The sequence below is a fragment of the Pongo abelii genome, chromosome 22 (assembly GCF_028885655.2).
Source record: "Pongo abelii isolate AG06213 chromosome 22, NHGRI_mPonAbe1-v2.0_pri, whole genome shotgun sequence".
In the NCBI taxonomy this organism is placed as follows: Eukaryota; Metazoa; Chordata; class Mammalia; order Primates; family Hominidae; genus Pongo; species Pongo abelii.
This window is the reverse complement of record NC_072007.2, coordinates 7,283,785-7,355,873: the sequence shown is the minus strand read 5'-3', so window position 1 is coordinate 7,355,873 and position 72,089 is coordinate 7,283,785.

The window sequence follows — 72,089 nt, the reverse complement described above, 5'->3', positions numbered from 1 at the left end:
TCACAATTGCTTCAAAGAGAATAAAATACCTAGAAATCCAACTTACAAGGGAAGTGAAGGACCTCTTCAAGGAGAACTACAAATCACTGCTCAAGGAAATAAAAGAAGATACAAACAAATGGAAGAACATTCCATGCTCATGGGTAGGGAGAATCAATATCATGAAAATGGCCATCCTTCTCAAGGTAATTTACAGATTCAATGCCATCCCCATCAAGTTACCAATGACTTTCTTCACAGAATTGGAAAAAACTACTTTAAAGTTCATATGGAACCAAATAAGAGCCCGCATCGCCAAGTCAATCCTAAGCCAAAAGAACAAAGCTGGAGGCATCACACTACCTGACTTCAAACTATACTACAAGGCTACAGTAACCAAAACAGCATGGTACTGGTACCAAAACAGAGATATAGATCAATGGAACAGAACAGAGCCCTCAGGAATAATGCCACATATCTACAACTATCTGATCTTTGACTAACCTGAGAAAAACAAGTAATGGGGAAAGGATTCCCTATTTAATAAATGGTGCTGGGAAAACTGGCTAGCCATATGTAGAAAGCTGAAACTGGATCCCTTCCTTACACCTTATACAAAAATCAATTCAAGATGGATTAAAGACTTAAATTTTAGACCTAATACCGTAAAAACCCTAGAAGAAAACCTACGCATTACCATTCAGGACATAGGCATGGGCAAGGACTTCATGTCTAAAACACCAAAAGCAATGGCAAGAAAAGCCAAAATTGACAAATGGGATCTAGTTAAACTAAAGAGCTTCTGCATAGCAAAGGAAACTACCATCAGAGTGAACAGGCAACCTACAAAATGGGAGAAAATTTTCGCAGCCTACTCATCTGACAAAGGGCTAATATCCAGAATCTACAATGAACTCCAACAAATTTACAAGAAAAAAACAAACAACCCCATCAAAAAGTGGGCGAAGGACATGAACAGACACTTCTCAAAAGAAGACATTTATGCAGCCAAAAAACACATGAAAAAATGCTCACCATCACTGGCCATCGGATAAATGCAAATCAAAACCACAATGAGATACCATCTCACACCAGTTAGAATGGCAATCATTCAAAAGTCAGGAAACAACAGGTGCTGGAGAGGATGTGGAGAAATAGGAACACATTTCCGCTGTTGGTGGGACTGTAAACTAGTTCAACCCTTGTGGAAGTCAGTGTGGCGATTCCTCAGGGATCTAGAACTAGAAATTCCATTTGACCCAGCCATCCCATTACTGGGTATATACCCAAAGGACTATAAATCATGCTGCTATAAAGACACATGCACACGTATGTTTATTGCAGCATTATTCACAATAGCAAAGACTTGGAACCAACCCAAATGTCCAACAATGATAGACTGGATTAAGAAAATGTGGCACATATACACCATGGAATTCTATGCAGCTATAAAAAATGATGAGTTCATGTCCTTTGTAGGGACATGGATGAAATTGGAAATCATCATTCTCAGTAAACTATCACAAGAACAAAAAACCAAACACCGCATATTCTCACTCATAGGTGGGAATTGAACAATGATAACACATGGACACAGGAAGGGGAACATCACACTTCAGGGACGGTTGTGGGGTGGGGGGATGGGGGGAGATAGCATTGGGAGATATACCTAATGCTAGATGACGAGTTGGTGGGTGCAGCGCACCAGCATGGCACATGTATACATATGTAACTTACCTGCACGTTGCGCAAATGTACCATAGAGCCTAAAGTATAATAATAATAATAAAGATAATAATAATAATAATAATAATAAACTAGACGGAAGCATTCTCAGATACTTCTCTGTGATGATTGCATTCAACTCACAGAGTTCAACATACCTTTTCATAGAACAGTTTTGAAGCACTCTCCTTGTAGAGTCTACAAGAGATTATTTGGAGTGCTTTGAGGTCTGTGCTGGAAAAGGAAATATCTTCCCATAAAAACTAAGCAGAACCATTATCAGAAACATTTTGTGATGACTGCATTCACCTCACGGACTTGAACCTTCCTTTTGAAGGAGCAGTTTTGAAACACTCTTTTTGTAGAATCTGCAAGTGGATATTTGGAGCACTTTGAGGCCTATGCTGGAAAAGGGAATATCTTCAGAAAAAAAGTGACAGAAGCATTCTCAGAAATTTCTTTGTGATGTGTGCTTTCAATTCAAAGAGTTGAACCTTCCTTTTGATAGAACAGTTTTGAAACACTCTTTTTGTAGTATCTGCAAGTGGATATTTGGAGCGATTTGAGGCCTATGCTGCAAAAAAGTGAAAATCTTCACATAAAAACTAGATAGAAGCATTCTCAGAAATGTCTTTGTGATGACTGCATTCAACCCACAGAGTTGAACTTTCATTTTGATAGAACAGTTAAAAACACTCTTTTTGTAGAATCTGCAAGTGGATATTTGGAGTGATTTGAGGCCTATGCTGCAAAAAAAGAATATCTTCACATAAAAACTAGACAGAAGCATTCTCAGAAACTTCCCTGTGCTTTATGCATTCAACTCACATACTTGGACCTTCCTTTTGATAGAGCAGTTTTGAAATACTCTTTTTGTAGTATCTGCAAGTGGATATTTGGAGCGATTTGAGGCCTATGATGAAAAAGGAAATATCTTCACCTAAAAACTAGACGGAAACATTTTCAAAAACTTCTTTGGGAAGTTTGCATTCAACTCACAGAGTTGAACCTTCCGTTTGATAGAACAGTTTTGAAACACTCTTTTTGTAGAACCTGCAAGGGGATATTTTAGTTCTTTGAGGTCTATGCTGGAAAAGGAAATATCTTCACATAAATACTAGACAGAAGAATTCTCAGAAACAACTTTGTGAGGAGTGCATTCAACTCACAGACTTGAACTTTGTTTCTGATAGAGCAGTTTTGAAACACTCTTTTTGTAGAATCTGCAAGTGAACATTTGGAGTGATTTGAGGCCTATGCTGGAAAAAGGAATATCTTCACATAAAAATTAGACAGAAGCATTCTGAGAAACTTGCCTGTGCATTATACATTCAACTCACAGACTTGAACCTTCCTTTTGAAAGAGCAGATTTGAAACACTCTTTTTGTAGAAACTGCAAAAGGATATTTGGAGGGCTTTGAGGCCAATGCTGGAAAAGGAAATATCCTCACATAAAAACTAGACAAAAGGATTCTCAGAAACTTCTTTGTGATGAGTGCATTCAACTCACAGAGTTGAACTTTCCCTTTGATAGAACAGTTTTGAAACACCCGTTTTTTAGAGTCTGCAAGTGGATATTTGAGCACTTTGAGGCCAATGCTGGAAAAGGAAATATCTTCACATAAAAACTAGTCCAAAACATTCTCAGACACTTCTCTGTGATGATTGCATTCAACTCACAGAGTTCAACATTCGTTTTGATAGATCAGTTTTGAAACACTCTCTTGGAAGAATCTGCAAGAGATTATTTGGAGCGCTTTGAGGCCTGTGCTGGATAAGGAAATATCTTCCCATAAAACATAAGCAGAAGCATTCTCAGAAACTTTTTTGTGATGAGTGCATTCAACTCACAGACTTGAACCTTCTATCTGATAGAGCAGTTTTGAAATGCTCTTTTGGTAGAATCTGAAAGTGGATATTCAGAGCGCTATGAGGCCTTTGTTGGAAAAGGAAATATCTTCACATAAAAACTGGACAGAGTCATTCTCAGAAACTTCTTTGTGATGTGTGCATTCAACTCACAGTGTTGAACCTTCCTTTTGAAACAGCAGTTTGAAACACACTTTTAGTAGAATCTGCAAGTGGATATTTGGAGCGCTTTGAGGCCTTTTATGGAAAAGGAAATATCTTCACATAAAAACTAAACAGATGCATTCTCAGGAACTTCTTTGTGATGTGTGCACTCAACGCACAGAATTGAACATGACTTTTGATAGAACAGTTTTGAACCAACCTTTTTGTAGAATCTGCAAGTGGATATTTTTAGCGCTTTGAGGCCTCTGCTGGAAAAGGAAATATCTTCACATTAAAACTAGAGAGAAGTATTCTGAGAAACTTCTTTGTGATGAGTACATTCAGCTAACACAGTTGAACCTTCCTTTTCATAGAACTGTTTTGAAACACTCTTTTTGTAGAATCTGCAATTGGATATTTGGAGAGCTTTGAGGCCTATGATGGAAAAGAAAATATCTTCACATAGAAACTAGACAGAACCATGCTCAGAAACTTCTCTGTGATGAATGCATTGAAGTCAAAGGGTTGAACCTTCCTTTTGATAGAGCAGTTTTGAGACACCCTTTTTGTAGAATCTTCAAGTGAATATTTGGAGCTCATTGAGGCCTATGCTGGAAAAGGAAATACCTTCACATAAAAACTAAACAAAAGCATTCTCAGAAAATTCTTTGTGATGTGTGCATTCAATTCACAGAGTTGAACAGTATTTTTGATGGAGCAGTTTTAAAACACCCTTTTTTCAGAATCTGCAAGTGGATATTTTGAGCGCTTTGAGGCCTATGCTGGAAAAGAAAAATATCTTCACATAAAAACTAGACTGAAGCATTCTCAGAAACTTCTTAGTGATGAGTGCATTCAACTCACGGATTTGAACCTTCGTTTTGATAAAGCAGTTTTGAAGCACACTTTTTGTAAAATCTGCAGGTGGATATTTGGAGTGCTTTGAGGCCTACACTGGAAAAAGGAATATCTTCACATAAGAACTTGACAGAAGCATTCTGAGAAACTTCCCAGTGCTTTATGCATTCAAATCAAAGAGTTAAACCTTCCCTTTGATAGCGCAGGTTTGAAACACTCTTTTTGTAGAATCTACAGATGGATATTTTGAGTGCTTTGAGGTCTATCCTGGAAAAGGAAACAACTTCACATAAAAACTAGATTGAAGCATTCTCAGAAACTTCTTTGTAATGTGAGCATTCATCTCACAGAATCGACCCTTCCTTTTGACAGAGCAGTTTTGAAACACCCTTTTTGTAGAAACTACAAGTGGATATTTGTAGGCCTTTGAGGCCTATGCTGCAAAAGGAAATATCTTCACATAAAAACCAGAGAGAAGCGTTCTCAGAAACTTCTTTGTGATGATTGCATTGAACTCACTGAGTTGAAACTTTCTTATGATAGGGCAGTTTTGAAACACTCTTTTTGTAGAATCTGCAAGTGGATTTTTGGAGCGCTTTGAGGCCTACCCTGGAAAAGGAAATATCTTCACATAAAAAGTAGACAGAAGAATTCTCAAAAACATCTTTGTGATGAGTGCATTCAACTCATGGAAGTGAACTTTCCTTTTGATAGAGCAGTTTGAAATACTCTTTCAGTGGAATCTGAAAGTGGATATTTGGAGTGCTATGAGGCATTTGCTGGAAAACGAAATATCTTCACATAAAAACTAGACAGAAGCGTTCTCAGAAACTTGTTAGTGATGGGCGCATTCAACTCACAGAGTTGAAACTTCCTTTTGAAACAGCAGTTTTGAAACACACTTTTAGTAGAATCTGCAAGTGGATATTTGGAATGCTTTGAGGCCTATGCTGGAAAAGGAAACGTCTTCACAGAAAAATTAACAGAAGCATTCTCAGAAACTTCTTTATCATGTGGGCATTAAACTCTCAGAGTTGGACCTTCCTATTGATAGAACAGTTTTGCATCACTGTTTTTACAGAATATGCAAGTGTATATTTGGAGCGCTTTGAGGCTTATGCGGTAAAAGGAAATAACTTCACATAAAAATGAAACAGAAGCATCCTCACAAACTTCTTTGTGATGTGTGCATTCAACTCACAGAGTTGAACCGTACTTTTGATAGAGCAGTTTTCAAACACCCTTTTTGTAGGCTCTGCAAGTGGATATTTGCACGGCTTTGAGGCCTATACTGGAAAAGTAAATATCTTCACATAAAAACTAGACGGAAGCATTCTCAGAAACTTCTTTTTGATGAGTGCGTTGAACTCACAGAGTTTAACTTTGCTTTTTAAGAGCAGTTTTGAAACACCCCTTTAATAAAATCTGCAAATTGATATTTGGAGTGCTTTGATGCCTATGATGGAAAAAGAAATATCTTCACATAAAAATTAGACAGAAGCATTCTGATAAACTTCTATGTGATGAGTGCATTCAAATCTCAGAGTTGAACCATCCTTTTGAAAGAACAGTTTTGAAACACTCTTTTTGTAGAATCTGCAGTTGGATATTTGGAGCGATTTGAGGCCTATCCTGGAAAGGGTTATATCTTTATATAAAAACTAGACAGTAGCATTCTCAGAAACTTCTTTGTGATGAGCACATTCATCTCACAGAGGTGAGACTGCCTTTAAATAGAGCAGTTGTGAAACACTCTTTTTGTAGAATCTACAAGTGTATATTTGGAGTGCTTTGAGGCCTATGCTGGAAAAGGAAACATGTTCACACAAAAATTAGACAGAAGCATTCTCAGAAACTTCTTTGTGATAAGCGCATTCATCTCACAGAGTTAAGCCTTCCTTTTGACAGAGAAGTTTTGAAATACTCTTTTTGTCGGATCTGCAAGTGGATATTTGGGGTGCTATGAGGCCTATGCTGGAAAAGGAAATATCTTCACATAAAAACAAGACAGAAGCATTCACGAAAATTTCTTTTTTATGAGTGCATTCAACTCACAGAGTTGAACCTTCCTTTTCATAGAACAGTTTTGAAACACTCTTTTTGTAGAATCTGCAAGTGGATATTAGGAGTGTTTTGAGGCCTATGATGGAAAAGGAAATATCTTCACATAAAAACTAGACAGAAGTATTCTCAGAAACTTCTCTGTGATGAGTGCACTGATCACCCTGAGATGAAACTTTCTTTTTATTGAACAGTTTTGAAACACTCTTTTTGTAGAATCTACAAGTGGATATTCAGAGCCCTTTGAAGCCTATGCTGCAAAAGGAAATATCTTCACATAAAAACTAGACAGAAGAATTTTCAGAAATATCTTTGTGTTGAGTGCATTCAACTCACAGACTTGAACTTTCCTTTTGATAGAGCAGTTTTGAAAAATTCTTTTGGTAGAATCTGAAAGTGGATATTTGGAGTGCTATGAGGCTTATGCTAGAAAATTGAATATCTTCACATAAAAACTAGACAGAAGCATTCTCAGAAACTTCTTTGGGATGTGCGCATTCAACTCACACAGTTGAACCTTCCTTTTGAAACAGCAGTTTTGAAACACACTTTTAGTAGGATCTGCAAGTGGATATTTGGAATGCTTTGAGACCTATGCTCAAAAAGTAAATATCTTCTCATAAAAAATAGACAGATGAATTCTCAGAAACTTCTCCATGATGAGTGCTTTCAACCCACAGAGTTGAGCCTTCCTTTTGAGAGAACAGTTTTCAAACACACTTTTTGTAGAATCTGCATGTGGATATTTGGAGCGGTTTGAGGCCTATGATGGAAAAGGAAATATTTTCTCATGAAAACCAAACAGAAGAATTTCAGAAACTTCTCTGTTATATGTGCATTCAACTCACAGAGGTGAACCATACTTTTGATAGAGCAGTTTTGAAACACCCTTTTTGTAGTATCAGCTAGTGGATATTCGGAGCGCTTGGAGGCCTATACTGGAAAATTAAATATCTTCAAATAAAAACTAGACAGAAGCATTATGAGTAACTTCTTTGTGATGAGTGCATTCAACTCACAGAGTTTAAAATTCTTTTTCATAGAGCAGTTTTGAAACACCCTTTCTGTAAAATCTGCAAGTGGATAGTTAGAGCTCTTTGAGGCCTGTGCTGGAAATGGAAACATCTTCACATAAAAACTGAACAGAAGGATTCTGAGAAACTTCAATGTGATGAGTCCATTCAACTCTCAGAGTTGAACCCACCTTTTGATAGGACAGTGTTGAAACACTCTGTTTCAATAATCTGCAAGTGGATATTTGGAGCACTTTGAGGCCTATGCTGGAAAAGGAAATATCTTCACATTAAAACTAGACAGTAGCATTCTCAGAAACTTCTTTGTGATGAGCGCATTCAACTCACCAATTTGAGCCTTCCTTTTGATAGAGCAGTTTTGAAACCCTCTTTTTGTGGAATCTGCAAGTGGATATTTGGAGCACTTTGAGGCCTATGCTGGAAACAGAAATATCTTCACATAAAAACTAGACAGAAGAATCCTCAGAAACTTCTTTGTGTTGAGCACATTCAATTCACAGAGGTGAGCATTCCTTTTGATAGAGCAGTTTTGAAACACTCTTTTTGTAGAATCTGCAAGTGGATATTTGGAGCGCTTTGAGGCCTATTCTGGAAAAGGAAATATCTTCACATAAAAACTAGACAGCAGTATTCTCAGAAACTTCTCTGTGTTGAGTGCATTGAACTTCCTGAGTTGAACCTTTCTTTTGATAGAACAGTTTTGAAACACTCTTTTTGTAGGATCTGCAAGTGGATATTTTGAGCGCTTTGAGACCTAAGCTGGAAAAGGAAATATGTTCACAAAAAACTAGATGTAAGAATTCACAGAAACATCTTTATGATGAATGCATTTAACTCACAGACTTGAACTTTCTTTTAATAGAGCAGTTTTGAAACACTCTTTTGGCAGAATCTGAAAGTGGATATTGTGAGTGCTATGAGGCCTATGCAAGAAAAGGAAATATCTTCACATAAAAAATAGACAGAAGCATTCTCAGAAACTTCTTTGTGATGTGCACATTCAACTCACAGAGTTGAAACTTCGTGTTGAAACAGCAGTTTTGAAACACACTTTTTGTAGAATCTGCAAGTGGATATTTGGAATGTTTTGAGGACTATGCTGGAAAAGGAAATATCTTCACATAAAAACTAAACAGAAGCATTCTAAGAAACTTCTTTGTGATGTGTGCATTCAACTCACAGAGTTGAACCTTACTTTTGATAGAGCAGATTCAAAGCACCCTTTTTCTAGTATCTGCAAGTGGATATTTGGAGTGGTTTGAGGCCTATGCTGGAAAAGGAAATATCATGACATAAAAACTAGACAGAAACATTCTCAGAAACTTCTATGTGATGAGTGCATTCAACAAACACAGTTGAACTTTCTATTTGATATAGGAGTTTTGAAACACCGTTTTGGTGGAATCTGCAAGTGGATATTTGGAGCGCTTTTTGGCCTATGCTGGAAAAGGAAATATCTTCACATAAAAACTAGAGAGAAGCATTCTCAGAAACTTCCCTCTGCTTTATGCATTCAACTCACAGACTTGAACTTTCCTTTTGATGCAGCAGTTTTAAAACACTCTGTTTGTAGAATCTACACGTGGATATTTGGAGCGCTTCGAGGCCTATGATAGAAAGGGAAATATCTTCACATAAAAACTCGATGGAAGCATTTTAAGGAACTTCTTTGTGATGACTGAATTCAATTGACAGTCTTGAACCATCCTTTTGATAGAGGAAATTTGAAACACTCTTTTTTTAGAATCTTCAAGTGGATACTTGGAGCACTTTGAGGCTTATGATTGAAAAGGAAATATCTTCACATAAAAACTAGACAGAAGCATTTTCAGAATCTTCTCTGTGATGAGTGCATTCACCTTACAGAGTTGTACTTTTCTTTTCATGCAAAAATTTTGAAACACTCTTTTTATAGAATATGCACCTGGATATTTGCAGCTTTTTGAGGCCTATGCTGAAAAAGGAAATATTTTCACATAAAGACTAGACAGAAGCATTCTGAGAAACTTCTTTGTGATGTGCACATTCATCTCACAGAGGTGAACCTTCCTTTTGGTAGAACACATTCTTTGAAACATTCTTTTTGTAGAATCTCCAAGTTATTATTTGGAGCGCTTTGAGGCCTTTGCTGGAAAAGGAAAAATCTTCACATAAAAACTAGATTGAAACATTCTCAGACACTTCTTTGAGATGTGTGCATTCAACTTACATGCTTGAACCTGCCTTTTGATCGAGCAGATTTGAAACACTCTTTTTGTAGAATCTGCAAGTCGATATTTGGAGCACTTTCAAGCCTATGCTGGAATAGGAAATATCTTCACATAAAAACAAGACAGAAGTTCTATCGGAAACTTCTTTTTGATGAGTGCATTCAACTCACAGAGTTGAACCTTCCTTTTGATAGAACGGTTTTGAACCACTCTTTTTGTAGAATCTGCAAGTGGATATTTGGAATGCTTTGAGGCCTAAAATGGAAAAGGAAATATCTTCACATAAAAACTAGACAGAAACTTTCTCAGAAACTTCTTTGTGATGTGTGCATTCAACTCACAGAGTAGAACATAAGTTTTCATAGGACAGTTTTGAAACACTCTTTCTGTAGAATCTGCAAGTGGATATTTGGACGGTTTGATTCATTCATTGGAAACGGGAATATTTTCCCATAAAAATTAGACAGCATTCCCAGAAACTTCTTTGTGATGTGTGCATTCAACTCACAGAATTGAACATAACTTTTCATAGAGCAGTTTTGAAACACTCTTTTTGTAGAATCTGCAAGTGGACAATTGGAGCACTTTTAGGAAATTGGTGGAATATGAAATAGCCAAATAAAAAGTAGACAGAAGCATTATCAAAAACTTCTTTGTGATGTGTGCATTTAACTCACAGAGTTCAACATAATTTTTAATAGAGCAGCTTTGAAACACTCTTTTTGTAGAATCTGCAAGTGGACATTTGGGGCACTTTGAGGCGTTCAGTGGAACAGGAAATATCTTCACATAAACACTAGACAGAAGCATTCTCAGAAACCCCTTTGTGATGTGTGCATTCAATTTACTGAGCTGAAACTTCCTTTTGATAGAGCAGGCTTGAAAATCTCTTTTTGTAGAATCTGCAAGTGGATATTTGGAGCACTTTGAATCCTTCCTTGGAAACGGGAATATCTTCAAATATAAACTAGACAGAAGCATTCTCAAAAACTGCATTGTGATGTGTGCATTCTTCTCCCAGAGTTAAACTTTCCTTTTGATAGAGCAGTTATGAAACACTCTTTTTGTATAAACTGCAGGATGATGTTTGCACCATTTTTAGGTCTTCATTTGAAACGCATATACATTCACATAAAAAGTAGACAGAAGCATTCTCAGAAACTTCTTTGTGATGTGTGCATTCAACTCACAGATTTTAACATTCTTTTTGATAGAGCAGTTTCAAAACACTTCGTTTGTAGAATCTGCAAGTGGACATTTGAAGCACTTTGAAGCCTTCTGTGGAAAAGGAAATATCTTCACATAAAAACTAGACAGAAGCATTCTCAGAAACTTATTTGTGATGTGTGCATTCTGCTCACAGAGTTGAACATATCTTTTCATAGAGCAGTTTTGAAACACTCTTTTTGTAGAGTCTGCAAGGGGATATGTGGACCGATTTGAGACCATTTTTGGTAACGAGAATTTCTTCACATAAAAAATTGAGGGAGGCATTCTCAGAAACTGCTTTGTGAAATGTGCATTCTACTCACAGAGTTTTACCTTCCTTTTGATAGAGCAGTTTTGAAACCAACTTTTGTAGAATCTGCAAGTGGATATTTTGAATGCTATGGTTCCTTCATTGGAATCCGGAATATCTTCAAATAAAAAATAGACGGAAGCATTCTCATAAACTACTTTGTGATGTGTGCATTCATCTCACAGAGTTGAACCTTTCTTTTGATAGAGCAGTTTTGAAAAACTCTTTTTACAGAATCTGCATGTGGACAATTGTAGCGCTTTGAGGGCTATGGTGGGATAGGAAATATCTTCAAATTAAAACTAGACAGAAATATTCTAAGAAACTACTTTGTGATTTTTGCATTGAACTCACAGAGTTGAACATTCCTCTTCATAGAGCAGTTGTGAAACACTATTTTTGGAGAACCTGCAACTGTATACTTGGACCAATTTGAGGCCCTCATTGGAAACGGGAATATCTTCACATAAAAACTAGACAGAAGCATTCTTAGAAATGTCTTTGTGATGTGTGCATTCAACTCACAGAGTTGAACCTGCCTTTTGATACAGCAGTTTTGAGACACTGTTTTTGTAGAATCTGCAAAGCGATATTTGGACCGATTGCGTTCCTTCATTGGAAAGGGGAATATCTTCACAAAAATCTAAGCAGAAACATTCTCACAAACTCCTTTGTGATGTATGCATTCAACTCACAGAGTTGAGAATACCTTTTCGTGGAGCAGTTGTGAAACACGCTTTTTGAAGAACCTGAAAGTGGATATTTGGGCCAATTTGAGGCCCTCATTGGAAACGGGAATGTCTTCACACAAATACTAGACAGAAGCATTCTCAGAAATGTCTTTGTGATGTGTGCATTCAACTCACAGAGTTGAAACTTCCTTTTGATAAAGCAGTTTTGAGACACTGTTTTTGTAGAATCTGCAAAGTGATATTTGGACCGATTGCATTCCTTCATTGGAAAGGGGAATATCTTCATAAAAATCTAAGCAGAAACATTCTCACAAACTCCTTTGTGATGTGTGCATTCAACTCACAGAATTGAGAATACCTTTTCGTAGAGCAGTTGTGAAACACGCTTTTTGAAGAACCTGCAAGTGGCTATTTGGGCCAATTTGAGGACTTCATTGGAAACGTGTATATCTTCACATAAAAACTGGACAGAAGCATTCTGAGAAACTTCTTTGCGATATGTGCATTCAACTCACAGAGTTGAAACTTCCGTTTGATAGAGCAGTTTTTAAACACTCTTTTTGTAGAATCTGCAAGGGGATATTTGAACCAATTTGAGCCCTTCGTTGAAAACGAGAATATCTGCACATAAAAATTGGACAGAAATATTCTCAGAAACTTCTTTCTGAGGACGTCATTCAACTCACAGATTTGAACCTTCCTTTTGATAGAGCAGTTTTGAAACATTTTTTGTAGAATCTGCCAGTGGACATTCAGAGTGCTTTGAGGACTTCAGTGGAAAAAGAAATATCTTCATATAAAAATTAGACAGAAGCATTCTTTGAAACTACCTTTTGATGTGTGCATTCAACTCACAGAGTTGAACATTCCTTTTGATACAACAGTTTTGAAACACTCTTTTTGTACTATCTGCAAGTGGACATTTGGAGCGGTTTGAAGCCTTCTTTGGTATCGTGAATATCTTCAAATAAAAACTAGACAGAAGCATTCTCAGAAAGCCCTTTGTGGTTTGTACATTCAACTTACAGAGTTGAGCTTTCCTTTTGATAGAGCGGTTTTGAAACAATGTTTTTGTAGAATCTACAAGTGGATATTTAGAGTGCTTTGAGGCCTATGTTAGTAAAGGAAATAACTTCACATAAAAACTAGACAGAAACATTCTCAGAAAATTCGTTGAGATGTGTGCATTCAACTCACAGGGTTGAATATAACTTTTCATAGAACATTTGTGAAACACTGTTTTTGAAGGACCTGCAAGTGGATATTTGGACCGATTTGAGGCTTTCATTGGAAATGGAAATATCTTCACTTAAAAATTCCCCAAAAGCATTCTCAGAAACTTCTTTATGATGTGTGCATTAAATTCACAGAGTTAAACATAGGTTTTCATAAAGCAGTTTTGAAACACTCTTTTTGTAGAATCTGCAAGTGGATATTTGCACTCCTTTGAGGCCTTCATTGGAGACAGGAATATCTGCACATAAAAACTAGAGAGACACATTCTCAGAAACTTCTTTGTGGTGTGTGCATTCAATTCACAGAGTTCAACCTTACTTTTGATAGAGCAGATTGAAACACTCTTTTTGTAGTATCTGCAAGGGGATATTAGGACCGTTTTGAGGACTTTGTTGGAAAGGGGAATATCTTCACATAAGAACTAGACAGAAGCATTCTCAGAAACCTCCTTGTGTTGTGCACATTCAACTCACAGAATTGAACCTTCCATTTTATAGAGCAGTTTTGAAACACTTTTTGTGTAGAATCTGCTAGTGAATGTTTGCTGCGCTTAGAGACATTCGGTGGAAAAGGAAATATCTCCACATAAAAACTAGACAATAGCATTCTTAGAAACTTCTTTGTGATGTGTGCATTGCACTCACAGAGTTGAATCTTCCTTTTGATAGAGCAGCTTTGAAACTTTCTTTTTGTGGAATCTGCAATTGGACATTTGCAGCACTTTGAAACCTTCATTGGAAACGGGAACATCTTCCACTAAAAACAAGACAGAACCATTCTCAAAAACTGCTTTTTGATGTGTTCATTCAACTTACATAGCTGAACGTTACCTTTCATAGATCAGTTTTGATACACTCTTGTTGTCAAATCTGCAAATGGATATTTGTAGCACTTCGTGGGCTATGGTGGAAAATGAAATATCTTCAAAGAAAATTAAACAGAAGTATTCTCAGAAACTGCTTTGTGATATGTGCATTCAGCTCACAGAGTTGAACATAACTTTTCATAGAGCAGCTTTGAAACCATTTTTTGAAGAATCTGCAAGTGTACCATTGATCACTTTGAGGCCTTCAGTGGAAAAGGAAATATCTTCACATAACAACTAGACTGAAGCAGTCACAGAAACTTCTTTGTGTTGTGGGCGTTCAACTGACAGAGTTGAACCTTCCTTTAGATAGAGCTGTTTTGAAACACTGTTATTGTAGAATCTGCAAGTGGATATTTGGAGGGCTTTGAGTCCTACGCTGGAAAAGGAAATATCCTCACATAAAAACTAGACAGAAGCATTCTCAGAAACTGGTTTGTGATGTGTGCATTCAACTCACAGAGTTGAACCTTCCTTTTGATAGAGCAGTTTCAAAACACTGTTTTTGTAGAATCTGCAAATGGATATTTGAAGAGCTATGTGGCCTATGCTAGAAAATAAATATCTTCACATAAAAACTAGACAGAAGTGTTCTCAGAAACTTATTTGTGATGTGTGCATTCAACTTACAGAGTTGAACTTTCCTTTAGATAGGGTAGTTTTGAAACACTGTTTTTGTAAAATCTGCAAGTGGATATTCAGCAGGCTTTGAGGCCTTTCCTGGGAAAAGAAATATCTTCACATAAAAACTGGACAGAAGGGTTCTCAGAAACTTCTTTGTGATGTGTGCATTCAACTCACAGAGTTGAATCTTACTTTTGATAGAGCAGTATCAAAACACACTTTCAGTAGAATCTGCAAGTGGATTCTTAGAGCACTTTGAGTCCTATGATAGAAAAGGAAATATCCTCACATAAAAACTAGACAGAAGCATTCTCAGAAACATCTTTGTGATGTGTGCATTAAACTCACTGAGTTGAACTTAACGTTTCATAGAGCAGTTTTGAATCACTCTTTTTGTAGAATCTTCAAGTGGACATTTTGAGTGCATTGACGCCTTAGGTGGAAAAGGAAATATCTTTACATAAAAACTACAGAGTAGCATTCTCAGAAATTTATTTATGATGCTTGCATTCACCTCATGGGGTTGAAAGTTCGCTTTCATTTAGCAGTTTTGAAACTCTCTTTTTGTAGAATTTGCAAGTGGATATTTGGAGTGCTTTGAGGCCTAAGGTAGAAACGGAAACATCTTCATATAAAAACTACCCAGAAGCTTTCTCAGAAACTTCTTTGTGATGTGTGCATTCAACTGACATGGTATAACCTTCCTTTTTATAGAGCAGTTTTGAAACACTCTTTTTGTAGAATCTGCAAGTGGTTATTTGGAGCGGTTTGAAGCCTTCGTTGGAAACGGTAATATCTTCAAATAAAAACTAGACAGAAGCATTCTCAGAAACTACCTTGTAATGTGTGCTTTCAACTCACCAAATTGAGCATTTCTTTTGATAGAGCAATTTTGAATCTCACTTTTTGTAGAATCTGCTAGTGGATATTTTGAGTGCTTTGAGGCCTACATTAGAAAAGGAAATATCTTCACATAAAATCTAGAGAGATGCATTCTCAGGAACTTCTTTGAGATGGGTGCATTCAACTCACAGGGTTGAACCTTCCTTTTTATAGAGCAGTTTTGAAACACACTTTTTGTAGAATCTGCAATTGGCTATTTGGAGAGATTTGAAGCCTTCATTGGAAACGGGAATTTCTTCAAATAAAGAAGAGACAGAAGCATTCCCAGAAACTGTTATGTGATGTGTACATTCAACTCACAGAGTTGAACCTTTCTTTTGACAGATCAGTTTTGAAACACTCTTTTTGCAGCATCTTCAAATGGTTGCTTGTAGTGCTTTGAGAGCTGTGGTGGAAAAGGAAATATCTTCAAATAAAAACTACACAGAAGTATTCTCAGAAACTTCTTTGTTATGTGCACATTCAACTCACAGAGTTGAACACACCTTTTCACAGAGCAGTTGTGAAACACTTTTTGAAGGACCTGCAAGTGGATATTAGGACCGATTTGAGGCCTTCATTGAATGGGAATGTCTTCACATAAAAACTAGACAGAACCATTCTCAGAAACTTCTTTGTGATGTGTGAATTCAATTCACATTTTTGTACAAAACTTTTCATACAACAGTTTTGATACACTCTTTTTGTAGAATCTGCAAGTGGATATTTAGATGACTTTGAGGCCTTCGTTGGAAAAGGGAATATCTGCAGATAAAAACTTGACAGAAGCATTCTCAGAAACTTCTTTGTGATGTGTGCATTCAACTCACAGAGTTGAAGCTTTCTTTTGATAGAGCAGTTTTGAAACACTCTTTTTGTCGAATCTGCAAGGGAATATTTTGACTGTTTTGAGGCTTTCAATTTAAACGGGAACACCTTCACATAAAAACTAGAGAGAAGCATTCTTAGAAACATCTTTGTGATGTGTGTATTCAACTCACAGAGTTGAACCTTTGTTTTGATAGAGCAATTTTGTAACACATTTTTGGTAGAATCTGCAAGAGGACATTTCGAGCCCTTTGAGACCTTTGGTACAAAAGGAAATATCTTCACATAAATACTATACAGAAGCATTGTCAGAAACTTTTTTGTGATGTGTGCATTCAAACTCACAGTGATGAGCCTTCCTTTTGATAGAGCAGCTTTGAAAGACTCTTATTGTAGAATCTCCAAGTGAAATTTGGAGCACTTTGAATCCTTCGTTGGAAACGGGAATATCTTCAAATAAAAACTAGACAGAAGCATTCTCCAAAACCACTTTGAGATGTACGCGTTCAATTCATGGAGTTGAGCCTTTCTTTTGATAGAGCAGTTTTGAAAACTCTTTTTGTAGAATCTGCAAATGGATATTTGGACTGCTTTGGGGCCTATGGTAGAAAAGGGAATACCTTAACATACAAACTAGACAGAAGCAGTCTCAGAAACATTTTTGTAATGTCTGCCTTCAACTTATAGAGTTGAACATTTCTTTTGATACAGCACGTTTGAAACAGTTTTATTGCAGAATCTGCAAGTGGACATTTGGAGTGCTTTGTGACCATTGGTGGAAAGGAAGCATCTTCACACAAAAAGTAGATAGAAGCATTCTCAGAAACTTCTTTGTGATGTGTGCATTCAACTCACAGAGTTGAACCTTCCTTTTGGTAGAGCAGTTTTGAAACACTCTTTTTGTACAATCTGCAAATGGATATTTTGAGTGCTTTGAAGCCTTCGTTGGAAACGGGAATTTCTTCAAATAAGAACTTGACAGAAGCATTCTCAGAAACTGTTTTGTGTTGTGTGCATTCAACTCACAGTGTTGAATGTTTCTTTTGACAGGGAAGTTTTGAAACACTCTTTTTGTAGAATCTGCATATAGACATTTGTAAAGCTTTGAGGGCTATGGTGGAAAAATAAATATCTTCAAATAAAAACTAGAGAGAAGCATTATCTGAAACTTCTTTGTGATGTGTGTATTCAACTCACAGAGTTTAAACTTTCTTTTGATGGAGCAGGTTTGAAACACTCCTTCTGTAGTATCTGCAAGTGTATATTTGGAGTGCTTTGAAGACTTCATTGGAAACGGGAATATCTTCAAATAAAAACTAGACAGAAGCATTCTGAGAAACAAGTTTGTGATGTGTGTATTCAACTCACAGAGTTGAACATAACTTTTTATAGAGGAGATTTGAAAAACTCTATTTGCAGTATCTGAAAGGGGATATTTGGACCGTATTGAGGCCCTCATTGGAAACAGGAATCTCTTCCCATAAAAACTAGACAGAAGCATTCTCAGAAACTACTTCATGATGTGTACATTCAACTCACACAGTTGAAGCTTCCTTTTGATAGAGCAGTTTTGAAACCGTCCTTTTGAAGAATCGGCAAGTGGATATTTGGAGCACTTTGAATCCTTCATTGGAAACGGTAATATCTTCAAATAAAAACTAGACAGAAGCATTCTCAGAAACTTCTTGTGATGGGTGCATTCAACTCACAGAATTGAACTTTCCTTTTGATAGAGCAGTTTAGAAACACTCTTTGTGTAGAATCCAAAGGTAGATATTTGAACCGATTTGAGGCCTTGTTTGGAAACGGGATTAAATTCACATAAAAACTAGACAGAAGCATTCTCAGAAACTTCTTTGTGATAAGTGGATTCAACTCACAGAGATGAAACTTCCTTTTGGTAGAGCAGTATTGAAACACTCCTTTTGTAGAATCTGCAAGTGGACATTTGGAGCTTTTTGAGGACTTCGGCAAAAAAGGAAATACCTTCACATAAAAACAAGATAGAAACATTCTCAGAAACTTCTTTGTGATGTGTGCATTCAACTCACAGAGTTAAACCTTCCTTTTGATAGAGCAGATTTGAAACGCTCTTTTTGTAGGATCTGCAAGTGGATAATTGGAGCGTTTTGAAGCCTTTGTTGGAAACGGGAATACCTTCAACTAAAAACTAGACAGTAGCATTCTCAGAATCTACTTTGTGATGTGTGCATCCAACTCATAGAGTTGAACATACCTTTTCATAGAGAAGTTGTGAATCATTCTATTTGAAGAACCTGCAAGTGGATATTTGGACTGCTTAGAGGCCTTCATTGGAAATGGGAATATCTTCACATAAAAACTAGACAGAAGCATTCTCAGAAACTTCTTTTTGATGTGTGCATTCAACTCACGGAGTTTAGCATAACTTTTGATTGAGCAGTTTTGAAACACTCTTTTTGTACAATCTGCAAGGGGCTACTTGGACCGTTTTGAGGCCTTCTTTGGAAACAGGAATATCTTCATATAAAAACTAAACAGAAGCATTGTCAGATACTTCTTTGTGATGTGTGCATTCAACTCACAGAGTTGAACCTTTTTTTTGATGTAACAGTTTTGAAACACATTTTTTGTAGAATCTGCAAGTGGACATTTAGAGTGCTTTGAATACTTCGTTGGAAGTGGGAATATCTTCAAATAAAAACTAGACAGAAGCATTCTTAGAAATTAGTTTGTGATATGTGCATTCAACACACAGAGTTAAACATTTTCTTTGATAGAGCAGTTTTGTAACACTACTTTTGTAGAATCTGCAAGTGGACATTTATAGCTTTTAGAGGACTGGCGTGGAAAAGGAATTATCTTCAAATAAAAACTAGACAGAAGCATTCTCAGAAATTTCTTTGTGATGTGTGCATTCAACTCACAGAGTTGAACTTTCCTTTTCATAGAGCAGTTGTCAAATACTCTTTTTGAAGAAACTGTAAGTGGATGTTTGTACCGATTTGAGGCATTCCTTGGAAACACGAATATCTTAACATAAAAACTAGACAGAAGCATTCTCAGAAATTTCTTCATGATGTGTACATTCAACTCAGGGTGCTGAACATAACTTTTCATAGAGCAGTTTTGAAGCACTCTTTTTGTAGAATCTGGAAGTGGATATTTGGAGCGCTTGAGCCTTCATTGGAAAAGGGAATATTTTGAAATAAAAAACAAACAGAAGCCTTCTCTAAAACAACTGTGTGATGTGTCCATCCAACTCAGAGAGTTGAACCTTTCCTTTGATAGAGCAGTTTTGAAATACTCTTTGTAGAATCTGAAAGAGGACATTTGAAGTGCTCTGAGGTCTATGGTGGAAAAGGAAATATCTTGAAATGAAAACTAGACAGAAGCTTTCTCAGAAACTTCTATGTGATGTTTGCATTCAACTCGCAGAGTTGAACATACGTTTTCCTAGTGTAGTTGTGAAACACTCCTTTTGAAGAACCTGCAAGTGGTTATTTAGACCGTTTTGAGGCCTTCATTGGAAACGGGAATATCTTCACATAAAAACTAGACAGAAGCATTTTCAGAAACATTTTGTGATGTGGGCATTCAACTCAGAGGGTTGAACATAACTTTTCACAGAGCAGTTTTAAAACACTCTTTTTGTAGAATCTGCAAGTGGATATTTGGAGTGCTTTAAGACTTTGTTGGAAACGGGAATATCTTCAAATGACCACCAGACAGAAGCATTCTCAGAAACTTCTTTGTGATGTGTGCATTCAAATCACAGAGTTGAACCTTTATTTTCAGAGAGCAGTTTTGAAACACACTTTTTGTAGAATCTGCAAGTGGATATTTGGCGTACTTTGAAGCCTTTTTGGAAATGGGAATACCTTCAAATAAAAACTAGAAACAAGCATTCTCAGAAAGTACTTTGTGATGCATGCATTCAAATCACAGAGTTAAAACTTCCTTTTCATGTAGCAGTTTTGAAACACTCTTTTTTAGGAATTTGCAATTAGATATTTGGAGATCTTTGAAGCCTTCATTGGGAACGAGAATATCATCAATTTAAAACTGGACAGAAGCATTCTCAAAAACTACTTTCTGATATGTGCATTCAAATCACAGAGTTCAACCTTTCTTTTGATAGAGCAGTTTTGAAATACTCTTTTTGTAGAATCTGCAGATGGTTATTTGGAGCACTTTGAGGCCTATGGTAGTAAAGGAAATATCTTCACAAGAAAACTAGACAGAAGCATTTTCAGAAACTTCTTTGTGATGTGTGCCTTGAACTCACAGAGTTCAACGTAACTTTTCATTGAGCAGTTTTGAAACAATCTTTTTGTAGAATCTGTAAGTGGATATTCCCGTTGGAAACGGGAATATGTTCACATAAAAACTACAAAGAAGCATTCTCAGAAACTTATTTGTGATGTGTGCATTCAACTCACAGAGTTGAACCTTCCTTTTGATAGACAAGTTTTGAAACACTTTTTTTGTAGAATACACAAGAAGACATTTGGAGTGCTTTGAGGCCTTCAGTGAAAAATGAATTATCTTCACAAAAAAACTAGACAGAAGCATTCTCAGAATTTCTTTGTGATGTGAGCATTCAACTCACAGAGTTAAACCTTCCTTTTGATAGAGCAGTTTTGAAACTCTCTTTTTGTACAATTTGAAAGGGGATATTTAGACCGTTTTGGTGTCTTCATTGGAAATGGGTATATCTTCAAATAGAAACTAAACAGAAGCATTCTCAGAAACTACTTTGTGATGTGTGCATTCAACTCACAGAGTTCAGCCTTCCTTTTGATAGAGCAGTGTTGAAACACTCTTTTTGTAGAGTCTGCAGGTGGATATTTGGAGCTCTTTGCGACCTATGGTAGAAAAGGAAATATCTTCACATAAAAATTACACAGAAGCATTCTCAAAAACTTCTTTGGGATGTGTCAATGCAAAAAACTACTTTGGGATGTGTGAAGAGTTGAACCTTTCTGTTGATAGAGCAGTTTTGGGATACTTTTTAATAGATTCTGCAAGTGGACATTTTGAGCGTTTTGAGGCCATTTTTAGAAAAGGAAATATCTTCACATAAAAACTAGACAGAAGCATTCTCAGAAATTTTTTGATGTGTGCATTCAACTCACAGAGATGAACATAAATTTTCATAGAGCAGTTTTGTAACACTCTATTTGTAGAATCTGCAACTGGATATTTGGACAGCTTTGACCCCTTCATTGGAAACAGGAATATCTTCACATAAAAACTAGACAGAAGCATTCTCAGAAACAACATTGTGATGTGTGCATTCAACTCACAGATGGGAACATAATTTTTCATGGAGCAGTTTTAAAATGCTCTTTTTGTAGAATCTGCAAGGGCATATTAAGACTTCTTTGGAAACTTAGGACTTCTTTGGAAACTTAGGGGCTTCTTTGGAAACTGGAATATCTAAACATAAAAACTAGACAGAAACATTGTCAGAAACTTCTTTGTGATGTGTGCAGTTAATGCACAGATTTGAACCTTCCTTTTGATAGAGCACTTTTGAAACACTCGTTTTGTAGACTCTGCAAGTGGATATTTGGAGCACTTTTAGGCCTATTGTAGAGATGGAAATATCTTTACATAAAAACTAAACAGAAGCATTCTCCGAAACTTCTCTGTGATATGTGCATTCACCTGACAGTATTGAACCTACATTTTGATAGAGCACTTTTGAAACACTCTTTTTGTAGAATCTGCAAATGAATATTTGGAGTGCTTTGAAGCCTTCGTTGGAAATAGGAATATCTTCAAATAAAAATTAGACAGAAGCATTCTCAGAAACAACGTTGTGATGCGTGCATTCAACTCACAGAGTTGAACTTGCCTTTTAATAAAGCAGCTTTGGAACACTCTTTTTGTAGAATTTGAATGAGGACATTTGTAGCACTTTTAGGGCTTTGGTGTAAAAGGAAATATATTCAAATTAAAACCAGAAAGAAGCATTTTCAGAAACTTCTTTGTGATGTTTGCATTCAACTCACCGAGTTGAACACACCGTTTCATAGAGCAGTTGGGAAATGCTGTTTTTGAAGAAACTGCAAGTGGATATTTGGACCGATTTGAGGTCTTCATTGTAAACGAGAATATCTACACATAAAAACTAGACAGGAGCATTCTCAGAAACTTCTTTGTGATGTGTGCATTCAACACACAGAGTTGAACCTTTCTATTCATAGAGCAGCTTTGAAAACTCTTTTTGTAGAATCTGCAAGTGGATATTTGGACCGCTTTGAGGCTTTCACTGGAAAGGGGTATAATTTCACATAAAAACTAGACAGAAGCATTCTCAGAAACTTCTTTGTGATGTGTGCATTCAACTCACAGATTTGAACCTTCCTTTTGATAGAGCAGTTTTCTAACACGCTTTTTGTAGAATCTATAAGTGGATATTTTCAGCACCATGAAGCCTATGGTAGACAAGAAAATATCTTCACATAAAAACTAGGCAGAAGCATTCCCAGAAACTTCTTTATGATGTGAGAATTCCACTCACAGAGTTGAACATCTCCTTTGAGAGAGCAGTTTTGAATCACTCTTTTTGTAGAATCTGCAAATGTACATTTCTAGCTCTTTGAGAGCTATTTTGTAAATGGAAATATCTTCAAACAAAAACTTGACAGAAGCATTCTCAGAAACTTACTTGGGATGTGTCCATTCAACTCACAGAGGTGAACATAACTTTTCATTAAGCAGTTTTGGAACACTCTTTTTGTAAAATCTCCAAGTGAATATTTGGACTGCTGGGAGGTCTTTGTTGGAAACTGGAATATCTTCACATAAAAACTAGACAGAAGCATTCTCAGAAACTACTTTGTGACGTTTGCATTCAACTCACAGAGTTGAACCTTCCTTTTGATGGAGCAGTTTTGAAACACTCTTTTTGTAGAATCTGCAAGTGGATATTTCGACTGCTTTGAGGCCTTCATTGGAAACGGGAGTATCTTCAAATAAAAACTAGACAGAAATATTCTCAGAAATTTCTTTGGATGTGTGCATTAAAACTAGAGTGTTGAATCTTCCCTTTGATAGAGCAGTTTTGAAGCACTATTTTTGTAAAATCTGCAAGTGCAGATTTTCAGCACATTGAAGGCTTCATTGGAATCAGGAATATCTTCAAATGAAAACTGCACAAAGCATTCTCAGATACTACTTTGTGATATGTGCATTCAACTAACAGAGTTGAGCATTACTTTTGATAGAGCAGTTTTCAAACACTCTTTTTGTACTATCTGCATATTGATATTTGGAGCGCTTTGAGGCCTTTGGTAGAAAAGGAAATATCTTCACAGAAAAACTAGACAGAAGCATTCTCAGAAAAGTCTTTGTGATGTGTGTATTAAACTCAGACTTTAACATAGCTTTTCATAGAGCAGTTTGGAAAGACTATTTTTGTAGGTTCTGCAAGTGGATATTTGGACTGCTTTGATGCCTTCATTGGAAAAGGGAACACCTTCACATAAAAATTAGACAGAAGTATTCTCAGAAACGTCTTTGTGATATGTGCATTCAACTCACAAAGTTGAACCTTTCTTTTGATAGAGCAGTTTTGAAACACCTTTTTTTTAGAATCTGCAAGTGGACATTTGGAGTGCTTTGAAGCTTTCAGTGGAAACGGAAATATCTTAACATAAAACTAGACATAAGCATTCTCAGAAACGTCTTTGTGATGTGTGGATTCAACTCATAGAGTTGAACCTTCCTTTTGATAGAGCAGTTTTGAAACACTCTTTTGCAGAATCTGCAAGTGGATATTTGGAGCGATTTGAAGCCTTCCTTGGAAACGAGAATATCTTCATATAAAAACTGGGTAGAAGTATTCTCAGAAACTACTACGTGATGTGTGCACTCAACTCACAGAGTTGAAACTTTCCTTTAATGGAGCAGTTTTGAAACACTGTTTTTGTAGAATCTGCAAGCGCACAATTGATACGCTTTGAGGGTTATGATGGAAAAGGAAATATCTTCAAATAAAAACTAGACAGAAGCAATCTCAGAAACATCTTTGTCTTGTGTGCAGTGAACTCACAGAGTTGAACTTAACTTTTCATAGAGTAGTTTTGAAACAGTCTTTTTGTGGTATGTGCAAGGGGATATTTTGACCGTTTTGTGGCCTTCACTGGAAATGGAAATATCTTCACATAAAAACAAGGTTGGAGCATTCACAGAAACTTCTTTGTGATGTGTGAATTCAACTCAGATAATTGAACCTTACTTTTGATACAGCAGTTTTGAATAATTTTTTTGTATAATCTGCAATTGGACGTTTGGAGCACTATGAGGCCTTCCGTGGAAAAGGAAATATCTTCAAAGAAAAACTAGAAAGAAGCATTCTCAGAAACATCTTTGTTATGTGTGCATTCAACTCACAGAGTTAACTTTACTTTTGATAGAGCTGTTTTGAAACCCTTATTTGTAGAATCTGCAAGTTGACATTTTGAGTGCTTTGGGGCCTTCGGTGGGAAAGAAATATCTTCACATAAAATCCAGACAGAAGAATTCTCCAAAACTTCTTTGTTATGTGCGCATTCATCTCACAGAGTTGAATCTTCATTTTGATAGAGCAGTTTTGGAACACTCTTTTGGTGGAATTTGCAAGTGGATATTTGGAGCGCTTAGAAGCCTTTGTTGGAAAAGTGAATACCTTCAAATTAAAACTAGACAGAAGCATTCTCAGAAACTACTTTGCAATGCGTGCATTGAACTTACAGAGCTGAACCTTTCTTTTGATAGAGCAGTTTTGAAACACTCCTTTTGTAGAATCTGCAAGTGGATATTTGTAGCTCATTGAAAGCTAAGTTGGAAAAGGAAATATCTTCAAATAAAAACTAGACAAAGTATTTTCAGAAACTTCTTTGTGATGTGTGCATTCAACTCACAGTGTTGAAACATCCTGTTGATAGAGCAGTTTTGAAAAACTCTTTTTGTAGAATCTGCAAGGGTATATTTGGACTGTTTTGAGGCTTTCATTGAAACCGGAATATCTGCACATAAAAACTAGACAGAAGCATTCTCAGAAACTTCTTTGTGATGTGTGCATTCAACTCACAGAATTGAACCTTTTATTTGATAGAGCAGTTTTGAAAACTCTTTTTGTAGAATCTGCAAGTGGATATTTGGACCGCTTTGAGGCTTTTGCTGGAAACGGGAATAATTTCACACAGAAACTAGACAGAAGCATTCTCAGAAACTGCTTTGTGATGTGTGCGTTCAACTCACAGATTTGACCCTTCCTTTTGATAGAGCAGTTTTCTAACACGCTTTTTGTAGAATCTGCAAGTGGATATTTGGAGTGCCATGAAGCCTACGGTAGAAAAGAAAATGTCTTCACATAAAAATTGGACAGCAACATTCTCAGAAACTTCCTTATGATGTGTGCATTCCACTAACAGAGTTGAACCTCTCCTTTGAGAGAGCACTTTTGAAACAGTCTATTTGTAGAATCTGCAAATGGACATTTCTAGCACTTTGAGAGCTATGTTGAAATTGGAAATATCTTCATATAAAAACTAGGCAGAAGCATTCTCAGAGACTTATTTGTGATGTGTGCATTCAACTCACAGAGGTGAATATAACTTTTCATAGAGCAGTTTCAGAGCACTCTTTTTGTAGAATCTCCAAGTGAATATTTGGACCGCTGGGAGGCCTTTGGTGGCAACTGGAATATCTTCACATGACAACTAGACAGAAGCATCCTCAGAAACTTCTTTGTGACGTGTGCACTCAACTCACAGAGTTGAACCTTCCTTTTGATGGAGCAGTTTTGAAATACTCTTTTTATAGAATCTGCAAGTGGATATTTGGAGCACTTTGAAGCCTTCGTTGGAAACGGAAATATCTTCAAATAAAAACTAGACAGAAGCACTCTCAGAAACCACTTTTTGATGAGTGCATTTATCTCACAGAGTTGAACCTTCTTTTAATAGAAAAGTTTTGAAACACTCGTTTTGTAGAATCTGCTAGTGGACATTTGTAGCGTTTTGAGGGCTATGTTGGAAAAGAAAATATCTTCAAATAAAAACTAGATAGAAGCATTCTCAAAAACTAATTTGTGATGATAGCATTTAACTCACAGAGTTGAAAATACCTTTTCATACAGCTGTTTTGAAACACTCTTTTTGAAGATCCTGCAAACAGATAATTTGAACGCTGTGAGTCCTTCATTGGAAACTGGAATACCTTCACATAAAAACTAGACAGAAGCATTTTCAGAAACTTCTTTGTGATGTGTGCATTCAACTCACAGAGATGAACATTCCTTTTTATAGAGCAGTTTTGAGACACTATTTTTGTAGAATCTGAAAGAGGACATTTCTTGGACTTTGAGGGTATGTTGGAAAAGTAAATACCTTCAAATAAAAACTAGAAAGAAGCATTCTCAGAATGTACTTTGTGATGCGTGCATTCAACTCACTGAGTTGAACATAACTTTTCATAGAGCAGTTTTGAAACCCTCTTTTTGTAGAATATGCAAGTGGATATTTAGACCACTTTGAGGTCTTCATTGGAAACAGGAATATCTTCACATAAAAACTAGACAGACACATTCTCAGAAACTTCTTTGTGATGTGTGCATTCAACTCAAAAGTTCAACATAACTTTTCGTAGAGCAGTTTTGAAATACTATTTTTGTAGAATCTGCAAGGGGATATTTGAACCGATTTGAGGCCTTCGTTGCAAACGGGATTATCTTCACATAAAAACCAGACAGAAGCATTCTCAGAAACTTCTTTGTGCTGTGTGCATTCAACTTACGAAGTTTAACCTTACTTTTGTTAGAGCAGTTTTGAAACCTTTTTTTTGTGGAATGTGCAAGTAAACAATTGGAGCGCCTTGAGGCTTTCGGTGGAAAAGGAAACGTCTTCACTTGAAAACTAGACAGAAACATTCTCCGAAACTTCTCTGTGATGTGCGCCTTCAACACACAGAGTTGAACCTTCCTTTTGATAGGGCAGTTTTGAAAAACTTTTTTTGTAGAATCTGCAAGTTTACATTTGGAGAGTTTTGAGGCCTTCAGTGGAAAAGGAAATATCTTCACATAAAAAGTAGACAGAAGCACTCTCAGAAACTTCTTTGTGATGTGTGCATTCAACTCACAGATTTGAACCTTCCTTTTAATAGAGCAGTTTTCTAACATGCTTTTTGTAGAATCTATAAGTGGATATTTTCAGCACCATGAAGCCTATGGTAGAAAAGGATATATCTTCACATAAAAACTAGACAAAACATTGTCAGAAACTTCTTTGTGATGTGTGCATTCACCTGACAGGGTTGAACCTTCCTTTTGATAGAGCAGTTTTGAAACACTCCGTTTGTAGAATCTGCAAGTGTATATTTGGAGTGCTTTGAAGCATTCGTTGGAAACCGGAATATTTTCAAATAAAATCTAGACAGAAGCATTCTTAGAAATAATTTTGTGATGTGTGCATTCAACTCACAGAGCTGAAATTTTTTGTTAATAGAGCAGCTTTGAAACACTCTTTTTGTAGAATCCCAAAGAGGACATTTGTAGCACTTTGAGGGCTATAGTGGAAAAAGGAATATATGAAAATTAAAACTAGACAGAAGCATTTTCAGAAACTTCTTTTTGATGTTTGCATTCAACTCACCGTGTTGAACACACCTTTTCATAGAGCAGTTGTGAAACACTGTTTTTGAAGAAACTGCAAGTGGCTATTTGGACCGATTTGAGGCCTTCATTGGAAACGGGAATATCTTCATATAAAAACTAGACAGAAGGATTCTCAGAAACTTCTTTCTGATGTGTGCATTCAACTCACATAGTTGAACATTCTTTTTGATACAGCAGTTTTGAAACACTCTTTTTGTAGGATCTGAATGGGGATATATGGACTGTTGTGAGGCCTTTATTGGAAACACGAATAACTTCACATAAAAGCTAGACAGAAGCTTTCTCAGAAACTTGTTTGTGACGTGTGCATTCAACTCACAAAGTTGAACCATACTATGATAGAGTAGTTTTGAAAACTCTTTTTGTAGAATCTGCAACTGGATATTTTGACCGCTTTGAGGCTTTTGTTGGAAACGGGAATATCTTCACAAAAATACTAGACAGAAGCATTCTTAGAAACTACTTTGTGATGTGTGCATTAAACTCACAGAGTTGAACCTTCCTTTCGATGGAGCAGTTTTCTAACACTGTTGTTGTACAATCTGCAAGTGGATATTTGAAGTGCTGTGAAGCCTATGATAGAAAAGAAAATAACTTCACACAAAAGCTAGACAGAAGTATTCTCAGAAACTTCTTTGTGAGGTGTGCATTCCACTCACAGAGTTGAACCTTTCCTTTGATAGAGCAGTTTTGAAATACTCTTTTTGTAGAATCTGCAAATGGACGTTTCTAGTGCTTTGAGTGCTATGTTCTAAATGGAAATATATTTTAAAAAAACTAGACAGAAGCATTCACAGAAACTTTTTTGTGATGTGGGCATTCAACTCACAGAGTTGAACGTACCTTTCCATACAGCAGTTATGAAACACTCTTTTCGAAGAACCTGCAGGTGGATATTTGGACCAATTTGAGTCCTTCATTGGAAGCGGGAATATCTTCACATGAAAACCAGACAGAAGCATTCTCAGAAACATCTTTGTGATGTGTGCATTCAACTCACAGTGTTGAACATAACGTTTCATAGAGAAGTTTTGAAACACTCTTTTTGTAGAATCTGTAAGTGGATATTCGGACCTCTTTGAGGCCTTTGTTGGAAACGGGAATATCTTCACATAAAAACTAGACAGAAGCATTCTCAGAAACTTCTTTGTGATGTGTACATTCGACTAACAGAGTTGAACATAACTTTTCATAGAGCAGTTTTGAGACGCTCTTTTTGTAGAATCTGTAAGTGGATATTGAGACCACTTAGAGGCCTGTTTTGGAAACGGGAATATCTTCACATAAAAATTAGACAGAAGCATTCTCAGAAACGTCTTTTTGATATGTGCATTCAACTCACAGGTTTGAACAAAACTTTTCATAGAGCAGTTTTGAATCAATATTTTTGTAGAATCTGCAAGGGGATATTTGTACCATTTTGAGAACTTTGTTGGAAACGGGAATATCTTCACATAAAAACTAGACAGAAGCATTCTGTCTTTGTGATGTGTGCATTCAACTCACAGAGTTGAACCTTCCTTTTGATAGAGCGGTTTTGAAACACACTTTTTGTAGAATCTGCAACTGGATATTTTGACTGCTTTAAGGCCTTTGATAGAATAGGATATATCTTCACATAAAAACCAGAGGCATTATCAGAAACTTCTTTGTGATGTGTGCATTCAAATCACAGATTTGAACCTTCTTTTGATAGAGCAGTTTTGAAACACTCTTTATGCAGAATCTGCAAGTGGACATTTGTAGTGATTTGAGGGCTGTGATGGAAAGGGAAATATCTACAAATATAAACTAGATAGAAACATTCTCAGAAACTTCTTTGTGATATTTGTGTTCAACTCACAGAGTTGAAGATACCTTTTCATAGAACAGTTGTGAAACACTCTTTTTGAAGAACCTGCAAGTGGATATTTGTACTCATTTGAGGTCTAGGTTGGAAACGAGAATATCTTCACATAAAAATAGACAGAAACATTCTCAGAAAATTCTTTGTGATGTGTGCATTCAACTCACAGAGTTGAACACAACTTTTCCTAGAGCAGTTTTGAAACACTCTTTTTGTAGGATCTGCAAGTGGATATTTGGATTGCTTTGAGGCCTTCGTTGGAAAAGGGAGTTTCTTCACATAAAAACTAGACAGATGCATTCTCAGAAACATCTTTGTGATGTGTGCATTCAACTGACAGTGTTGAACCTTCCTTTTGATACAGCAGTTTTGAAAACCCCATTTGTAGAATGTGCAAGTGAGTATTTAGAGTGCTTTGATGACTTCGTTGGAAACCAGAATGTCTTCAAATAAAAACTAGACATAAGCATTCTCAGAAACTACTTTGTGATGTGTGCATTCAACACACAGAGTTGAAACTTTCTTTTGATGGGGCAGTTTTGAAACATTATTTTGTTAATATCTGCAAGTGGATATTTGGAGTGCGTTAAAGCCTTCATTGGAAACGGGAATATCTCCAAATAAAACTAGTCAGAAGCATTCTCAGAATCTGCTTTGTGATGTATCCATTCAACTCACACAGTTGAACCTTTCTTTTGAGAGAGCAGTTTTGGAACACTCTTTTTGTAGAATCTGCAAGTGGACCTTTGTAGCGCTTTGAGGGTTATGGCGGAAATGTAAATATCTTCAAATAAAAACTAGACAGAAGAATTCTCAGAAACTACTTGGTGATGTTTGCATTCAACACACAGAGTTGAACATACCTTTTCTTAGAGCAGTTGTGAAACGGTCTTTTTGAAGAATCTGCAAGTGGATATTTGGACTGATTTGTGGCCTTCATTGGAAACAGGAATATCTTCACATGAAAACTAGAGAGAAGCATTCTCGGAAACTTCTTTGTGATGTGTGCATTCAACTCGCAGACTTGAACATTCCTTTTGATACAGCAGTTTTGAAACACTCTTTGTAGAACCTGCAGGTGGATATTTGCACCGTTTTGAGGCCTTAATTAGAAACGGGAAAATTTTCACTTAAAAATTAGACAGAATGATTCTGAGAAACTTCCTTGTTGTGTGTTCATTCTACTCACAGAGTTGAACTTTTCTTTTGATAGGGCAGTTTTGAAACCCTTTTTTTGTAGAATCTGCAAGTAGACATTTGGAGCGCTGTGAGGACTTCTGTGGAAAATAAAATATCTTCATATAAAAACTAGACAGAAGCATTCTCAGAAACTTCTTTGTGATGTGTGCATTCAAATCACAGAGATGAACCTTCATTTTGATAGAGCAGTTTTTAAACACTCTTTTTGTAGAATCTCAAAGTGGATATTTGTAGCACTTTGAAGACTTCATTGAAAACGAGAATATCTTCAAGTAAAAACTAGAGAGAAGCATTCTCAGAAACTACTTTGTGATGTGGACATTCAACCCACAGAGTTGAACCTTTCTTTTGATAGAGCAGTTTTGAAACACTTTTTTTTCTGTATCTGCAAGTGGACATTTATAGCATTTTAAGGGCTATGGTGGGAAAGGAAATATCATCAAATAAAAACTAGATAGCAGCATTCTCAGAAACTTCTTTGTAATGTGTGCATTAAACTGACAGAGTTGAACATTCCTTTTCATAGAGCATTTGTGAAACACTCTTCTTGAAGGAACTGCAAGGGTATATTTGTACGGATTTGAGGCCCTCGTTGGAAACGGGAATATCTTCACATAAAATCTAAACAGAAACATTCTCAGAAACTCCTTTGTCATTTGTGAATTCAACTCACAGAGTTGAACATACGTTTTCATAGAGCAGTTGTGAAATACGCTTTTTGAAGAACCTGCAAGTGGATATTTGGACCGGATTTGTGGTCTTCATTGGAAACGGGAATATCTTCATCTAAAAACTAGACAGAAGCATTCTCAGAAACTTCTTTGGGATGTGTGCATTCAACTCACAAAGTTGAACCTTCCTTTTGATAGAGCAGTTTTGAAGCACTCGTTTGTAGATTCCGCAAGTGGACATTTGTAGCCCTTTGAGGGCTTTGGTGCATAAGGAAATATCTTGAAATAAAAACTAGGCAGAAGCATTCTCAGAAACTTCATTTTGATGTTTGCATACAACTCACAGCGTTGAACATACCTCTTCATAGAGCAGGCGTGAAACACCCTTTTAGAAGAAACTGCAAGTGGATATTTGGACCCTTTTGAGGCCTTCGTTGGAAATGGGAATATCTTCGCATAAAAACTAGACAGAAGCATTCTCAGAAACTTCTTTGTGATGTGTGCATTCAACTGACAGAGTTGAACTTTCCTTTTGATAAAGCATTTTGAAACACTCTTTTTAGAACCTGCAAGTGGATATTTGGACCACTTTGAGACCCTTCGTGGTAAATGGGAATATCTTCAAATAAAAACTAGACAGAAGCATTTTCAGAAACTTCTTTGTGATGTGTTCATTCAACTTACAGAGTTGAACCTTCCATTTGATAGAGCCTTTTGAAAAACTCTTTTTGTAAAATCTGCAAGTGGATATTTGGACTGCTTTGAAGCCATCATTGGGAATATCCTCACATAAAAACTAGACAGAATCATTCTCAGAAACTTCTTTGTGATGTGTAAATTCAACTAACGGAGTTCAACTTTCCTTTTGATAGAGCAGTTTTGAAACACTCTTTTTGTAGGATGTGCAAGTGGATATTTGCACCGTTTTGAGGCCTTCATTGGAAAGGGGAATATCTTCATGTAAAAACTACACAGAAGCATTCTCTGAAATTTTTTTGTGATATGCACATTCAACTCGCAGAGTTGAACCTTCCCTTTGATAGAGCAGTTTTGAAACCCTCTTTTTGTAGAATCTGCAAGTGGACATTTGTAGCTCTTTGAGGCCTTCCATGGAAAAGGATATATCTTCATATAAAAACTATACAGAAAAATTCTCAGAAACTACTTTGTGATGTTTGCATTCAACTCACAGAGTTGAACATATATATTCATAGAGCAGTTTTGATACACTCTTTTTGTAGTATCTGCAAGTGGATATTTTGACCACTTTGAGGACTTCGTTGGAAACGGGAATATCTTCAAATAAAAACTAGACAGTAGCATTCTCAGAAACTTCTCTGTGATGTGTGTTTTGAACTCACAGTGTTGAACCTTGCTTTTGATAGAGGAGTTTTGAAACACTCTTTTTGTAGTATCTGCAAGTGGATATTTGGACCATTTTGAGGTATTCATTGGAAACTGTATTATCTCCAAATAAAAACTAGACAGAAGCTTTCTCAGAAACTTCTTTGTGATATATGCATTGAACTCAGAGTGTTGAACCTTCCTTTAGATAGAGCAGTTTTGAAACACTCTTCTTTTAGAATTTGCACGTGGATATCTGGACCTTTTTCATACCTTCATTGGAAATGGGGAGAACTTCACATAAAAAAGCAGGCAGAAGCATTCTCAGAAACTTCTATGTGAGGTGTCCATTCAACTCAAAGAGTTGAAACCTCCTTTTGATAGTGCAGTTTTGACACAGAATTTTTGTAGTATTTGCAATTGGATATTAGGAGTGCTTTGAAGCCTTCATTGGAAACGGGAATATCTTCACATAAAAAGTAGACAGAAGCATTCTCAGAAACTTCTTTATGATATGCACATACAACTCACAGAATTGAACATTCCCTTACATAGAGCTGTTTTGAAACAGTTGTTTGTAGAATCTGCAAGTGGATATTTGGAATGCTTGGTGGCCTTCGTTGGAATCGGGAATATCTTCACATAAAAACTAGACAGAAGCATTCTCAGAAACTTCTTTGTGATTTGTGCATGCAACTCACAGAGTTGAACCTTCCTCTTCATAGAGCAGTTTTGAAACATTCTTTTTGTAGTATCTGCAATTGAATATTTTGAGCGCTTTGAAGCCTCTTTTGGAAACGGGAATATCTTCAAATAAAAACTAGACAGAAGCATTCTCACAAACTTCTTTGGGATGTGCGCATTCAGCTCACAGAATTGAAAATTCCCTTACATACAGCAGTTTTGATACAGTTTTTTGCAGAGTCTGCAAGTGGATATTTGGAGCGCTTTGAGGCCTATGGTGGAAAAGGAAGTATCTTCACATAAAATTTAGACAGAAGCATTATCAGAAACTTCCTTGTGATGGGTGCATTCAACTCATGGAATTGAACCCTCCTTTTAGTAGAGCAGTTTTGAGACTCTCTTTTTGTAGAATCTTCAAGTAGACATTTGGAACGCTTTGAGGCCTTCAGTGGAAAAGGGAATATCTTCACATTAAAACTAGAAAGAAGCATTCTCAGAAACTTCTTTGTAATGTGTGCATTCAACTCACATAGTTGAACCTTCCTTTTGATAGAGCAGTTTTGAAACACTCTTTTTGTAAAATCTGCAATTGGTTACATGGGTTGCTTTGAAGCCTTTGTTGGAAATGGGAATATCTTCACATATAAACTAGACAGAAGCATTCTCAGAAACTTCTTTGTTTTGATTGCAGTAAACTCACAGAGTTGAACCTTTCTTTTGATAGAGCAGTTTTGAAATAAACTTTTTGTAGAATCTCCAAGTTGACATTTAGAGCACTTTCAGGCCTTCGGTTGAAAAGGAAATATCTTCACATAAAAACTAGACAGAAGCATTCTCAGAAACTTATTTCTGTTGTTTGTGTTCAACTCACAGAGTTGAACATAACTTTTCATAGAGTAGTTTTGAAATTCTGTTTTTGTAGAATCTGCAAGTGGAAATTTGAAGTCCTTTGAAGCCCTCATTGGAAACGGAAATATTTTGGAATAAAAACTAGACAGAAGCATTGTTAGAAACTACTTTGTGATGTGTGCATTCAACTCAGAGAGTTGAACATTTCTTTTGATAGAGCACTTTTAAACACTCTTTTTGTAGAATCTGCACATGTACATTTGTAGTGCTTTGAGGGCTGTGGTGGAAAAGGTAATATCTTCTTATAAAAACTAGACAGAAGCATTCTCAGAAACTTATTTGTTATGTTTGCATTCAACTCACAAAGTTGAACATACCTATTCATAGAGAAGTTGTGAAACACTCTTTTTGTAGGATCTGCAAATGGATATTTGGACCGCTTTGAGGCCTTCATTGGATATGAGATTATCTTCACATAAAACTAAACAGAAGCATTCTCAGAAAATTCTTTGTGATGTCTGCTTTCAACTCACAGAGTTGAACATAACTTTTCATTGAGCAGTTTTGAAACACTCCTTTTGTAGAATATGCAAGTGGACTTTTGAAGCACTTTGAGGCCTTCAGTGGAAAGGGAATTATCTTCACATAAAATCTGGTCAGAAGAATTCTCAGAAACTGCTTTGTGATGTGCACATTCAACTCACAGAGTTGTAACTTTCTTTTAATGGAGCAGTTTTGAAACACTCTTTTTGTAGAAACTGCAAGTGGATATTTGGTGCTCTTTGACCTCAATGATGGAAAAGGAAATATCTTCACATAAAAACAACACAGAAGTATTCTGAGAAACTTCTTTGGGATGTGTGCATTCAACTCAAATAATTCAGCCTATCTTTTTATTGAGCAGTTTTGAATCTCCCTTTTTGCAGAATCTGCAAGTGGGTGTTTGAGAGCTCTGAATCTTACTGTGGAAAAGGAAATATCTTCACATAAATACTACCCAGAAGCATTCTGTAAACTTCTTTGTGAGCTGTGCGTTCAACTCATAGAGTTGAACTTATCTTCTCATTGAGAAGTTTTGAATCTCTCATTTTGTAGAATCTGCAAGTGGATATTTGGAGCCCTTTGCATAATATGGTGGAAAAGGAAATATCTTCAAATAAAAACTACATAGAAACAATCAGAGAAACTACTTTGTGATGTGTGCATTCAGCTCACAGTGTTGAAGCTGTCTTTTGATTGAGTAGTTTTGAATATCTCTTTTTGCAGAATCTGCAGGTGGATATTTTGAGCCCTTTGAGGCTTATAGTGGAAAAGCAAATATCTTCACATAAAAACTACACAGAATGATTCTGAGAAATTTCTTTGTGATGCATGCATTCAACTCCCAGAGTTGAACCCATCTTTAGATGGAGCAGTTTTTAATCTGTCTCTTCCAGAATCTGCAAGTGGATATTTTTAGCCCTCTGTGGCCTATGGTGGAAGAGGAAATATCTTCAAATAAAAACTACACAGAAACTTTTGGAGAAACTTCATTGTGATATGTGCATTCATCTTACAGGGTTGAAGCTAACTTATGCTTGAGCAGTTTTGAAACAGTCTTTTTGTACAGTCTGCAAGTGGATATTTAGAGCGCTATGAGGCCCACCATGGAAAAACAAATATCTTCAGACAAAAACTACACAGAAGAATTCTGAGAAACTTCTTGGGATGCGTGCATTCATCTCACAGAGTTGAAACTTTCTTTGGATTGAGCAGTTTTGGAACACTCTTTTTGTAGAAGCTGCAAGTGAATATTTGCAGTCCTTTGTTGCCTATGGCGGAAAAGGGAATCTCTTCACATGAAAACTGCACAGAAGCATTCTGAGAAACTTGTTTGTGATGTGTTCATTCATCTCACAGAATTGAAACTTTCTTTTGATTGAGCGGTTTTGACACACTCTTTTCGTAGAATCTGCAAGTGGATAATTGAAGCCCTTTGAGGCCTGCTGTGGAATAGGAAATATCTTCACATAAAAACTACTCAGAAGCATTTTGAGAAACTTCTTTGTGATGTTTGCATTCAACTCACAGAGTTGAATCTATCTTTTGATGGAGCAGTTTAGAATCTCTCTTTTTGTAGAATCTGCAAGTGGATATTTGGAGCACTTTGTGCCCTGTGATGGAAAAGGAAATAACTTCAAATAAAAACTACACAGAAGCATTCTCAGAAACTTCTTTGAAATGTGTGCATTCAATTCACAGAGTTGCACTTATCTTCTCACTGAGCAGTTTTGAATCTCTCTTTTTGAAGGATCTACAAGTGGATATTTGGAGCCCTTTGCGACCTGTTGTGGAAAAGGAAATATCTTCAAATGAAAACTACTCAGAAGCATTCTAAGAAACTTTTCGTGATGTGTGCATTCAACTCAATGAGTTGTACCTACCTTTCTATTGAGCAGTTTGGATTTCTCTGTTCATAGAATCTGCAAGTGGATATTTGGAGCGCTGTGACTCCTACTGTGGAAAATAAAATACTTTCCAATAAAACCACACAGAAGCATTCTGAGAAACTTCTTTATGATGTGTGTATTCAACTCACAGAGTAGAACCAATCTTTTGATTGAGAAGTATTGAATCTCTCTTTTTGGAGAATCTGCAAGTGGATGTTTGGAGAGCTTTGAGGCTTTGTGGAAAAGGAAATATATTCACATAAAAACTACACAGAAACATTCTGAGAAACTTCTTTGCAAGGTGTACATTCAAATCACACAGTTGATCTTATCTTCCCATTGAGCAGTTTTGAATCTTTTTGGAGAATCTGCAAGTGGATATTTGGAGCCCTTTGTGCCGTATGGTGGAAAAGGAAATATCTTCAAATAAAAAGTACAGAAAATCATTCAGAGAAACTTCCTTGTGATGTATGCATTGAACTCTTAGAGCTGAACCTGTCTTTTGATTTAGCCATTTTGAATCACTCTTTTTGCAGAATCTGCAGGTGGATATTTGGAGACATTTGAGGCCTATTGTGGAAAAGCAAATATCTTCTCATAAAAACTACACAGAAGCATTCAGAAAAACTTCTTTGGGATGTGTGCAATCAATTCACAGAGTTGAACCTTTCTTTTGATTGAGCAGTTTTGAATCTCTCTTTTGCAGAATCTGCAAGAGGATATTTGGAGCCCTTTGCCGCCTATGGTGGAAATGGATATATCTTCAAATAAAAAGTGCACAGAAACATTCTGAGAATCTTTTTGAGGAGTGCACTCATCTCACAGGGTTGAACTGATCTTATCATTGAGAAGTTTTGAAACACTCTTTTTGTAGAATCTGCAAGTGAATATTTGGAGCCCTTTGAGGCCTACCGTGGAAAACCAAATATCTTCAGATAAAAACGACACAGAAGCATTCTGAAAAACCACTTTGTGATGTGTGCATTCATCTCACTGAGTTGAAACTTTGTTTTGATTGAGCAGTTTTGAAACAATCTTTTTCTAGAATCTGCAAGTGGATACTTTGAGCCCTATGAGGCCTATTGTGGAAAAGGAAATATCTTCAGATAAAAACTACTCAGAAGCATTCTAAGAAACTTCTTTGTGATGTGTGCATTTAACTCACAGAGTTGAATCTATCTTTTGATTGAGCATTTTAGAATCTCTTTTTTTTGTAGAATCTGCACGTGGATATTTGGAGCCCTTTGGACCCTATGGTGGAAAAGGAAATATCTTCAAATAAACGTTACACAGAAGCATGCAGAGAAACTCCTTTGTGATGTAAGCATTCAACTCACAGACTTGAATCTATCTTTTGATTGAGCAGTTTTGAAACTCTCTTTTTGCACAATCTGCAGGTGGATGTTTGGAGGGCTTTGAGGACTATTGTGGAAAAGGAAATATCTTCACATAAAAACTACACAGAAGCATTCTGAGAAACTTCTTTGTGAGGTGTGCATTCAACTCACACTGTTGAAGTTATCTTCTCATTGAGCAGCTTTGAATCTGTCTTTTTGCAGAATCTGTAGGTGGCTATTTGGAGCCCTTTGAGGCCTACTGTGGAAAAGCAAATATCTTCACATAAGAACTACACAGAAATATTTTGAGAAATTCTTTGGGATGTGTGCATTCAACTCACAGTGTTGAAACTATCTTTTGATAGAGTAGTTTTGAATCACTCTTTTTGCAGAATCTGCAAGTGGATATTTGGTGCCCTTTGAGGCCTACTGTGGAAAAGTAAATATATTCACATAAAAACTACACAGAAGCATTCTGAGAAACTTCTTTGTGATGTGTGCAGTCATTTCACATAGTTGAACCTTTCTTTTGTTAGAGCAGTTTTCATTCGCTTTTTTTGTAGACTCTGCAAATGGATAATTGGAGTTCTTTGAGGTGTACTGTGGAAATAAAATCTTCACAAAAAAACTACACAGAAGGATTCTGGGAAACTTCTGTGGGATGGGTGCATTCAACACACATAGTTGAACCTATCTTTTGATTGAGCAGTTTTGAATCTCTCTTTTTGTAGAATCTGCAAGTGCATATTTGGAGTGCTGTGAGGTCTCCTTTGGGAAATCAAATATGCTCACATAAAAACTACACACAAGCATTCTGAGAAACTTCTTTGTGATGTGTGCATTCAACTCAAAGAGTTGAAACTACGTTTTGATTGAGCAGCTTTGAATTTCTCTTTTTGCAGAATCTGCAAGTGGATGTTTGGAGAGCTCCGAGGCCTGTTGTGGAAAAGGAAATATCTTCACATGAAAACTAAACAGAATAATTCTGAGAAACTTCTTTGTGAGGTGTGCATTCAACTCACAGAGTTGAACTTATCTTCTCATTGAGCAGTTTTGAATCTATCTTGTTGTAAAATCTGCAAGTGAATATATTGAGCTCTTTGATCCCTGTGCTGGAAAAGGAAATATCTTCAAATAAAAACTACACAGAAGCATTCAGAGAAACTTTTTTGTGAGGTATGCATTCAACTCACAGTGTTGAACCTATCTTTTGATTGAGCAGTTGTGAATCTCTCTATTTGCAGAATCGACAGGTGGATGTTTGGTGCCCTTTGAGGTCTACTGTGGAAAAGAAAATATCTTCACATAAAAACTATACTGAAGCCTTCTGAGAAACTTCTTTGGGATGTATGCATTCAACTCACAGAGTTGAACGTTTCTTTTGATTGAGCAGTTTTGAATCTCCCTTTTTGCAGAATCGGCAAGTGGATATTTGGAGCCCTATGCGCCCTATGGTGGAAAAGGAAATATCTTCATATAAAAACTACACAGAGACAATCTGAGAAAGTTCTTTGTGATGTGTGCATTCATCTCACAGGGTTGCACCTATCTGATGATTGAGCAGCTTTGAAACACTCTTTTTGTGGAATCTGCAAATGAATATTTGGAGGGCTTTGAGGCCAACTGTGGAAAAGCAAATATCTTCAGATAAAAATTACACAGAAGCACTCTGAGAAACTTCTGTGTCATGTGTGCATTCAACTCACAGAGTTGAACATATCTTTTGGTGGAGCAGTTTTGAATGTCTCTTTTTGCAGAATCTGCAAGTGGATGTTTCGAGAGCTTTGAGGATTGTGGTGGAAAAGGAAATATCTTCACGTAAAAACTACACAGAAGCATTCTGAGAAACTTCTTTGTGAGGTGTGCATTCAACTCACAGAGTTGAACTTATCTTCTAATTGAGCAGTTTTGCATCTCTCTTTTTGTAGAATCTGCATGTGGATATTTGGAGCCCATTGTGACCTATGGTGGAAAAGGAAATATGTTCAAATAAAAACTACACAGAAGAATTCAGAGAAAGTTCTTTGTTATGTAGGCATTCAACTAACAGGGCTGAACCCATTTTTTCATTGAGCAGTTTTGAATCTCTCTTTTTGTAGAATCGGCAAGTGGATTTTTGGAGACCTTGGCGCCCCATAGTGGAAAAGGAAATATCTTCAAATAAAAACTACACAGTACTATTTAGAGAAACTTCTTTGTGATGTATGCAATCAACTCTCAGAGTTGAACCTATCTTTTGATAGAGCAGTTTTGAGTCTCTCCTTTTGCAGAATATGCAGGTGGATATTTGGAGCCTTTTGAGGCCTACAGTAGAAAAACAAATCTCTTCACATAAAAACTACACAGAAGCATTCTGAGAAACTACTTTGGGAAGTGTGCATTCAGCTCACATAGTTGAACCTATCTTTTGATTGAGCAGTTTTGAATCTCTCTATTTGCGGAATCTGGAAGAGGATATTTGGAGTCCATTGGGTCCCATGGTCGAAAAGAAAATATCTTCAATTAAAAACTATACAGAAACATTCAGAGAACCTTCTTTGTGATGTGTGCATTCATCTGATAGGGTTCAACCTATCTTATGATTGAGGAGTTTTGAAACACTCCTTTTACAGGATCTGCGAGTGGATATTTTGTGCACTTTCAGGCCTACCTTGGAAAAGCAAACATCTTCAGATAAAAACTACACAGAAGCATTCTGAGAAATTTCTTTGTGATGTGTGCATTCAACTCACAAAGTTGAACTTTTCTTTTGATTGAGGAGTTTTGAAACACTATTTTTGTAGAATCTGCAAGGGGATATTTGGAGCCCTTTGAGGTCTATTGTGGAAAAGGAAATATCTTCACATAAAAACTACACAGAAGCAGTCAGAGAAACTTATTTGTGATGTGTACATTCATCTCACAGAGTTGAACATTCCTTTTGATTCAGCTGTTTTGAAACACTCTTTTTGTAGAACCTACAAGTGGATAATTGGAGCCCTTTGCGCCCTATGGTGGAATAGGAAATATCTTCAAATAAACCCAGAAACTTTTTCGTGATGTGTGCATTCAACTCACAGAGTTGAACCTATCTTTTGATTGAACGGTTTTGAATCTCACTTTTTGTAGAATCTGCAAGTGCGTATTTGGATTCCTGTGAGCCCTATGGTGGGAAAGGAAATATCTTCAAATAAAAAGTACACAGAAGCATTTTCAGAAACTTTTTCTTGATGTGTGAATTCAACTCACAGAGTTGAACCTATCTTTTGATTGACCAGTTTTGAATCTCTCTTATTGTAGAAACTGCAAGTGGATATTTGGACCTCTGTGAGGCTTACGGTGGAAAATCAAATATGTTCACATAGAAAAGTAACCGAAGCATTCTGAGAAACTTCTTTGTGTTGTCTGCATTCAACTCACAGGATTGAACCATCTTTTGATTGAGCAGTTTTGAATCTCTCTTTTTGAAGAATCTGAAGAATCTGCAAGTGGATGTTTGCAGAGCTTTGAGGCCTATTATGGAAAAGGAAATATCTTCACATAAAAACTACACAGAAGCATTCTGAGAAACTTCTTTGTGACGTGTGCACTCTTCTCACAGAGTTGAGAATTTATTTTGATTGAGCAGTTTTGAAACACTCTTTCTGTAGAATCTGCAAGTGGATAATTTGAGCCCTTTGAGCTTTACTGTGGAAAAGCAAATATTTTCAAATTAAAACTAACCAGAAACATTCTGAGAATCTTCTTTAGGCTGTCTGCATTCAAATCACAGAGTTGAATCTATGCTTTGATTGAGCAGTTTTTAATCTCTCCTTTTGCAGAATCTGTTAGTGGATATTTGGAGCCCGTTGCAGCCTATGGTGGAAAAGGAAATATCTTCAAACAAAAACTACACAGAAATAGTCTCAGAAACTTCTTTGTGATGTGTGCATTCATCTCACAGGGCTGAACCTATCTTACGATTGAGCAGTTTTGAAACACTCAATCAAAAAGAAGGTTCGCAAGCATCACAAAGAAATTTCTCAAAAATCTTCTGTCTAGTTTTTATGTGAAGATATTTCCTATTTCACCATAGGTCTCAAAGGGCTCAGAAATATCCCTTTGCAGATTCTATGAAAAGACTCTTTCCAAACTACTGAATGAAATGAAAGTTTCAAATCTGTGGGATGAATGCACGCATCACAGAGAAGTTTCCCAGAATGCTTCTGTCTGATTTTTATGTGAAGATATTTCTTTTTCACCATAGGCCTCAAACCACTCAGAAATATCCCTTTACAGATTGTGCAAAAAGACTGTTTCTAAACAGCTCAATGAAAAGGAAGATTCACCTCTGGGAGATGAATGCAAACATCACAAAGAAGTTTCTCAAAAACTTCTATCTGGTTTTTATGTGAAGGTATTTCCTTTTTCACCATAGGCCTCAAACTGCTCACAAACATCCCTTTGCAGATTCCACAAAAAGACTGTTTCTAAACTGCAGAATGAAAATAAAGTTTAAACTCTGTGAGATGAAAGCACACATCACAAAGAAGATTCTCAGAATGCTTTTGTATAGTTTTATGTGAAGAAGTTTCCTTTTTCACCATAGCAATCAAAAGAACGGTTCAAATGTGTGGGGTGAATGCACACATCCCAAAGAAGTTTCTTAGAAAACTTCTGTTTAGTTTTTTGTGAAGATATTTCCTTTTTCACCATGGGCCTCAAAGCACTCCAAATATCCACTTGCAGATTCTACAAAAAGAGTGTTTCCAATCTGCTCAATCAAAAGAAAGGTTCAACTCTGTGAGGTGAAAGCAAACATCACAAAGAAGTTTCTTAGAAACCTTCTGTCTAGTTTATATGTGAAGATATTTCATATTTCAAAATAGGCCTCAAAGGGCTCAGAAGTATACCCTTGCAGATGCTACAAAAAAGAGTGTTTCCAAACAGCTCAATCAAAAGAAAGATTTAACTTGGTGAGATGAATGCACACATTACATAGAAGTCTCTCATAATGCTTCTGTCTAGTTTTTTTGAGAAGCCATTTCCTTTTTCACTATAGGCCTCAGTCTGCTCATTAATAGCCCTCTGCAGATACTAGAAAAAGAGTCTTTCCAAACTGCTCAATCAAAATAAAGGTTCAAATCTTTGAGATGAAAGCCCACGTCACAAAGAAGTTTCTCAGAAAGTTTCTGTCTAGTTTTTACGTGAAGATATTTCCTATTTCACCTTAGGCCTCAAAGGGATCACAACTATCCCTTTTCAGATTCTACAAAAAACTCTTTCCGAACTGCTTCATCAAAGGAAAGTTTCAATTCTGTGAGATGAATGCACACATAAAAAATTAGTTTCTCAGAATGCTTCTGTCTTGTTTTTGTGTGAAGTTATTACTTTTTCACCATAGGCCTCAAACTGCTCAGAAATATCCCTTTGCAGGTTGAACCAAAAGACTCTTTCCATACTGCTCAATGAAAAGAAAGATTCATCTGTGTGAGATGAATGCACACATAAAAAAAGTTTCTCAGAATGCTTCTGTCTAGTTTTTATGTGAAGATATTTCCTTTTTCACCATAGTCCTTACACCATTCACAAATATCCCTCTGCAGATACTACAAAAAGACTGTTTCCAAACCGCTCCATGAAAAGAAAGGTTCAACTCTGTGAGATGAATGCACACATCAGGAAGAAGTTTCTCAGAATGATTCTGTCTAGTTTTTATGTGAAGATAATTCTTTTTCACTACAGGCATCAAACGGCTCAGAAATATCCATTTGCAGATTGTACAAAAATACTGTTTCCAATCTGCTCAATCAAAAGAAAGGTTCTGCTCTGTGATATGAATCCAGGCATCACAAAGAAGATTCTCAGAAAGCTTCTTTTTAGTGTTTTTGTGAAAATATTTCCGTTTTCACCATAGGCCTAACAGCTCTACAAATATCCGTTTGTGGATTCTACAAAAAGACTGCTTTTAAACTGCTCAATCAAAAGAAAAGTTCAACTCTGTGAGATGAAAGCACACATTGCAAAGCATTTTCTAAGAAAGATTCTGTCTAGTTTTTATGTCAAGGTATTTCCTGTTTCATCATAGGCTGTGAAGGGCTCACAAATATCCATTTGCATATTTAAAAAAAAGACTGTTTCCAAACTGCTCAAACCAAAGAAAGGTTCAACTCTGTGAGATGAATGCACACATCACAAAGAACTTTCTCAGAATGCTTCTGTCTAGTTTTTATGTGAAGATATCTCTTTTTCACCTTAGGTCTTAAATGGCTAAGAAATATCCCTTTGCAGATTTTACAAAAAGACTGTTTCCAAACTGCTCAATAAAAAAAAGTTTCAACACTGTGAGATGAATACACACATCAAAAAGAAGTTTCTCAGAAAGCTTCTGTTTTCTTTCTATTTGAAAATATTTCCCTTTTAAACATAGGCCTCAATGGGCTCAGAAATATCTCTTTGCAGATTCTACAAAATGACTGTTTAGAAAACTGCTGGATCCAAATTACACCATTATGGCTCACACACTGCAGCCTCAACCTCCCCAGGGTTAGGCTATTCCTCAAGGGACCCTACAGCCTCGGCCTCCCAAAGGGTTGGGGTTAAAGGCGTGAGCCACCAGCACCCGGCCTGAGTTAATACATCTGGTCTCACTACGTCTTAACCACACACCCATGAAGAACTCAAGTCAAGAGAGAATTGGCAAGAGACTCTCAGCATTCTCTCCCGAAAGCAGTGAGGTGATGGCAGATGTGTGTCCCAAGCCCTGGGGTTTTAGGTGACCATGTGTAGAGGAGAGATTTCCAATGTTTCCCGAGAGGCTCGAGCCACAGTTATTCAGGGCATCCGAACACGAGATGGGGTTTCTGACAGCAACTTAAGGGCCAGGAAGGGCCAGAATCTGCCAAGGCCCATGTCCCAGGTTGGGGCCAATGGAACCCAAGGTAGAGGGAGTCAGCGGTCCTCACAGAGAGGACTCCAGCCCTAGGCCCTGCTGTGCAGACCAAATCAGATGGAAGAGAGTCCTTGGTCCTACATGCCGCAACCCTCCACTGAACTTGGGAGTGGATCTGTTTCCCAAACATGAGATGACTTTCGCTTTGGAATGGATCACAAGAGGCCAGGCTTTCCAGAGTCGGCAGGATAAAGAAGTCATTCTGGCTCGGCCACCCCCATCCCCCGGTAACTGGTGAATTTAAATGAGCCTAGGCTATCAGGGCCGGAGCCGCTACAGGGGGGAGGGGTGTGGGTGGTGTGAGGGTTTCCGGAGGCACTGCAGAAATTGGGCCTTTGTCTCGAGGATGACAGTGCTGCAGGAACCCGTTCAGGCTGCTATATGGCAAGCACTAAACCACTATGCTTACCGAGATGGGGTTTTCCTCACAGAACGCCTTTATGCAGAAGTACACTCAGAAGAAGCTTTGTTTTTAATGGCGACCTGTTCTTACCTCCCAGGAAAGGCTTATAAAGCATATAGACTCTTGAATAGACATAGTTGTCCTACACCACAATGCAAATACCTGCTTGCAAAATGTTGTGTTGATCTCAGTAAGCTTGCAGACTGGGAACAAATCTTATCTGGTGGAGTGTTTAATAAGCAGAAAAGCCATGATGATATTGTTACTGAGTTTGGTGATTCAGTTTGCTTTCCCCTTCCATTGTCAGGACGTGTATATTGCAAGACAGATCGGCTTGCTAAAGGATAAGAATGTTACCAAAAGAGACTTAGTTTAAATCCTTTCCTCTGGTATCCCTTTGAATCGTTAGGTGAAATAGGTGAAAAGCCAGATCCTGGCCAAACATTTAAATTCACATCTTTACAGAACTTTAGCAACTGTCTGCCCAACTCTTGCACAACACAAGTACCTAATCACAGTTTATGTCACAGACAGCCTGAGACCATTCTTATGGAAACACCCCAGGACACAACTGAATTAAACAGAGTCAGTTTAGAATCTTCCAATTCAAAGTACTCCTTGAATACAGATTCCCCAGTGTCTTTTATTGATTCAGCTGTAATTTCACCTGAAACTATCCCACTGGGAACAGGAACTTCCATATTATCTAAACAGGTTCAAAATAAACCAAAAACTGGTCAAAGTTTATTAACAGGACCAGCAGCTCTTAGTCCATTTACCCCAAGTTTTGGGATTTTGCCATTAGAAACCCCAAGTCCTGGAGATGGATCTTATTTACAAAACTACACTAATACACCTTCTGTAATTGATGTGCCATCCACTGGAGCCCCTTCAAAAAAGTCTGTTGCCAGAATTGGCCAAACTGGAGCAAAGTCTGTCTTCTCACAGAGTGGAAATAGCCGAGAGGTAACTCCAATTCTTTCACTAACAGAAAGTTCTGGTCCATAAATAACTACAACACCTCAGGTAATGAGCCCCACTATCACATCTCCCCCAAATGCACGGCATCGAAGAAGTTCATGACTCTTTACTAGTGACAGTTCCACAACCAAGGAGAATAGGAAGAAATTAAAAATGAAGTTTCCACCTAAAATCCCAAACAGAAAAACAAAAAGTAAAACTAATAAAGGAGGAATAACTCAATCTAATATAAATGACAACCTGGAAATTACAAAATTGGACCCTTCCATCAATTCAGAAGAGGAAATATCCACAATCACACCTCAGATTCAGGCTTTTCATCTACAAAAAGCAGCAGCAGAAGGCTTGATGAGCCTTCTTCATGAAAGGGGGAAAGGTTATTTAGCTTTATGTTCATGCCACTGCAAAGAAGCTATAAATATTTTGAGCCATCTACCTTCTCACCACTTCAATACTGGTTGGGTACTTTGCCAAATTGGAAGGTCCTATTTTGAACTTTCAGAGTACATGCAAGCTGAAAGAATATTCTCAGAGGTTAGAAGGATTGAGAATTATAGAGTCGAAGGCATGGAAATCTACTCTACAACACTTTGGCATCTTCAAAAAGATGTCGCTCTTTCATTTCTGTCAAAAGACTTAACAGACACGGATAAAAATTCGCCAGAGGCCTGGTGTGCTGCAGGGAACTGTTTCAGTCTGCAACAGGAACACGATATTGCAATTAAATTCTTCCAGAGAGCTATCCAAGTGGATCCAAATTATGCTTATGCCTATACTTTATTAGGGCGAGAGTTTGTCTTAACTGAAGAATTGGACAAAGCATTAGCTTGTATTCGAAATGCTATCAGAGTCAGTCCTAGACATTACAATGCATGGTAAGTGGTAATGAATTGTAAAGACAAAGTCTTGTTGATGGTGCTGGTAGTCACTAATTTTTCATGTTAGATAGCTCTTTACTGTCATGAATTTGGTTACTAATACTTAGGAATGGTACATACTGGTCAATAACTTCAAACTAACTTTTTTTATGAAATGTATGTCTTTAACAAACTCTTCAGTTAATTAATGATAATAGAATACGAGATGCTTATACTCAACAGTTTCAGTCTTCTACAAAACTTTTGCAGATACTGTAGTTGTGTTTTGTTTGTTTGCTTGTTTAGTTTTGTTACTTGATTTGTTACTTTTTCTTCGAACACAAAAATGGTGATTGGGACAAAAAGTGCTTGGGAAATTGGAAAGGAATAGCATAATTCACTTATTGGATAATAGAAAAAAACACTGAAAAAGTTCACTAGCTGCTTTTTGACAATGTTCCGGTTTATTGAGTTACTATTAAGAACTTAATGTATCCTTTATTTAGCAGTATCTCTGTTTTACTTTTTTGTATTTGTGTATAAGTAGACACATAGGAAATTACTACCCAGGTCATATTGTTATCAACTGAATAACATATGAAAAAGTTTGTTCCTACTTCTGCCTCAACACCATACTTACTGTTGACATTTATTGTATTTCTCTGGACTGACTTAAAAGTTTAAATATCAAGAGAAGGCAAGGCATGGTGGTTCATGCCTGTCATCCCAGGACTTTGGGAGGCCAAGGCGGGCAGATCACAACGTCAAGATATCGAGACCATATTGTGAAACCCCGCCTATATTAAAAGTATAAAAATTAGTTGGGCATGGTGGCAGGCGCCTGTAGTCCCAGCTACTCAGGAGGCTGAGGAAGGATAATCGCTTGAACCTGGGAAGTGGAGATTGCAGTGAGCCAAGATTATGCCACTGCACTCCAGCCTGGGTGACAGAGTGAGATGCCGTCTCAAGAAAAAATAAAATAAAAATAAAATAAAATAAAATAAAAGTATCAAGAGAAAGTATAATTCTGAAGTAGTAACTCTGAGGAAGCTTTTTTGTCATATACGGTTATCTTTGGGGTTAGTTACTATAGCAGTTGAGTTTTAACACTTGATTTGCTTCTAAATCTGAAGCATTATATTACTAAAATATTTTTTGATTTGTGATTATGTTGTTTAAAGGATTATATATCATTTTGCAGTAGTAGTTGCAGTGCCTGAAAGATTGCCAAAAAAAAGGGCTAGCTATTGCTGACCAATGTAACAATCAACTTGCCAATATTGCCATCTCTTCCAATAGCTGTGTTCTCCATAATATTTTAAGAACTCAGTTTTTCATAAGGCTTGTGTTGTTTTTGATTTTTTCCCAAGTCTGGTGGATCCTTGTGCTGTTCTTTTTTAAATGTGTATTTTCTGTCCAGCTATTCCGCAGGAGACACATTCTTAAAAACCTTAACCATATCAAAAATTGTGTTTAAAGGAGGATTATTCAGACTGGCAAGCTTTTAGTAGGAGGAGTTTAAATGCTGACTTATTTAGGTAACTGTAAATACAGAGCAACTTTATTCTATCTACAAAATAGATAGCCTTGCTTTTCTTTTCACTTTCACTATAATTAGCACCATGTTTAATACCTTTTCTTCATCTATAACACAATTATAATGATATACAAACCACTCAAATAAAGCAGATATATTGTGCTTTAAAAAAAAGTCATTATATGGCACACAATGAGGTGTGACACAAATCTAGAATCTCCAGTGAAAACCAATGAAACAGGGTCAAATCCCGTGACTACTAAAAATAAAAAAATGAGCCAGGCGTGGTGGCGCTGAGGCAGGAGAATCACTCTAACCCAGGAGACAGAGGTTGCAGTGAGCTGAGATCACGCCACTGTACTCCAGCCATGGGGGGACAGAGCAAGACTCCATCTCAGAAGCAAACAAACACAGAAAGCCAATAAAGGTGTTTAACTCAACATGTCAGGCTCAGGTCTCTTGACAGGATACATCCAGCACCCGGGGAAATGTTGATGGGTGGGGTGGAATCTATTTTGTGGCCTCAAGGAAGGGTTTGAGAGACAGTCCCGCAAACGTGATGGCCTAATGAAGCCCCTCCACCCAAGAAGCGATATTCATTTGTATCCTGTAGCCACCCATGAGGGAGAATCGGGCTCTCTAAAGACACCCAAACCCCACCCCACCCCACCCCAACCCACCCCCCTGCTTCGTGAAATGAGCTCTCGCTCCGTTAGGCTCTATTCAGGCCGTGTGGTTTTGTAACTTCCAGCGTGTGTGCCTGGGTTGCAGGGTGGGGTTGGGGCGGCTGTGGATAGAGGAGGGGATAAAGCGGTGGTGTCCCGTGGGTGCCCAGTACGTGGGACGTGAGTGGAGTGGCCAGAGCCTAGGAAACTCATTGCCTGTCAGTACGTCTCCCCCCCGGTCCCCTCTCTGACCTACGCTCCACAGCTTTGCAGTTCAGTGGGGATCTTGTGGGTGGAAGTCACCATCCCTTTGGACTTTAGCAGAGGAAGGCCGGGCTCCCAAGAGTCTCCCCGGAGTTGGGGCCTTGGGCAGGCTCACAAGGATGCTGAAGGTAATGGTTGGTGACAGTGATGTAAGTTGGAGGCCTCGGGCCAATGCAGAGGTATCCATTTGACCTCGGTGGGACAGGTCAGCTTTGTGGAGTCCCGTGCATCCTTCCAGAGACTCATCCAGTGCTAGCAAGCATGGTCCCGAGGATCCCAGCTCCCAGCAGAAGCACTTTTGTTCACACAGAATCCTGGGCAGGAAAGTTCTCAGCAGGTTTAGACCTCCTAGCCAAAAAGCCAAAGCCACTTCTGGGATTTTTTTTCAAAGAGCCAGTGGTTCCACAATGGGCCGTGGGTAGTTGTGGAAATGGAGAGAAGTGTTTGCAGATACATATTTTAGACAGAACGGACAGGGCTGGGTCATAGGTCATGAAGGACATGAGCAGATGCACATTGAGAAAACCCTCCCAGCATCCTAGGTGAACAGAGGTATGATTTTTTGAGACAGTCGAGCTAGATGCAACCCCAGATTTTAGGGTTGGATCTTTATTAATATGTAGTATCTATGAGGTATCCAAGTCCAGAAATCAGCTCTCCAGTTCTGTACAGCATTTTGTAGGGAGATCAAATCCGGGATGTCTAAAGTTAATAATTCAGGCCGTGGTAATGGATTAGATTAGATGTACTTGAACTTATTTTGCCAAGAAAGAGAGGGCGGGAGATAGAGAGAGCCAGAGAGTGAGCAAGCAAGAGAGAGAGAGAGAGACACAGAGACAGAGACAGAGAGACAGACAGAGAGACACAAAGATACACAAAGAGAGAAAGACAGAGACAGAGAGATAAAGACACAGAGAAAGACAAAGATGGAAAGAGACAGAGAGAAACTGAAAAAGAGACAGAGACAGAAAGAGAGAGAGATAGACAGAGAGAGAGACAGACCGACAGGCAGACAGACAGGCAGAGAAAGAGAGTAAGACAGAAAGCAGACACACACACATACAGAGACAGAGACAGTTGGAGAGACAGAGAAAGAAAGAGAGGGACAGACAGAGGGAAAGAGACAGAGAGAGAAAGAGACAGACAGAGGGAGAGACAGAAACAGACGGAAAGAGAGACAGACAGAGACAGAGACAGAGAGAAACAGACAAGGAGAGAGAGACAGACAGACAGGAAGAGAAGCACAGTAAGACAGAAGACAGACACAGAGAGAGAGAGACAGAGAGACAGAGACAGAGAGACAGACAGGCAAAGCGAGAGAAAGAAACAGACAGACAGGGAGAGAGAGACAGACAGACAGGGAGAGAGAGAGAGACTGACAGACAGGCAGAGAAAGAGAATAAGACAGAAGACAGACACAGTGAGAGAGACAGAGAGAGAGACAGAGACAGCGAGACAAAGAAAGAAAGAGAGATACAGACAGACAAAGAGACAGACAGAGAAAGACGAGACAGACAGAGAGAGACAGAGAGAGAGAAAGAGAGAGAGAGGCAGGCAGAGAAAGAAAGAAAGAAGACAGACACCGTGAGAGAGACAGGCAGAGAGAGAGACACACAGAGACAGAGAGACAGAGAGAAAGAAAGAGACAGACAGAGATAAAGACAGAGACGGACAGAGAGAAACAGACAGGGAGAGAGAGAGACAGACAGACAGGCAGAGAGAGAGAGACAGAAAGGCAAAGAAAGGGAGTAAGACAGAAGACAGACACAGTGAGAGAAACAGGCAAAGAGAGAGAGAGAAAAATAGACAAACAGGCAGAGAGAGAGAGAGACAGAGAAAGAGAGACAGAGAGACAGAGAGAGGAGGAGGAATGGCGTGGTCAGGAAATAATTACACATATTTTATAACGCTTTTGATTCCATAAAGGGTGGCCGGGGTGTGCTTTGAAAACAAAAACAACAGCAACAAGAGCAGCAGCAGCAGCAGCAGCAAGAGCAGCAGCAGCATTTACTGATGGATTTCTAGAAAATAAGATGTTCTGAAGTAAACGTCAACCGGCTCTCACTACACGTTGAGAGATTCACAAAAGCGCTAGTTAACAACAGGAGAAAACAGCAGTTAACATGTCTTGGGGAAAAGATACGTCTTCCTGAAAATTGGGGATTTCTACTTCACCTGAAAAGAAATACATGTGAAAAGGGAAAAACACGAACAAAACCAAACAAAACAACAAACACAGGCCAAGGCATCGTCCCTGGAAATCTTAAGTGAGCAAAGTATTAGTTCTCAGAAAACGTTTCTATTATGGGCAAATACTAAGAACGCCGAGACTAGAGCTGTGACACCATTTCCATTGTGAAACTATACTGGCTGGAGGGCGGACAAACTAAAACATCATGATAAAAGGTGATGGAGACCCAGCCAGGGTGAGGCTTTCCTAGGAAGGGAGGCCTGAGGAGGGAAGTGGGGGGAAAAAGCCCACAACAGCAGACCCGCCCACTTGCCCACGCGAGTCAAGGGCTATGCCATCGGCCCAAGCTGCCTCCAGGGAAGTGGGACCGTGCCACCCCCATCTTCAAAAACGGTGGCCACTGAGTGAGGCCTGATGTCCACCGTTGCAAATGTCAGCCTGACGAGAATGAGATCGCCGGTAAGGGGTGGGGGAAGGAGAGAGAAGTCGGAGGCACACCAGGGTGGCTCCGGAAGGTTTCCAAGCAGGGTGTTGGGAGGCGGGAGGTGGGGGGGTTGGGGGGAACCCGCCTAACTGACTCACTAAATGAAGGTAAAGGGACGTGGGTAGTGGGGGGAGCCGGGGGGCGACTTGAAAATTAAAGTGACCCCTCCTAAAACCCAAGTAGAAGAGTCTATGCGCATGAAAGAAACCAACACACAAAGAAAACTAAAGCGCTGATCAAAGAAAAATATGGCCCCCGCCAGGGCAGAGGCTCCCTAGGCAACCAGGGAGAGAGGGAGGCACCTCCAGAAAGGAGAGAGAGAAACCCGTTGCCCAGGCTCAGTGAAGTAAGCAAGACCTCCCTCCATGTCACCTAGACTTGCAATAACAGTGGCCGCTAGATGATGCCTGAAGACAACCGATGCCTGCAAGTGTCAGTCAGCATGGAAAAGAATGCATTTATTTATTTATTTATTTATTTATTTATTTATTTATTTGTTTGTTTGTTTAGAGACAGAGTCCTACTCACTCTACAGCCCGGGCTGTAGTGCAGTGGCACGATCTCGGCTCACTGCAGTCTCTGCCTCCCAGGTTCAAGTGATTCTCCCACCTCAGCCTCCCGAGTAGCTGTCATTACAGGCGCATACCCCACCGTGCCCGACTCAGTTTAGTATTTCTTGTAGAGACGGGGTTTTACCATGGTGGCAAGGCTAGTCTCGAACTCCCAACCTCACGTGATCCCCCGCCTCAGCCTGCGGAAGTTCTGGGATGACAGACGTGAGCCACCACGCCCGGCCTTAACCATGTATTTTTGAGTTGAGGAGCTTATCAGGGAAATACGAGAAGTAGGGACGCCACACGTGACAGAGAGAAAAGTCTGAAAATGCCCCTTCCATCCAAGTGGGTACCCGGCCTCGACCTTCCAAAGTCATACACCGAGTGGTGAAGCGTAGCAAGGCCCGTCTGTCTGGATTCCTCTCGGCCTCCCTAAGCAGGCCCTTCTCACTTTCGTGGAAGGGGCAGGACCCTCTTCCTCATGGGGGTTCTGACAGACTGACAGAGAAAGAGACAGACATGGAAAGACAGAGATGGACAGAGAGAGACAGAGAGAAACAGACAGAAAGAGAGAGAGACAGAGACAGAGACAGAGAGAAACAGACAGACAGGGAGGGAGAGAGACAGAGAGAGAGACAGACAGACAGACAGAAACAGACGGAGAAGAAACAGAGAGAGAGACTGAGAAAGAGAGAAACAGACAGACACACAGAGACAGACAAAGAGAAACAGAGAGAGAGAGACAGAGAGAGAGAGAAAGGGAGGGAGAGAGAGACAGACAGACAGGCAGAGAAAGAGAGTAAGACAGAAGACAGACACAGTAAGAGAGACAGGCAGAGAGAGAGAGAAAGAGACAGAGAGAAAGAGAGAGACAGACAGAGAAAGAGACAGACAGAGAAAGACAGAGATGGACAGAGAGAAACAGAAAGAGAGAGACAGAGATAGAGACAGAGACAGAAACAGACAGACAGGGAGGGAGAGAGACAGAGACAGAGAGAAACAGACAGAGAGAGATGGAGAGAGTGAGAGATATATAGAGAGAAACAGAAAGGGGGGGAGAGAGAGACAGGCAGGCAGAGAAAGAGAGTAAGACAGAAGAGAGACATAGTGAGAGAGACAGGCAGAGGGAGAGAGAGACAGAGACAGAGAGAAAGAAAGAGAGAGACAGACAGAGAAAGAGACAGACAGAGACGGACATAGAGAAACAGCAAGAGAGAGAGACAGAGAGAGTGAGAGTGAGAGAGACAGAGAGAGAGAAACAGACAGGGAGGGAGAGAGACAGACAGAGAGAGAGAGACTGACAGGCAGAGAAGAGAGTAAGACAGAAGATAGGCACACAGAGAGAGAGGAAAGAAAGAAAGAGAGAGACAGGCCGGGTGCGGTGGCTCATTCCTGTCATCCCAGCACTTTGGGAGGCTGAGGCGTGTGGATCACGAGGTCAGGAGATCGAGACCATACTGGCTAACTCGGTGAAATCCCGTCTTTACTAAAAATACAAAAAAATTAGTCGGGCTTGGTGGCGGGCGCCTCTAGTCCCAGTTATTCGGGAGGCTGAGGCAGGAGAATGGCGTGAACCTGGGAGGTGGAGTTTGCAGTGAGCCGAGATGGTGCCACTGCACTCTAGCCTTGGCGACACAGTGAGACTCCATATGAAAAAAAAAGAGAGAGAGACAGACAGACAAAGAAAGAGACAGAGACAGACAGAGATCAACAGACAGAAAGAACAGATCGAGAGAGAACAGAAAGGCAGGCAGAGAGAGAGACAGGCAGAGAAAGAGAGCAAGACAGAAGACAGACACAGTGAGAGAGACAGGCAGAGAGAGACAGACAGAGACAGACAGAAAGAGAGACTGACAGAGATGAGACAGAGAGACAGAAACAGACAGAAAGAGAGACAGACAGACAGAGAGTGAGAGAGAGAGGGAGAGAGACAGACAGGGAGGAAGAGGGACAGACAGAGACAGATGGGTAGAGAAAGACAGTAAGACAAGATAGGCACAGAGAGAGAGAGAGTGAGAGAGACAGACAGAGAGACTCAGAAAAAGAAAGAGACAGACAGAGAAAAACAGAGACAGACAGAGAGAAACAGAGAGAAACAGAGACAGACAGAGACAGAGAGAAACAGACAGAAAGAGAGAGACAGAGAGAGAGAGAAACAGACAGGGAGGGAGACAGAGAGAGATAGACAGGCAGAGAAACAGAGTTAGACAGAAGACAGACACAGTGAGACAGGCAGAGAGAGAGAGACAGAGATAGAGAGAAAGAGACAGACAGACAGAGAAAGAGACAGATAGAGAAAGACAAAGACAGACAGAGAGAGACAGAGAGAAACACAGAAAGAGAGAAGGTCCTAGCCGAGTAGCGATATAGTGCCTTTTCTTTCATTTTCTCTTTCTTTTCTGGTTTTCTTTTCTTTTCTTTTTTTCTTTTCTTCTCTTCTCTTTTCTTTTCTTTCTTTTCTTTTCTTTCTTTCTTTCTATTTATTTATTTAGAGACCGAATCTCACTCTGTCGTCCAGGCTGTAGTGCAATGGCGCCATCCCGGGTCACTGCAACCTCTGCCTGCCAGGTTCAGGTAATTATCCTGCCTCAACCTCCCGAGTAGTTGGGATTACAGGTGCCTGCCCCACCGCGCCCAACTCAGTTTCGTATTTTCAGTACAGACGGGGTTTCACCATGTTGACTAGGCTGGTCTTGAACTCCTGACGTCGTGACCCACCCAACTCGGCCTCCCAAAGTGCTGGGATGACAGACGTGAGCCACTGCTTTCAGTGTACAGTGCCATTTATTAGAAATCACTCATGGGAACACGCACTTATAGGTCATGTGTAGATGTTTTATTTATTTATTTATTTACTTATTTATTTATTTTTTGCACGGAAAGGTGGGGGGATGGAGTTTCGCTCTTGCTGCCCAGGCTAGAGTGCAATGGCATAGGGGACTCAAAGAGTCAACCTATGGCAGAGAGGACACGTCATTCTGAGTGTAAGGGCCGCAGTGAAAGGTGGCAGGGCCGGCACTTTTAAAGGCTGAAATTCCTCCGGCTCAGGCCTGTCGTCCCAGCACATTGGGAGGCCCAGTAGGGCAAATCACTTCAGGTCAGGAGTTCAATACCAACGCGGCCAACATGGAGAAACCCCATCTTCACTAAAAATAGAAAAATTAGCCGTCTGTTGTGGTGCGCATCTGTAATCCCAGCTACCGAAGAAGAATCACTGGAACCCGGAAAGCAGAGGTTTCAGTGAGCCAAGAGAGCGCCACTGCACCACAGCCTGGGTGACAGAGCGAGAGAGACTCAGTCCAAAAAAAAGAAACGAAGAAAAAAAGAAAGAACAGGCCCAAATACTACATTGTCGCTGAATGTTCCCCCAAATGGCCAGAAACCCCCTGACTCAGGTCAAGGAGGTGGTGTTTTGTTTCACTTCTCTCTATCTCTCTTTCCTTCTCTCTCTCTCTCTCTCTTTTTCCTCTAACTTTCATTTCTTGTTCAAGCATACATGTGCAAGATTGTTACATAGGTTAGCTTCTGATGGGAGGTTCAGTGTGCAGATGATTTCATCACCCCGACACTGAGCGCGGTACTCGACAGTTTTCATGTTTCGATCTGTTTTGGTTTCTCCTGAAGCTGTCTCTCTTTCCAACCCTCCTCCCTCAAGTAGGCTCCCGCGTCTCTCGTGTCCCTCGTTCTGCCCACGCAGAACGCTCATCTATAAGTTCCCACTTATGGATGAGAACACGCGGTATTTAACTGATTGTTGCTTTCATCTTCGGTGGTGGCGGTGAAAGAGGCATGACACTAAATCGACCCTTAGGACGTTCCCCTCTGTCCCCACCCCACACCCCCTCCCCCTACACACCCTCATTCCTGCACACACTCCTCAAACGCAGGAAAGGAAGAAAGACAGAAATTAAAGTAAGAGGTCAGCCTCCAAGGTGGTGGAGGGAGGGGATCTCAAAGGGTGAGCAAGTGATGGGGGTCGGGGGATATCTTGGCTGAGCTTGCAACAATGGGTGAAAGAGTTTCCAGCCCCACCACATCCCATAATCCTCAGCTGTAGCCAACTTCTGGGTGGGGTTGTGCCTGTAAAAGCTTCTGAATGGAGAGAAACCCAAGGCAATGGAAGGCATCAGCTCCAAGTCCAGGAAGCGAATAGGGCTTTGTGCATTTGAAAGGGGCTTTAGAAGGCGGTGCTGCGGCTTCCAAAGCATTGCACCTCACCTCGCCTCACCTCGCCCAGAGCGAGACTCCATCTCAAAATCAATCAATCAATCAATCAATAATAAAAAATAATCAAAGAAAGAAAGAAAGAAAGAAAGAAAGAAAGAGAGGGAGGGAGGGAGGGAGGGAGAAGAAGAGAGAAGAAAAGAGAAGAAAAAGAAAAGAAAAGAAAATGGGGAGGGGCATATCTCCTTGACTGTTGACTGCCCAGGATACAGCTGACTGAAACCTCGACCTGTGGAGCCTCAAGTGTTCTTCTCCTTATCTCAGTCTCCCGAGTAGTTGCGACTACAGGCAGGTATTACCACGCAAAACTAATCTTATAATAATATTATAATTATTATTGAGACAGAGTCTCACTCTGTCTCAATAATTGCCATGGCATGATCTCAGCTCACTGCAACCTCGGCCTCCCTAATTCAAGCAACTCTCCTGCCTCAGTCTCCTGAGTAGTTGTGATTACAAGCCTATACCACCAGAACTGGTAATTGTTCTATTTTTCATAGAGATGGGGTTTCACTATATTGGCCAGCCTGGTCTTGAATTCCTGGCCTCAAGTGATCAACCCATCTTGGCCTCCCAAAGTGCTGGAATGACAGGCGTGAGCCACTGTGCCCAGCCCAGATGATCTTTTTTATAAATTGTACAGAAGGAGTTTTGTCAACCGCCGGGTGGAGGGTGGGGTGGGTTTTACTCAGACTGCGTACTGTGAAAATGGTAAATTAGTGTGGTTTGTGAACTAGATATGGAAATTGTGTGTGTGTGTGTGAGAGAGAGAGAGACCAATCCCACCATGAGGACGCGGAAATGGTGTTTGATTTGGGTACCTCTCTATTCACCTGTCTGTGTGTAGATGACTGAAGGTTCCACAAAGGAAGGTCAGCAGTATCTATTGAGCTGTTTCTCCCTCTCATGCGTCTCATGTGTGTGGTGGAGAAAGGAAAGAAAAGAGGTTCTGATGGGAAGTTGTCTTCAAGCCTGAGGAGGCTGAAGGCAGGCTGATGGGACGGAGGACATCCTATGTGACATTTCCATACCTGGACACCCTTTACAATGCTGGGGCTGCCAGTCCACCCTGTATGTCAACATACCCCCAAGAACAGCATGGTCCGGGGTGGTCCAGTCTCATCCCATCCAGCCCACCTGGGGTATCTGGTGGAAGTCTTCACTGGAGGATTTGACACCATGGAATACTATGCAGCCATAAAAAATGATGAGTTCATGTCCTTTTTAGGGACATGGATGAAACTGGAAACCATCATTCTCAGCAAACTATTGCAAGGACAAAAAACCAAACACCGCATATTCCCACTCATAGGTGGGAATTTAACAATGAGAACATATGGACACAGGAAGGGGAACATCACACACCAGGGACAGTTGTGAGGTGGGGGAAGGGGGGAATGATAGCATTAGGAGATATACCTAATTCTAAATGACGAGTTAATGGGTGCAGAAAAACAACATGGCACACGTATACATATGTAACAAACCTGTACGTTGTGCACATGTACCCTAAAACTTAAAGTATAATAATAATAAAATTTTAAAAAAAGAAAAAAGAAAGCATCATCGCAGTTCCCTTGGGGTCACTAGGCAACAGCCAGCCGGGGGAGGGTGGTGGGACATGGAGGGGGCGGGGCATCAGCCTCAGAGCTCGCTGGAAGGTGGCAGGCAGCCGGTGGGGGACGCTGAGCCAGAGATGTATGGCAGGATATAGATCTGGAAGGTGCATCAGTCCTCTCCCATACCTCTCCCACGGAAAAATCCCACAGCGGCAGTGGGAGCCTTGGCTGGGGGAGAAGCAGGGAGAAGGGGGAGAGGGAAGGAAGCCCCCGGGAGGATTTAGCACAGAAAACCCACCCAGGCAAGCTCCCTCCCTCCTATCGGGTCCAAGGTACACCCTGGGAGGCGGCAACAGAAACGTTCACCCCATACTTTTTGTCTTTCTCTTTATTTTTTTTGTCTTTTCCATTTTACAAGAGATGCTCATTTCAGCAACCAGGCGGTGGATGTGATGGGAGAAGTGTCAAGGCCAGGAGACCAACCTGATCAACTGAGCAACATAAGTAGGAGAGCCCAGCTGAAAAAATGAAAAAAAAGGGGGAGGAGGAGGAAAGAAAAGAAAAGAAAAAAGAAAAACAATCACCAAGAAAGTTAAAATTATCTAATGGTGTAGGCACAAAAAAGAGTGATTTCACGTCTTTTCCCACAACATGGATACAGCTGGAAGCAAGTATATACCCAGTCAACTGCCTTCTGCTTAAAAGTGGGACGTAAACAGTGGGTACGCACACAGTTATCAAGATGGAAATAACAGACACTCCAAAAGGGAGGAGGAGGACATCAGGGGGACGAGGGATGAATAAATCACCCGTCAGAGACAACGTTCGCCACGTGGATATCAGATACATTGGAGGTCCACTTCTACATCCGGAGGCAGTAGTATGCTGATCTGACAAACAAGCAGTTACACCCCCTAAGTCTGTAAAATACCAAAACAACGACGACAGCACCAGCAGCAACAGCAGCAACAACAACAACAACAGAACAGAAGCTGGAACACAAAACCACCACCACCACCACAATCACCAGTTGGGGGTTGGGGGAGGGTGGCCGCGCTCCAGGCCTTCAGGCTCAGTCCCCTCGGGTTTAAAAAAGAAAACAGCAGACTCATTCCTGCCTGTAGGCAGGAAAAATCCAATCAAAGTTCTCCATTGCTAGAAAGGGAAGTAGAATAAGGAGAAGGGCTTATTGATCTTGTGATCGATTGCGGCCATACATGTAGGAAAAAATTAAATACAGACAGCAACACTTTCTACACTGTTCAAAAACATCGTAGATCAGACGCACCACACTCCATGGGGCTTGTGCCACTAGAAAGAAAAGACAGGCCGGGCGCGGTGGCTCATTCCTGTCATCCCAGCACTTTGGGAGGCTGAGGCGGGTGGATCACGAGGTCAGGAGATCGAGACCATCCTGGCTAACACGGTGAAACCCCATCTCTACTAAAAATACAGAAAATTAGCTGGGCCTGCTGTGGGCACCTGTAGTCCCTGCTACTCGGGAGGCTGAGGCAGGAGGATGGTATGAACCCGGGAAGCAAAGCTTGCAGTGAGCCGAGATAGAGCCACTACATTCTGGTCTGGGCTAAAGAGCGAGACTGCGTCTCAAAAAAAAAAAAATATCCAAACATAGTGCTGCATGCCTGTAGTCCCAGCTACTCAGGAGGCTGTGGTAGAACAATCACTTCACCCAGCAGTTTGAGGCTGCAGTGAGCTATGATCATGCCACTGCACTCTGGCCTGGGTGACAGAGCGAAACCCCTTCTCAAAACAAAGAACAACCAAAAACTTTCAAGAATACTCAGAGATAGTGTAGGTTTGGTTCCAGACAACCACAATAAGGCAAATGTTACAATCAAATTAGTCACATAAACATTTTGTTTCCCAGTACTTATAAAAGTTATGCTTAAACTGTGTTGTAGTCTAATGAGTATTTAATAATTATTAATTAATGAATTAGTAATCACATAATGTCTAAAAATCCATGTACATACCTTAACTTAAAATACCTCATTGCTGAAAAATACTAATGAATATCTGAACCTTACCAAGTCATAATCTTTTTGCTGGTGAGTGAAGGGGTGGCCTGCTCCTCCACACTTGTGGATATTTCTATTCAAGTGGGATGAGAGACTGAGAAAATAAGTAAGACACAGAGACAAAGTATAGAGAAGCAATAGTAGGCCCAGGGGACCGGCACTCAGCATACCAAGGACCTGCACAGGCACCGGTCTCTGAGTTCCCTCAGTTTTTATTGCTTATTATTTTCATTATTTGAGCAAAAAGGAATGTAGTAGGAGAGCAGGGTGATAATAAGGAGAAGTTTTTATTGCTTATTATTTTCATTATTTCAGCAAAAAGGAATGTAGTAGGAGAGCAGGGTGATAATAAGGAGAAGGTCAGCAAAAAACATGTGAGCAAAATAATCTATGTCAATTAAGTTCAAGGGAAGGTACTATGACTGGACATGCACGTAAGCCAGATTTATGTTTCTCTCCACCCAAATATCTCAGTGGAGTAAAGAATAACAAAGCAGCATTACTGCAAACATGTCTGCCCTCCCATCATAGGGCGGATTTTCTCCTATCTCAGAATTGAACAAATGTACAATCGGGTTTTATACTGAGACATTCAGTTCCCAGGGGCAGGCAGGAGAGTGGCCTTCCTCTATCTCAACTGCAAGAGGCTTTCCTCTTTTACTAATCCACCTCAGCACAGACCCTTAACGGGTGTCGGTCTGGGAGACAGTCACATCTTTCTCATCCCATGAGGCCATATTTCAGACTTTCACATGGGGAGAAACCTTGGACAATATCCCGCTTTCAAGGGCAGAGGTCCCTGCGGCTTTCTGCAGTGCATTTTGCCCCTCGTTTATTAAGATTAGAGAATGGCGATGACTTTTACCAAGTATACTGCTTGTAAACATTTTGTTAACAAGGCACATCCCGCACTGCCCTAGATCCCTTAAACCTTGATTTCATACAACACATGTTTTTGTGAGCTCCAGGTTGGGTCTGAGTGGCTGGGGCAAAGTGGCTGGGGCAAAGCTACAAATTAACAACATCTCACCAAAGCAATTGTTTAAAGTACAAGACTTTTTCAAAATGGAGTCTCTTATGTCTTTTCTTAATATATAGACACAGTAACAGTCTGATCTCTCTTTCTTTTCTCTACAGTGAGGGTCTTGCCTCTATGTTGATGGCTGCTGACTGATCAGTATGGGGGCTGCTGACGTTTTGGTACCTGTGTCAATTTCTTAAAACAATGAAGTTTGTTCCTTTCACAAAAGATTTCCCTGTAGCATGTGATGCTGTTTGATAACATTTTATCCACAGTAGAACTTCCTTCAAAATTGGAGTAAACCCTCTCAAACCATGCTGCTGCTTTATCCACTAGGTTTATGGAATATTCTAAATCCTTTGTTGTTATTTCAACAATGTTCATAGCATCTCCACCTGGAGTAGATTCCATCTCAAGAAAATATTTTCTTTGCTCATCCATAAGAAGCAACTCCCCACTTGTTCAAGTTTCATCATGAGTTTACAGCAATTTAATCTCATCTTAAGGCCCTAATTCCAATTCTGATTATCGTGCGATTTCTACCACATCTGTAGGGACTTCCTCCACTGACATCCTGAGCCCTCAAAGTCATCCATGAGGGCTGGAATCAACTTCTTCCAAACTCCTGTTAATGTTGATATTTCAACCTCCTCCCGTCAAACACAAATGTTCTTAATGGCGTTTGCTATTAAGGACATTTGTGATTCATGGGAGGAGTTTGAAATATCATGAAGGGATTAATGGTGAAACCTTTCCAAAAGGTTTTCAATTCAGTTTATCCAGACTCATCAAAGAAATTACTATCCATGACAGCTATACCTTTACAAAATGCATTTATTATTTAATAAAAACACTTGAAAGTCAAAACCACTCTTTGATCCACAGGCTGAAGGTTAGATATTGTATTAGCAGCCATGAACATAACATTAATTTCCAAGTACATCTCCATCTAAGCTTCTGGGTAGCTAGGAGAATTATTAATAAGCAGCAATCTTTTTTCCTTTTTTCTTTTCTTTCCTTTTTTTTTTTTTTTTCCTCTCCTTTATATAGTTTCCCTCTTGTTGCCCAGGATGGAGCGCAGTGGCGTGGTCTTGGCTCACTGCAACTTCCGCCTCCAGGGTCCAAGCCATTCTTCTGTGTCAGCCTCCCAAGTAGCTGAAATTACAAGTACCACCTCCATGCCCGGCTAATTTTTTTGTATTTTTATTAGACATGGGGTTTCATAATTTTCGCCAAGCTGGTCTCCAACTTCTGACCTCAGGCGATCCAACCACCTCAGCCTCCCAAAGTGCAGGGATTATAGGTGTGAGCCACTGCACCAGGCCAGGCAGCAATCCCTTTAAAGGACTCGTTTTTTTTTGTTTTTTTTTCTGAGCAGTAGGTCTCAACAGTGGGATTAAAATATTCAGTAAACCATACTGTTAACAGTTGTTTTGTCACTTAGACAGTGATATTCCATTTCTAGAGCACAGAAAGAATAGATTTTGAATAATTCTTAAGAGCTTTGAGATTTTCAGAGTGGTCAATGAGCATTGGCTGTAACTTAAAGTCACCAACTGCAGTGGTCCTCAAAGACAGTCAGCCCATCCTTTGAAGTTTTGAAGCCAAGTGTTGACGTCTCTCTAGCGATGAAAATTTTACATCTTCAGTAAGCTTAATCATTTCTAGCTCTTTACTTAAAGTGAGAGACGTGCAATTCTTCCTTCCATTTGAGCTCTTTGAGGCCACTGTGGTTACTAATTAACACCCCTAGTGGGTGTCATCCTCCTCCCTCCTCAATCGAGTTCACCCATATCTCTGCATGGGGAACGGGGCTTTCTGCACCACACACGCCCTGCATGCCTGGGGCTCTCCCACAGGGGGCTTTCATGAGCCAGGGAGCAAGGGCCGTCCCCCCGCTCCAGCCCAGCAAGGCTGTGCAGGCAGAAGGAATCTCTCAACCTGCCATTGCACGTGGGAATTTTTGTGTTCACTGCCCTGGCTCCTCTGGAAGTAGGACTGTCCCACCCTCAGACACCTCGGTGGACTCCACACCCCAAAAAATGCCAGAAGGACAAGGATCCACAGCATGGCAGCCTGCTGGGCGCATGCTCAGTGGGACAGCTTGGGCCCCCTCAAGCTGAGTCACAGTGGTAAGGTGTGTTTGCACCACCCTTGTCCCACCAGAGTCCGCGGTGGGTCTGGAGCCCCAGGTCCCCAGGGCAGTGTGGGAAACCAAAGATGGGGCACGTCCACTTCCGAAGCTAGCTACCCCGGAGGCCTCCACATCAAGCACAGATGCAAGCCATCCAGGCACCTCTCAACCGCTCCAGGAGCCGGGGTGCTCTTCTACACTCACCTCCAGCCTGTTAGATGAGCTCCTGTCAACCCCAGAGTTTCAGCAAAAGGCACAACATTTCCTAGATCCGGCGCCACTGGGGAAGCTGAAGGAAGTGGAAGAGCCCGCTCCACTGGAACCACTCCTCAGTCAGGAAGAACACCGGGCTCTGCTGGAGAAGCTTTAGGAAGCGGTGTTGGGGCGGGGTGGGGGCAGGGCGGCGGCCTCTCTTTCGCGGTGAACCTCTGACTCGGTATGGAGAGGCGTGTCCTCCCTTCCAGCTGACCTGCCTAGGATCTCTGAGTTCCAGGTCCCATGAGAGACTCCACTCAGAGGAGGGCTGTCATTCTTTCCTGAGCATCCCAGGGATCCCAGGGCCCGTCCAGGTACCGGGAGGTGGAGTGTCTACTGCTCATGCGCGGGTTAGCAGGCAGCAGCCTAGGTTTTCTAACCAGCTCAGGAGGAGCTCTCATCCCTTCCCTCTTGCGCCCCCGCCGCTTTCTTCAGTGGGGCGGGCGGAGACCTCTATCCCGGGAAACACTGGCCTGGGCAGGTGCCAAACCTACTATTTTTTTCGCATCTCGCCACCTCTGTCTCCCCGCCCCACCGTCATTCGCCTACCCTTGCCCAGCCAGCTTCCTCGGCATCACCGTGGAGTGCCTGACAGCTAAATGCAGACCCGAGACCCCGCGCAAACCGGGTTGCTGCCCTTTATACGCGGGAGGGAACTCAGGCAGAGATGGGGAGAGGAACTGAGACAGAGAGGGAGGGAGCGATGGAGGGAGAAAAGAACGGATGGACCCAGGGACCTTGGAAGGTTTGGAGGGATAGGAGGGAGAGAGGGAAGGAGGGAGGGAGGGAGGAAGGGAGGAACTGAGGGAGGGACGGAGGGAAAGAGGGAGGGAGGGTAGGAGCAAGAAACAAAGAGAGGAAGGCAGAGAGAAAAGCGGTCTTCTTCCTCCAGGTCCAGAAGGATCTTGCACTCCGGGAAAATGTTGGGTGCCCAAGGCAGGCTGAGTGCTCAGCCCACAGCCGCGTCGGCCTGCGGGGCTCTCACCGGCCCTGTGGATCGCCAGCCTGGGTTAATTCATCTGGGAGCGATTCAGACGAATTTCGTCTCCAAAGGAATAAGCGAATTACCCAGAGAGCAATGAGCCGAGACTCGGGTGATTGTCCATTTTTCATCCACATGGTTCACATATGAGATAGCCCCACGTTGAGCCTGTAACGGAGCGCGAGGTGGATAGTCCCGCCCACACAGGAGTCACACTCAGGCCGACGGAAGCATGGTTTCGGGTTCCACGTTCCTTTGTCTTCTGCAAGCGGGCCTGTTGCTCATGTGTCTCTAGTCCCCGAAAGCGTGACAATTTTGACTGTTTCCCGAGCTCTGTGGGGACACAGAAACCTCCAGAGAATAGTGGAAAAGCAGCATTGTGTTTTCGCTCTCCTTTCCAGTTTCCTCTTTGGAAACAGGTCATAGTGGAGACTCCCCATGTCTTAGGAAACAGGAAACCATCGTCAGGCTGTGATGCACCAGGCGATTCTTTTCTCTGTAGATTCGCTCTCATTTTCTACATGAAAATGAACGAGATTCGTAAGGAATCAGAAAAGAATTTATGGTACACAAGTCTTGACTACTGTTGCATTCCACTTTGAAATCACTTTGAGCTAAAACAACAGTTTTCCAAGATTTAAAGAAAAATAGATTTTATAAAAGGGATTCTTTTATTCACTCAATACATAATTTAAGTTACTGAGAGCAACAAGTGATATTTTTTCCACTATAATTTGCTCTGATGAAAGAAATAATTCTTTTAACTCCTCACAAATGCTACATTTTCAGGACTAAAGGAATTATCAGCAGGCATTCTTTCTTCTTGATCTAAGTTATTTGTCTCTAAAATATGTCAAGTAAGCTTTTAAAGATTCAGGGAGGGGCAGTTTCATGTTTTTTTCTCTCAGTAAATTTTGAGGTTACTCCTCTGGCTTCATTGCTTCACTCTGATCTTTTTCTTCCTCTTCTTTGCTATCTTCTTCCATTTTTTCATCCTCACTGTCTAGAGGCTGAGGAATAAGCTGACTACCCACAAATACGTAAGTGGTAATTCTCTGTTTAACTCTCTTTCCTTTCCTTTTGGGTGGAGCCCTTTGAGGAATCCCCTTGGCCTGCATCTCATCATTTATGAAATTTCTAAGTGTGGGTCGAATGTAAATACGAGCCAAGTCTGTAGATTCCTGACAGTGATTCGTTACAGATTTGCAGTTTTGAGGGTTAGATTAAATTTTATATAAGGTTTAAATGATAGTTAAACTTATGTAACCTGATCTGAATTTGCATTGCCTCTATGAAAACTTCATTTATCTAATAAGGAAATCAAATGATTGTAGACCTATTTACCTTAATTTTGTTGCAATCACTGTTGCTGGGTTGCTGTATATATATTCCGGGCAATATATGACTGTAATAACAATACAAAATACTGAATAATTTAGCTTGTAAAAATCCCACAAATTTTATGAAATTTCACAGCACAGCTACTTTTGCTTTTGAATCTCTTTCCAAAAGACATGAGTAAAATATCAACTTCTCTCATAGAGATTTTAAGAGCAAAGCAAGTGAATTATTAAAATAGGAAGTATGTACTTAGCACAACTTTTTATATGCACCCTTTACATTTTCAGTATTTTAAAAAATGAGGTTATCTTAACTCTCTAGAATTTTTTTATTATTATTATACTTTAAGTTTTAGGGTACATGTGCAAAATGTGCAGGTTAGTTACATATGTATACATGTGTCATGCTGGTGTGCTGCACCCATTTAGCACTCGACATTTAGCATTAGGTATATCTTCTAAAGTTATCCCTCCACCCTCTGCCCACCCGATGACATTCCCCAGAGTGTGATGTTCACCTTCCTGTGTCCCTGTGTTCACATTGTTCAATTCCCACCTATGAGTGAGAACATGCAGTGTTTGGTTTTTTGTCCTTGGGATAGTTTACTGAGAATGATGATTTCCAATTTCATCCATGTCCCTACAAAGGACATGAACTCATTATTTTTTATGGCTGCATAGTATTCCATGGTGTATATGTGCCACGTTTTCTTAATCCAATTTTGGACATTTGGGTTGGTTCCAAGTCTTTGCTATTGTGAATAGTGTCTCAATAAACATACTTGTGCATGTGTCTTTATAGCAGCATGATTTATAGTCCTTTGGGTATATACCCAGTAATGGGATGGCTGGGTCAAATGGTATTTCTAGTTCTACATCCTTGAGGAATCACCACACCGACTTCCAAAATGGTTGAACTAGTTTAAAATCCCACCAACAGTGTAAAAGTTTTCCTATTTCTCCGCATCCTCTCCAGCACGTGTTGTTTCCTGACTTTTTAATGATCGCCATTCTAACTGGTGTGAGATGGTATCTCATTGTGTTTTTGATTTGCATTTCTCTGATGGCCAGTGATGGTGAGCATTTTTTCATGTGATTTTTGGCTGCATAAATGTTTTCTTTTGAGAAGTGTCTGCTCATGTCCTTCGCCCACTTTTTGATGGGTTGTTTTTTTTTTCTTGTAAATTTGTTTGAGTTCATCGTAGATGCTGGATATTAGCCCTTTGTCAGATGAGTAGGTTGCGAAAATTTTCTCCCATTTTGTAGGTTGCCTGTTCACTCTGATGGTAGTTTATTTTGCTGTACAGAAGCTCTTTAGTTTAATTAGGTCCGATTTGTCAATTTTGCCTTTTGTTTCCATTGCTTTTGGTGTTTTAGACATGAAGTCCTTGCCCATGCCTGTGTCCTGAATTGTAATGCCTAGGTTTTCTTCTGGGGTTTTTATGGTTTTAGGTCTAATGTTTAAGTTTTTAATCCATATTGAATTATTTTTTGTATAAGGTGAAATGAAGGGATCCAGTTTCAGCTTTCTACATATGGCTGGCCAGTTTTCCCAGAACCATTTATTAAATACGGAATTCTTTCCCCATTACTTGTTTTTCTCAGGTTTGTCAAAGACCAGATAGCAGTATATATGCGGCATTATTTCTGAGGGCTCTGTTATGTTCCACTGATCTATGACTCTGTTTTGATAGCAGTACCATGCTCTTTTGGTTACTGTAGCCTTGTAGTATAGTTTTAAGTCAGGTAGCGTGATGCCTCCAGGGTTGCTCTTTTGGCTTAGGATTGACTTGGCGATGAGGGCTCTTTTTTGGTTCCATATGAACTTTAAAGTAGTTTTTTCCAATTCTGTGAAGAAAGTCATTGGTAGCTTAATGGGGATGGCATTGAATCTATAAATTACCTTGGGCAGAATGGCCATTTTCACGATATGTTTCTTCCTACCCATGAGCTTGGAATGTTCTTCCATTTGTTTGTATCCTCTTTTAATTCAATGAGCAGTGGTTTGTAGTTCTCCTTGAAGAGGAATTTCATGTCCCTTGTAAGTTGGATTCCTAGATATTTTATTCTCTTTGAAGCAATTGTGAATGGGAGTTCACTCATGATTTGGCTCTGTTAGTCTGTTATTTGTGTATAAGAATGCTTGTGATTTTTGTACATTGATTTTGTATCCTGAGACTTTGCGGAAGTTTCTTATCAGCTTAAGGAGATTTTGGGCTGAGATGATGGGGTTTTCTAGATATACAATCGTGTCATCTGCAAACAGGGACAATTTGACTTCCTTTTTTCCTAATTGAATACCCTTTATATCCTTCTCCTGCCTAATTGCCCTGGCCAGATCTTCCATCTCTATGTTGAATAGGAGTGGTGAGAGAGGGCATCCCTGTCTTGTGCCAGTTTTCAAAGGGAATGCTTCCAGTTTTTGCCCATTCAGTATGATATTGGCTGTGGGTTTGCCATAGATAGCTCTTATTATTTTGAGATACGTCCCATAAATACCTAATTTATTGAGAGTTTTTAGCATGGAGGGTTGTTGAATTTTGTCAAAGGACTCTTCTGTGTCTATTGAGATAATCATGTGGTTTTTGTCTTTCATTGTGTTTATATGCTGGATTATATTTATTGATTTTTGTATACTGAACCAGGCTTGCATCCCAGGGATGAAGCCCACTTGATCACGGTGGATAAGCTTTTTGATGTGCTGCTTTATTTGGTTTGCCAGTATTTTATTGAGGATTTTTGCATCAATGTTCATCAAAGATATTGGTCTAAAATTCTGTTTTTTGGTTGTGTCTCTGCCCAGCTTTGGTATCACGATGATGCAGGCCTCATAAAATGAGTTAGGGAGGATTCCCTCTTTTTCTATTGATTGGAATAGTTTCAGAAGGAATGGTGCCAGTTCCTCCTTGTACCTCTGTTAGAATTCAGCTGTGAATCCATCTGGTCCTGGACTTTTTTTGGTTGGTAAGCTATTGATTATTGCCTTAATTTCAGAGCCTGTTATTTGTCTATTCTGAGATTCAACTTCTTCCTGGTTTACTCTTTGGAGGGTGTATGTGTCGAGGAATTTATCCATTTCTTCTACAGTTTCTAGATTATTTGCATAGAGGTGTTTGTAGTATTCCCTGATGGTAGTTTGTATTTCTGTGGGATTGAAGATTGTATCCCCTTTATCATTTTTTATTGCATCTATTTGATTCTTCTCTCTTTTTTTCTTTATTAGTCTTGCTAGTGGTCTATCAATTTTGTTGGTCCTTTCAAAAAACCAGCTCCTGGATTCATTAATTTTTTGAAGGGTTTTTTGTGTCTCTATTTCCTTCAGTTCTGCTCTGATTTTAGTTATTTCTTGCCTTCTGCTAACTTTTGAATGTGTTTGCTCTTGCTTTACTAGCTCTTTTAATTCTGATGTTAGGGTGTCAATTTTGGATCTTTTCTGCTTCCTCCAGTGGGCATTTAGTGCTATAAATTTCCCTCTACACTGCTTTAAATGTGTTCCAGATATTCTGGTATATTGTGCATTTGTTGTCATTGGTTTCATAGAACATCTTTATTTCTGCCTTCATTTCGTTATGTACCCAGTAGTCATTCAGGAGCAGGTTGTTCAGTTTCCATGTAGTTGAGCAGTTTTGAGTGAGTTTCTTCATCCTGAGTTCTAGTTTGATTGCACTGTGGTCTGAGAAACAGTTTGTTATGATTTCTGTTCTTTTACATTTGCTGAGGAGAGCTTTACTTCCAACTATGTGGTCAATTTTCGAGTAGGTTTGGTGTTGAAAAAAATGTATATTCTGTTGATTTGGAGTGGAGACTTCTGTACATGTCTATTAGGTCCACTTGGTGCAGAGCTGAGTTCAATTCCTGGGTATCCTTGTTAACTTTCTGTTTCGTTGATCTGTCTAATGTTGACAGTGTGGTGTTAAAGTCTCCCATTATTATTGTGTTGGAGTCTAAGTCTCTTTGTAGGTCACTCAGGACTTGCTTTATGAATCTGGATGCTCCTGTATTGGGTGCATATATATTTAGGATAGTTAGCTCTTCTTGTTGAATTGATCCCTTTACCATTAGGTAATGGCCTTCTTTGTTTCTTTTGATCTTTTTTGGTTTAAAGTCTGTTTTATCAGAGACTAGGATTGCAACCCCTGCCTTTTCTTGTTTTCCATTTGCTTGGTAGATCTTCCTCCATCCTTTTATTTTGAGCTTATGTGTGTCTCTGCACGTGAGATGGGTTTCCTGAATACAGCATACTGATGGGTCTTCACTCTTTATCCAGTTTGCCAGTCTGTGTCTTTTAATTGGAGCATTTAGTCCGTTTACATTAAAAGTTAATATTGTTATGTGTGAATTTGATCCTGTCATTATGATGTTAGCTGGTTATTTTGCTCGTTAGTTGATGCAGTGTCTTCCTAGCCTCGATGGTCTTTACAATTTGGCATGATTTTGCAGTTGCTGGTACCAGTTGTCCCTTTCCATGTTTAGTGCTTCCTTCAAGATCTCTTTTAGGGAAGGTCTGGTGGTGACAAAATCTCTCAGCATTTCCTTGTCTGTAAAGTATTTTGTTTCTCCTTCACTTATGAAGCTTAGTTTGGCTGGATATGACATTCTGGGTTGAAAATTCTTTTCTTTAAGAATGTTGAATATTGGCCCCCACTCTCTTCTGGCTTGTAGAGTTTCTGCTGAGAGATCCACTGTTAGTCTGATGGACTACCCTTTGTGCATAACCCGACCTTTCTCTCTGGCTGCCCTTAACATTTTTTCCTTCATTTCAACTTTGGTGAATCTGACAATTATGTGTCTTGGACTTGCTATTCTCAAGGAGTATCTTTGTGGTGTTCTCTGTATTTCCTGAATCTGAATGTTGGCCTGCCTTGCTAGATTGGGGAAGTTCTCTTGGATAATATCCTGCAGAGTGTTTTCCAACTTGGTTCCATTCTCCCCGTCACTTTCAGGTACACCAATCAGACGTAGATTTGGTCTTTCCACATAGTCCCATATTTCTTGGAGGGTTTGTTTGTTTCTTTTTATTCTTTTTTCTCTAAACTTCCCTTCTCGCTTCATTTCATTAATTTCATCTTCCATCACTGATACCCTTTCTTCCAGTTGATTGCATTGGCTCCTGGGACTTCTGCACTCTTCACGTAATTCTCAAGCCTTGGATTTC